Genomic DNA, 72,089 nt, shown 5'->3' with positions numbered 1-72,089 from the left:
AATTTCCTTTTTGATTCTACAAGGTGAACGTAGTAGCCCACACAATCATTTTGCAAGTGAATTTATTGCATTGCCGTATAGTACATATGTGTTGAATATGAGAAAATATATTCTTAACGAAAAAATGGAATTCTTTAGCACTGCTATCCCATTATCATATATGAAGTTGTTTGTTTATTATCTCAAAAAAAAGTTGTTTGTTTATACAATTTTCTTTAGTTTGTTTTCTCAAAGTTTAATCCATTGCACCAAATTTGGCCTTAATTGTTATCAGACAAGATTGGTTTTCAGCTCATTTTCTTCAAAGTTGAGTGTTGTTGTTATGCAACATTTGGCATCTACATATTTGATTAATTATTAATACATGGCTCTATGATTTATATATGAAGAATATTTATTTCTCAGACATATGTGATGACAAAAAAAATATTATAGCAAGGCATGGTATTCAACTAGGAAAACCATATTTGAATAGGAGAAATACACAAAGAAAGCAAGTATGAGGTGTGCATATATAGTGGTTGCTAGAGAGAGAGAGACAAACGAGGAAGAAGACACAAGAGATATTTCATAGATTATATTATTTTTATGTCATTACTTATTAGGAAGTATCATAATGTTTGAAGTGGAGATTATTTTCCCCATGTCCAGAGCCAGAGCGGTGAACGGTGTATTCCAAGAGAGAACCCATCGATTTTTGAAAGCAACTGAATATTATTAAATGGGGCTCATAATGATTACACATAACTAAATTCAATTTTAGCAAATTGTGTTGCCGTAGCAAAGCACGGGTTTTGTGCTAGTCATTATAAAGTGCGAGCAAAACATGTAGGTATTGTCATAAAACTAGCATGGAACATCAGAAATTATAGATACGTTGGAGACGTATCACACAACAATGCAATAAAATAAAGATAGTAGTAACAACTTCCAAGACTCAAATATAAAACAAAAGTGCAGAAGTAAAATAATGGGTTGTCTCCCATAAGCGCTTTTCTTTATAGCCATTAAGATGGGCTCACTAAATTTAATGATGCACTCGCATAAGGATGAGAGTTGAAGCAAAGAGAGCATCAAAAAGCAAGTACGAAACAAATTTAAGCCTAACCCACTTCCTATGAAAAGGAATCTTGTAAATAAACAAGTCAATGAAGAACAAAGTGAATAGCATAGGAAGACAAAACAAGTGTAACTTCAAAAATTTCAGCATATAGAGAGGTGTTTTAGTAACATGAAAATTTCTACAACCATATTTTCCTCTCTCATAATAATTTCCAGTAGCATCATGAACAAACTCAACAATATAAATATCACATAAAGCATTCTTATCATGATTCTCATGCATAAAATAATTACTACTCCCAACATAAGCATAGCCATTCTTATTAATTGTAGTGGGAGCAAATTCAACAAAGTAGCTATCATTATTATTCTCATCACCATAATCATCATATATAGGAGGCATATTGTAATCATAATTAATTTTCTCCTCAATAGTAGGTGGACTGAAAATATCATAGTCATCATTGTAATCATCATATTTAGGAGGTAAAGTATCATCAAAGTAAATTTTCTCCTCCATGCTTGGGGGACTAAAAATATCATGCTCATCAAAACCAGCTTTCCCAAGCTTAAATTCTTCCATAGCATTATCAACAATGGTGTTCATACTAATAACATTGCTACTAGCATGCAAATAAGGTTCCATAGGTTTTTTAATTTTCGCATCACACAATTTATGTCTTAACTCAGGAAATAGAATAAAAAGCTCACTGTTATTTTCCATTATGCCTAACTAGTGAACAAGAAACAAAAAGATGCAATTGCAGGATCTAAAGGAAATAGCTTCGAGCACTCACACACCGGCAACAATGCTAAGAAATAGCTTAGTAGTCGGAGGATGTGAATACCTTTTACCTTACCTCCCCGGCAACGACGCCGTGAAAATAGCTTGATTTCTACGCACGCTTCTATTCCCGTAGACAGTGTTGGGCCTCCAAGAGCAGCAGTGGTTTGTAGAACAGACGGCAAGTTTCCCTTAAGTGAATCACCCAAGGTTTTTCGAACTCAGGGAGGTAGAAGACAAAGATATCCCTCTCAAGCAACCCTGCAATTACGATACAAGAAGTCTCTTATGTCCCCAACACACCCAATACACTTGTCAGATGTATAGGTGCACTAGTTTGGCGAAGAGATAGTGAGATGCAAGTGATATGGATGAATATGAGTGGTAATAGCAATCTGAAATAAAGATGACAGCGAGTAAACATGCAACAGAACAGTAAATAAACGGAGTTTCAGTGCTTGGAAACAAGGCCTAGGGATCATACTTCACTAGTGGACACTCTCAACATTGATCACATAATTGAATAAACAAATACTACTTTCTCTACACTCTCTTGTTGGATGACAAACACCATTCATTGTGTAGGGCTACAAGAGCTCCCTCAAGCCGGAGTTAACAAGCTCCACAACATTCGGTGTTCATATTTAAGTAACCTTAGAGTGCATAATAGACCATTGCAATTATACCGAGTACTAACATAGCATGCACACTGTCACCGTCAGGTTATGAAAGGGGGAATAAATCGCATCAATACTATCATAGTAATAGTTAACTTCATAATCTACAAGAGATTACAATCATAACCTATGCCAAGTACTACATGATGCACACACTATCAACATTACATCATGGAGGAGGAATAGAATACTTTAATAACATCACTAGAGTAGCACATAGATGATATTCAACTAGATCACAAAGCTCATGATCACATAAAGATCACATGAGAGAGAGAGAGATGAACCACATAGCTACGGTACAGCCCTTAGCCTCGGGGGAGAACTACTCCCTCCTCATCATAGGAGACATCAGCGTTGATAAAGATGGCGGTGGTGTCGATGGAGATGCCTTCCGGGGGCACTTCCCCGTCCCGGCGGCGTGCCGGAACAAAGATTTCTGTCCCCCGAATCTTGGCTTCGCGATGGCGGCGGCTCTGGAACTTTTCTCGTATCATGGCTTATTCTTTTAGGGTTTTCGCGGCGGAGGCTTTAAATAGGCGGAAGGGCAGCCTCGGAGGAGTCCTAGGGCAGCCAGACCATAGGGGGCGCCCCCCCCTTTGGTCGCGCCGCCTTGTGGGGTGGGGCCCCCTGGCTCCCCTCTGGCCCCTCTTCGGTGCTCTGGAAGCTTCCGGGATAAATAAGATATTGGGCGTTGATTTCGTCCGATTCCGAGAATATTTCCTTTCTAGGATTTCGAAACCAAAAACAAGCGAGAAAACAAGAATCGGCTCTTCGGCATCTCGTTAATAGGTTAGTGCCGGAAAATGCATCAAAACGATATAAAGTATGAATAAAACATGTAGGTATTGTCATAAAACTAGCATGGAACATAAGAAATTATAGATACATTGGAGACGTATCATCCCCACCTACATGATATTCTTCTATTGATCATCATCATAAACATAAGAAAGATCAAAAGTATCAGAAACATCTGTAGATGGACTATCGTGATACCTAACAATCTCATTAAAACAACATTCCTACTCCTGCTCATCAAGACCTTTCAAATTCAGGAATCCATAACTTAAATGGCTTAAGTCCTAAACCATAATCAACGAACACACACGTAATAGCTCTAGTCTCTAACTTTCCATTATCAAAGTGCGCATAAGGAGTGCAACCAAAAACTCTCAACTATGAATAATCAATAGGTGAACTAGACCATACCTCAATGGGTGTTTTCCTATCAAGCGGAATGCAAGGAGAGATGTTTATCAAGTAGCGGGCGGTGGAGGCTGCTTCAGACCAAAAGCGTTTGTCCATAACAACATTGGACATCACACAACAAGCCTTGTGGACTTGGAGATGATGGTTATGTTCATCCTCTCTGCCACACTATTCTGTTAAGGAGTGTATGGGATGGTGTGGTGTCTAGCAATTCCTTCCTCGCAGCAATAATCATTAAAAGAACTAAAACAAAATTCCATGTGTGTTACAAAGAAATTTAACCTTCTTTTAAGTTTGCCTTTCTACCATAACTTTTCACTTTCTAAAAGCATCAAACGCATCAAACGTATTCTTTAGAAAGAAAGGCCACACTTTTATTGATTAATCATCACTGATAGTAAGCACGTTATTAACACCACCAAGATCTTACACGTTTCCTTATTTGTCGATGTCAATGCATGTTTCCCTCCAAATCCATCGAGGACATCATCCAGATCAGAATTTTGGAAAAGGATTGCCCTCATCTTAAGTTTCCACTGAGAGAACCGTGTGGTGTAGTCTAGCTACGGTAGATCAAACTTCAGTGAAGCCATGTCGCAAACCTGATACGTCTCCGACGTATCGATAATTTCTTATGTTCTATGCCATATTATTGATGATACCTACATGTTTTATGCACACTTTATGTCATATTCGTGCATTTTCTGGAACTAACCTATTAACAAGATGCCGAAGTGCCGCTTCTCGTTTTCTGCTGTTTTTGGTTTCAGAAATCCTAGTAACGAAATATTCTCGGAATTGGACGAAACAAAGACCCAGGGGCCTATTTTTCCACGGAGCTTCCAGAAGACCGGAGAACACACGAAGTGGGGCCACGAGGTGGCGACACCACAAGGCGGCGCGGCCCAAGGGGGGCCCGCGCCGCCCTATGGTGTGGCCCCCTCGTCTGGCCCCCGACTCTGCCCTGCCGCCTACTTAAAGCCTCCGTCGCGAAACCCCTGAGGCGAAAAACCATGATACGGAAAACCTTACTGAGACGCCGCCGCCGATCCCATCTCGGGGATTCAGGAGATCTCCTCCGGCACCTCGCCGGAGAGGGGATTCATCTCCCGGAGGACTCTACACCGCCATGGTCGCCTCCGGAGTGATGAGTGAGTAGTTCACCCCTGGACTATGGATCCATAGCAAGTAGCTAGATGGTTGTCTTCTCCTCATTGTGCTTCATTGTTGGATCTTGTGAGCTGCCTAACATGATCAAGATCATCTATCCGTAATTCTATACGTTGTGTTTGTCGGGATCCGATGGATAGAGAATACCATGTCATGTTAATTATCAAGTTATTACATATGTGTTGTTTATGATCTTGCATGCTCTCCGTTACTAGTAGAGGCTCGGCCAAGTTTTTACTTTTAACTCCAAGAGGGAGTACTTATGCTCGATAGTGGGTTCATGCTCGCATTGACACTGGGACGATGATGAAAAGTTCTAAGGTTGTGTTGTGCTCGTTGCCACTAGGGATAAAACATTGGCGCTATGTCCGAGGATGTAGTTGTTGATTACATTACGCACCATACTTAATGCAATTGTCTCGTTGCTTTGCAACTTAATACCGGAGGGGGTTCGGATGATAACTCGAAGGTGGACTTTTTAGGCATAGATGCGGTTGGATGGCGGTCTATGTACTTTGTCGTAATGCCCAATTTAATCTCACTATACTTATCATGTCATGTATGTGCATTGTTATGCCCTCTCTATTTGTCAATTGCCCGACCGTAATTTGTTCACCCAACATGCTTTTATCTTATGGGAGAGACACCTCTAGTGAACTGTGGACCCCGGTCCATTCTTTAATACTGAAATACAAATCTGCTCGCAATACTTTTTTTTACCGTTTTCTCTGCAAACAATCATCTTCCACACAATACGGTTAATCCTTTGTTACAGCAAGCCGGTGAGATTGACAACCTCACCTGTTTCGTTGGGGCAAAGTACTTTGATTGTGTTGTGCAGGTTCCACGTTGGCGCCGGAATCTCCGGTGTTGCGCCGCACTACATCCCGCCGCCATCAACCTTCAACGTGCTTCTTGACTCCTACTGGTTCGATTAAACCTTGGTTTCTAACTGAGGGAAACTTGCCGATGTGCGCATCACACCTTCCTCTTGGGGTTCCCAACGGACGTGTCAACTACACGCATCAAGCAAATTTCTGGCGCCGTTGCCGGGGATCTGAAGAAAAGTTACTCCATAAAGATTTCTAACTCACACGCCAACTCCGCGCCAGCAAGTAAATTTCTGGCGCCGTTGCCGGGGAGATCAAGACACGCTGCAAGGGGAGTCTCCACTTCTCAATCTCTTTACTTTGTTTTTGTCTTGCTTTATTTTATTTACTACTTTGTTTGCTGCATTATATCAAAACACAAAAAAATTAGTTGCTAGCTTTACTTTATTTACTGTCTTGTTTGCTATATCAAAAATACAAAAAAATTAGTTACTTGCATTTACTTTATCTAGTTCGCTTTATTTACTATTGCTAAAATGGCCAACCCTGAAAATACTAAGTTGTGTGACTTCACTAGCACAAATAATAATGATTTCTTATGCACACCTATTGCTCCACCTGCTACTACAGCAGAATTCTTTGAAATTAAACCTCGCTTTACTTAATCTTGTTATGCGAGAGCAATTTTCACGGTGTTAGTTCGATGATGCTGCTGCCCATCTCAATAATTTTGTTGAACTATGTGAAATGCAAAAATATAAAGATGTAGATGGTGACATTATAAAATTAAGATTGTTCCCTTTCTCATTAAGAGGAAGAGCTAAAGATTGGTTGCTATCTCTCGCCTAAGAATAGTATTGATTCCTGGACTAAATGCAAGGATGCTTTTATTGGTAGATATTATCCCCCTGCTAAAATTATATCTTTGAGGAGTAGCATAATGAATTTTAAACAATTGGATAATGAACATGTTGCTCAAGCTTGGGAAAGAATGAAATCTCCGGTTAAAAATTGCCCAACTCATGGATCGACTACTTGGATGATCATCCAAACCTTCTATGCGGGACTAAATTTTTCTTCGCGGAATTTATTGGATTCAGCTGCTGGAGGTACCTTTATGTCCATCACTCTTGGTGAAGCAACAAAGCTTCTTGATAATATGATGGTTAATTACTCCGAATGGCACACGGAAAGAGCTCCACAAGGTAAGAAGGTAAATTCCGTTGAAGAAACCTCTTCCTTGAGTGATAAGATTGATGCTATTATGTCTATGCTTGTTAATGGTAGGACTAATGTTGATCCTAATAATGTTCCGTTAGCTTCATTGGTTGCTCAAAATTCTAGACCACATCCTCGCTAATGGTAATTCTTATGGTAGATATGTTTCACCTAATGAGGAAAAGATGTTAGAAATTGAAAGGTCTACCAAGAGCTTTATGCAATCACGAGTATGAGCAAAATAAATTGTTTACTAAAACTATGAATGAGCAATCTACCTTGTTGAAGAAAATAGGAAATCAACTTGAAAATTTGAATATGGAGATTTACGGGTTGCAAACTAAACTTGCAAATGTCGAAGACCGAATCTCATACATGTCTCGCGTCACAATCTTCTTTAATTAATAAAATGGCTGCTAAACCCGATGATATTGAAAATAAAATTGTTACTACAGCAAATGCCATCCAAGTTAGAATTAATGAGAATATAAGATTAATGGCTGAACTGCGTGCTAGGTGGGATAGAGAAGAAAATGAAAAACTAGCTAAAAAGGAAAATGTAGCTAAAGTTTGGACTATTACCACCACTAGCAATGCTAATGATTCACATGTTGCTGCACCTCCTACTATCAATGGTAAAATAATTGGTGTTGGCAATGCTTCTACTCCTAGTGCAAAGCACGCAAAATTACCTGAAACTGCTAAAACTGCTGAAACTGCTTGTGATAAAACTGCTGAAATTTTTTCCAACCTTGGGGATGATAATCCCATTGCTTTAGATTGTAATGATTTAGATTTTGATGATTGCCACATCTCTGAAGTTATAAAGTTCTTACAAAAACTTGCTAAGAGTCCCAATGCTAGCGCTATAAATTTGGCTTTCACAAAACATATTACAAATGCTCTCATAAAAGCTAGAGAAGAGAAACTAAAACTTGAAACTTCTATTCCTAGAAAGCTAGAGGATGGTTGGGAGCCCATCATTAAAATGAGAGTCAAAGATTTCGATTGTAATGCTTTATGTGATCTTGGTGCAAGTATTTCTGTTATGCCTAAAAAAGTCTATGATATGCTTGACTTGCCACCATTAAAAAATTGTTATCTGGATGTTAATCTCGCTGATAATGCTAAAAAGAAACCTTTGGGGAAAGTTGATAATGTTCATATTATGGTTAACAATAACCTTGTCCCCGTTGATTTTGTTGTCTTGGATATTGAATGCAATGCATCTTGCCCCATTATATTGGGAAAACATTTTCTTCGAACCGTTGGTGCTACTATTGATATGAAGGAAGGTAATATTAAATATCAATTTCCTTTCAAGAAAGGTATGGAACACTTCCCTAGAAAGAGAATGAAGTTACCTTATGATTCTATCATTAGAACAAATTATGATGTTGATGCTTCGTCTCTTGATGTTACTTGAGATACACTTTCGCGCCTAGCTGAAAGGCGTTAAAGAAAAGCGCTTATGGGAGACAACCCATGTTTTTACTACAGTATTTTTGTTTTATATTTGAGTCTTGGAAGTTGTTTACTACTGTAGCAACCTCTCCTTATCTTAGTTTTATGTTTTGTTGTGCCAAGTAAAGTCTTTGATAGAAAAGTAAGTACTAGATTTGGATTACTGCGCAGTTCCAGATTTCTTTGCTGTCACGAATCTGGATCTATCTCCCTGTAGGTAGCTCAGAAAATTACGCCAATTTACGAGCATGATCCTCAGATATGTACGCAACTTTCATTCAATTTGAGCATTTTCGTTTGAGCAAGTCCGGTGGCCTAATAAAATCCATCTTTACGGATCTGTTCTGTTTTGACAGATTCTGTCTTTTATTTCGCATTGCCTCTTTTGCTATGTTGGATGAATTTCTTTGATCCATTAATGTCCAGTAGCTTTATGCAATGTCCAGAAGTGTTAAGAATGATTGTGTCACCTCTGAACATGTGAATTTTTATTATGCACCAACCCTCTAATGAGTTGTTTCGAGTTTGGTGTGGAGGAAGTTTTCAAGGATCAAGAGAGGAGTATGATGCAATATGATCAAGGAGAGTGAAAGCTCTAAGCTTGGGGATGCCCCGGTGGTTCACCCCTGCATATTCTAAGAAGACTCAAGCGTCTAAGCTTGGGGATGCCCAAGGCATCCCCTTCTTCATCGACAACATTATCGAGTTCCTCCCCCGAAACTACATTTTTATTCGGCCACATCTTATGTACTTTGCTTGGAGCGTCGGCTTGTTTTTGTTTTTTGTTTTGTTTGAATAAAATGGATCCTAGCATTCACTTTATGGGAGAGAGACACGCTCCGCTGTAGCATATGGACAAATATGTCCTTAGGCTCTACTCATAGTATTCATGGCGAAGTTTCTTCTTCGTTAAATTGTTATATGGTTGGAATTGGAAAATGATACATGTAGTAAATTGCTATAATGTCTTGGATAATTTGATACTTGGCAATTGTTGTGCTCATGTTTAAGCTCTTGCATCATATACTTTGCACCCATTAATGAAGAAACACTTAGAGCATGTTAATTTGGTTTGCATATTTGGTTTCTCTAGACTCTAGATAACATCTAGTATTGAGTTTTGAACAACAAGGAAGACTGATGCGGGGTGGCTTTCGGACACCTCCGCCTCAAGACCGCCAAGTGCAACCCCGCCTATCGTCGACGCTACACCATGGCCAAAGAGTCCCCCAAGTGGACCTTCAACCCTAACCCACGCTACACGCGTCAAGGTGAACTCCTTCCTCTCGATACTCGACCTCGTAGATACCTTGAATGGAATGCTACCTCATGTCGGCATGTTATATGTCATTAGGTACAAGAGTCATCGAGGACCGGAGAGGAGGAACACCCATGGTGCAAGGAAGCGAGGGAAGGGAAGAGGAGCCATTCATCATGGTGCAAGGAAGAAGAAGAAGAAGAAGAAGAAGGGAAGACCAAAGAGAAGGAGGAGAAGTGCTCCAGCCGCCGGCCACAGCACAGGCCGGCACTGCCGCCCCCAACTGGCCGGCACTGCCGCCATGGCCGGCACTGCCGCCCGAGCAAGACCGGCACTGCCGGCCCCACCGGCACTGCCGCCCCGAGCACGCCTGCACTGCCGGCCCCATCGAAGTCAACTTCATCTCAGCCGTCCATTTATCATCTATGCTCATAACTACTTTATTGTAATGCCCCTTTTACCCCTGGACGGATCCGGGCCTATATATAGCTCATCCCTCTCCCCCAATTAGGGTTAGACAAGATGATAGCTTAAACATGACTTTGAGCTTTGTCTCCCTAGGGTTAGCATCCTCTCGTAATCAAGGCAACCCTTGTTGTTGATTTGGATATTGTTGAGTGAGATTCTAGTACAAGCTACTCTCTCTCCCTCACCAATCTCTTCTTCTCCAACACCAATCTCTCACTCCGGGATTCTACCGCGCGTCTCTCCCGGGTTGATTCTATTGGCGTGGTCCATCGAGCCACGGGGGTAAGTATCGGTTGTATCGGGTTGGTGTGCGTGCGTGCGTTCTTCGTGTTCTTGGTGTTCCTCGTGTTCTTCGCGTTCTCCCTCTCTCCCTCCTTGGATTTCGGGTCAACCGCAAGATCGGGCCACAAAAGGGGTCCTAGACCTCATCATATGGTATCAGCAGCCTTTGGTTTCCGCGGATTTGACCCCCCACCCATCCAATTTCGTCTCTAAAAATTTTCCCCAAAAATCCCCAAAAATAGCCCTAATTTGCCTCTTGACCGATCTGTGATTTTGTTGCGTTTTTAGTGGTTTTGATCCATGGATTTGATGTTCCTATGGTAGATCTACATCTCCACCAAATTTCACTGTCAAATTCCTTCTATTTCTCCGCGAATCGACGATTTTCTGCTCAATTTTCCGCCCCGTGTTCGTCCAGTTCGTCCTGTTCGTGCACGACCGGCACTGCCGGCCCCGTCTTACCGGCACTGCCGGCCTACCCGGAACTGCCGGCCGGCCTAGAACGGCACTGCCGCCGCGGCCCTCTTTCTTCTTCCACTCGCCGCTCAGCTTGCCGCCTGGCCACCACGATTCCCCGCCTGCGCCGCCAGCCCACACGAGCCACCAAGCAGTGCCCCGCCCGCCTCTCGCTGCCTTACACGCGCGCGCGCCTCACACCCAACCGGCCCCGCTGATCCAAGCTGCCGGTCGCCAATCCCCACAGCACGCCGCCGTCTGGCCGCTCCCAGCTCCACCACGCTGCGCCCCGCCCCTGGCCCATCACCAGCTCGCCCAAGCCACAGCATCAGGCACGGCCGCGCCTCTACTCCCGCTCGATCTCTGCTCCCTGTCCAGCTCGTCCACGCATAGGAGCATCCCGGCAGTGCCGGTAACAGCATCCCGGCAGTGCCGCTGACCCCACCCCGGCAGTGCCGCCCAATTCCAACCGGCAGTGCCGGCCTCCAATAGTGCTGCTGCACTTCCTGTTTCAGTTTCGCTCCATTCTGACTAACTTTTTGCCCCAAATTTTCGGGCATTGACTTATTTGCTCGGTTTCCGTTTCGGAGTGCAAGGTTTGTCCAACAAGCTTCCGCGTCTACATCAACACCGCGGCGACACCTTCGGCACCCCGGACTCCGGCGCAACTACGACACCGCCTAACATTTTCATCTAGGTATAACTTGTCCCCTCCCCACCTTGTAGCCCCTCTTCCTTTGCGATCTATCCTATCGAGCATTGCTTATCAAGTGTTGCGAGACATTGCACGTGGCCCCGCATTGTGAGGTGTGTGTGTCGTGTTGAGTAAAGCATCCAAGCAAACACTCGTGTGGCAAGATAGCAAAAGCGAGGCTAACGCTAACATAGTGCGTGAAAAAGCCCCAAAAACACAAAAAGAGTGCGAGTAGCACCATACATCCATAGCACCATACATCCATACATCCATACGCCCATACATACAAAAGTGTCCAAGTGCCACCATACACAAAAGAGTTCAAGCTTTTAAGCAAAGAGAGATAAGAGAAGAGAGGCCGCGTGTGAATCTAGTTGTCTCTTCCTTTGCAACCAAAGCTTTGGCTCTCCTTGTGTTAGTGCGACACCGAGCACTTATACATACACTTTTCCGCTCACTTTTTGGTCGCACTAACCCCGTTCATCTCGTGTGTGTGTTCCATATCTTTTCCGTGTTTCCGTGATCACCATTTGGACATTTGATTTTTGGACCTTACCCACTTTTAACAACATACTCGATCTTGGATTAGTCTTTTGGCTTTCCACAACACTCGCCTAACACCATATTTGCTAGCTTTTGCGTGTGGTTTTGCGTGTGTTCCCGATACACTTGATCTTGCTTTCGGCTTGGTGGATTGCCTCAATACTATCTTACCTTGGTAAGCGTGCGAGGTAGTCTCCTTCCACTAACATACACCATATAGATACCACCGTGCTAACATGGATAGCGAAGATAAAGATACGGAGGAGTACACGGAGCACTTCGAGGAGTGTTCCTCTTCAAGCACCGCGGATGTGGAGGAACATGTGGAGCTCTACTCCGACTATGGCTCCCCAAGCATCACCAACATCTCCGACATCGAGGAGCTCGACAACGACCATGGCTCCCCAAGCATCATCGACATGGACGACATGGTGGAGCACCACTTTGAGGACGACTTCGATGAGCTCTACATCGACAATGGCTCGTCAAGCATGGACGACATGGTGGAGCAGCGCCACGACTACGACATCGAGGACATGGCGGAGCAACACCACGAGTACGACATCGACGACATGGTGGAGCAACGCCACGCCTACGACATCGACACCACGGCGGAGCCTCACCTAGTCACCCACTTGGCCAATGGAGCTACATATGAAGATAGAGGACCTCAACGATGGCACCATCATGTGGATCATCAAGAACGTCCTCGTCATGATCGTCATCGACACTCGTCTACGAGCTCCACAAGGCGCCACCATGAGAGTGCTTATGCACAAGATCGTCGACCTCAAGTTCATCATATGGAACATCAAGAGCGTCCTCGTCATGATCGTCATCGACACTCGTCTACGAGCTCCACAAGGCGCCACCATGAGAGTGCTTATGCACAAGATCGTCGACTTCAAGTACACCATATGGAGCATCAAGAGCGCCCCCATCATGAGCGTCATCGACACTCTTCTCCAAGCTCCACAAGGCGCCGCAAGCAACATGCCAAGTCGCATGAGCCATCATCTAGGCATGGCACGGACCGTCATCGACTCACACCATCTCATGATCGTCGTCGACCACCACCACCTCATGGTCTACATCGACATCCGTCCACACATGATCTTCGACGACATTCATCAAGACATGGTGATGAAGCACGACTACGAGAGCCTCTACATGAAGGCGACAAACACCATGATAGGGTGTCTACCACTCCAAGGACGGCAAGTGCACATCGCGCATACCTTCCTCATGAGGCGACTTCGACCTCTTGTGCCACCACCACAATGGCCCCTACCTCGTCACATGCCTATGGACTCCGATGCTACAAGTGCAAGCAACAAGGCCACCCTCCACGGGAATGTCCCAATCTCCTATGTGAGGTGTGCAAGGCCAAGGGTCACATGGCATGGCAATGCACAACGCCAAGCGCCAAGAAGCTCTACTTCGACAAGCTCAATACACAAGTCTCCAAGATGCCACCACTTGAGGACGACTTAGGAGGCGAGGGAGTTGAGCATGGTGAGCATGGGATTCTCCCTTCACCTACGGAGGCGCATGGAGTTGAGATGGTTGAGCATGGGATTTTCCCTTCAACCAAGGAGGCGCATGGAGATGAGAAAGTCGAGCCTACTCCCCTATGCTTCAATGATGAGTTGGTACCAATCCCATGTGAGGATGAGAGCCACTTAGCCCACTTGAGTGAGAGTGATAGTGAGTTGAGTGACTTCCACCCCATATGTGAGTTTGAGTGCTTCCATTTGGAGGACATGAGTGATACACAAAGTGAGTTGAGAGAGGTAGATGATAGGTCCATGGAGGACATCGCATTTGCTAACACATTAACCTCTCCCTTGCTTGTGTCTTCTTATGTTGCACTAGGTTCCACGGAGGACGAGTTCCCACTCATGGAGAAGATGTACATGGTGCATGAAGATGATGATATCTCACCATGCTTGCTCCAAGATGGACATGTCGACCACATGGATCCTCCTACTTCCACAACACCTACCTCAAATGAGTCGGCCTACAAAGGTAACAACATAGGTGTTGATGATGCCATGATCCCACTAGTGGACATGATGACTTATGAGTGCATGCATGATCTCGATGATCCATTTGCTTATTCACATGCTACTTTCACTTTTCCATGTGATGCTTTGCTTGATAACATTGTTGATCATGTGAAAGTGCTTGCTTGTGATACCATGAACATGCCATGCTATGAGAGCTTCAATTTTTCCACCATTGCTAGCAATATGTCGACCACTTGCTCTTTACCATGTATTGCTTGCAATGATAATGACAAGGATGACATTAGCTTCCGCATGCTTTGCCCCACATGTTTACACTATTCCATGATCCTTGCATCCAAGATTGCGAACAATTGCTCTTTCTTATGCTTGGTATGCAAGAATGCTTATTTCATTGTCAACGAGATGGCCCCCATAGCCTTCTCCATTTTTGATGATCATGAGTTGCCACATGCCATGAATGCACCTTCTTGCCATTTGCACTATCGCCATGCATTTCATACTATCTTGATTGACACTAATGGTGATGTGCACAAGACATGGAACATCATGATGGATGATGTGTTCCTCTACCATGCACACACGCTTTTTGTTCTCTCTATTGTGTGTATAGGTACCCGCACGACAACTTCCACCGCTACGGAGCATGAGCTCACGAAACGCGCAATTGAGAGCTACCCCAACAAGGACCTAACCCGTGGGGATCACACCAAAGAGTATGTTCCCACAAACCTTCACCCTCATGTGTTTCCGACTTGCCTTGTCGAGTTTCCGGTTTGGTCCAACTCCTCGTCACCTCTCTTGCTTCTTATGCAACATATCTTGACACCTCTTGTTGGCACAATGGTTGTTGTATGTCTTGATGATATCATCATACACTCCGAGATTCTCAAGGACCATGTCATACATGTGAGAGACACCTTATGCATCTTGTGCCACATGTCACACAAAAAGTTGCTCTTCTTCGGATTTCTCATTTCACCTATGGCATTTGCATTGGATTCTTCGACACTTGAGGATACCCATACTTGGCTCACGCCAACCATACTTTCCCAAGCTAAAAGTCTCCATCGCTTTGCCATTGCACATAACAATTTTGCCCAAAATTTTGCCGCCGATACTTGCCTTTTGATTGTTCCATTTGTTTGGGACAATACCACAATCCCCATTTTTGACACCTTACAACTCTTACATGCACAAATTTTTGCCCTTCCAAATTTTGGATACATCGACACACTTTTGTTTCCCATTTTTGCCAAATGCCTCTTGGAGAAACGACTTGATGCTTCGTATTTGATTGAGAGCCTCTTGTTCGCCGATCACCAAATTGGCATCCACAAGCTTTCCATTTGCAAGTTGTTTTTCCCCAAGTTCTTCTTCGACCGCGACTTTGTCCACCCATTACTACATGGGAGAACCGTCATGGCCTACATCATCGTTGAGGAGGAACAAGAGTCGAGGACGACTCTTCCCCAAGGGGGGGGAGATGATGCGGGGTGGCTTTCGGACACCTCCGCCTCAAGACCGCCAAGTGCAACCCCGCCTATCGTCGACGCTACACCATGGCCAAAGAGTCCCCCAAGTGGACCTTCAACCCTAACCCACGCTACACGCGTCAAGGTGAACTCCTTCCTCTCGATACTCGACCTCGTAGATACCTTGAATGGAATGCTACCTCATGTCGGCATGTTATATGTCATTAGGTACAAGAGTCATCGAGGACCGGAGAGGAGGAACACCCATGGTGCAAGGAAGCGAGGGAAGGGAAGAGGAGCCATTCATCATGGTGCAAGGAAGAAGAAGAAGAAGAAGAAGGGAAGACCAAAGAGAAGGAGGAGAAGTGCTCCAGCCGCCGGCCACAGCACAGGCCGGCACTGCCGGCCCCACCGGCACTGCCGCCCCGAGCACGCCTGCACTGCCGGCCCCATCGAAGTCAACTTCATCTCAGCCGTCCATTTATCATCTATGCTCATAACTACTTTATTGTAATGCCCCTTTTACCCCTGGACGGATCTGGGCCTATATATAGCTCATCCCTCTCCCCCAATTAGGGTTAGACAAGATGATAGCTTAAACATGACTTTGAGCTTTGTCTCCCTAGGGTTAGCATCCCTCTGTAATCAAGGCAACCCTTGTTGTTGATTTGGATATTGTTGAGTGAGATTCTAGTACAAGCTACTCTCTCTCCCTCACCAATCTCTTCTTCTCCAACACCAATCTCTCACTCCGGGATTCTACCGCGCGTCTCTCCCGGGTTGATTCTATTGGCGTGGTCCATCGAGCCACGGGGTAAGTATCGGTTGTATCGGGTTGGTGTGCGTGCGTGCGTTCTTCGTGTTCTTGGTGTTCCTCGTGTTCTTCGCGTTCTCCCTCTCTCCCTCCTTGGATTTCGGGTCAACCGCAAGATCGGGCCACAAAAGGGGTCCTAGACCTCATCAAAGACGGTATGGAGTCTTATAATATTTACCATATGTCTTTTATGTGAGTTTTGCTGTACCGTTCATCCTTGTGTTTGTTTCAAATAGCCTTGCTAGCCTAAACCTTGTATCGAGAGGGAATACTTCTCATGCATCCAAAATACTTGAGCCAACCACTATGCCATTTGTGTCCACCATACCTACCTACTACATGGTATTTATCCGCCATTCCAAAGTAAATTGCTTGAGTGCTACCTTTAAAATTCCATCATTCACCTTTGCAATATATAGCTCATGGGACAAATAGCTTAAAAACTATTGTAGTATTGAATATGTACTTATGCACTTTATCTCTTATTAAGTTGCTTGTTGAGCGGTAACCATGTTTACGGGGACGCCATCAACTATTCTTTGTTGGATATCATGTGAGTTGCTATGCATGTCCGTCTTGTCTGAAGCAAGAGAGATCTACCACCTTCATGGTTGGAGCATGCATATTGTTAGAGAAGAACTTTGGGCCGCTAACTAAAGCCATGATTCATGGTGGAAGTTTCAGTTTTGGACACACATATCCTCAATCTCATATGAGAATAATAATTGTTGCCACATGCTTATGCATTAAAGAGGAGTCCATTATCACGTTGTCCATGTTGTCCCGGTATGGATGTCTAAGTTGAGAATAATCAAAAGCGAGAAATCCAAAATGCGAGCTTTCTCCTTAGACCTTTGTACGAGCGACATGGAGGTACCCCATTGTGACACTTGGTCAAAACATGTGCATTGCAAAGATCCGGTAGTCCAAGTTAATTAGGACAAGGTGCGGGCACTATTAGTATACTATGCATGAGACTTGCAACTTGTAAGATATAATGTACATAACTCATATGCTTTATTACTACCGTTGACAAAATTGTTTCATGTTTTCAAAATAAAAGCTCTAGCACAAATATAGCAATCGATGCTTTCCTCTTTGAAGGACCATTCTCTTTACTTTTATGTTGAGTCAGTTCACCTATCTCTCCCCACCTCAAGAAGCAAACACTTGTGTGAACTATGCATTGATTCTTACATACTTGCATATTGTACTTGTTATATTACTCTATGTTGACAATTATCCATGAGATATACATGTTACCAGTTGAAAGCAACCGCTGAAACTTAATCTTCCTTTGTGTTGCTTCAATACCTTTACTTTGATTTATTGCTTTATGAGTTAACTCTTATGCAAGACTTATTAATACTTGTCTTGAAGTACTATTCATGAAAAGTCTTTGCTATATGATTCACTTGTTTACTCATGTCATTACCATTGTTTTGATCGCTGCATCCACTACATATGTTTACAAATAGTATGATCAAGGTTATGATGGCATATCACTTCGGAAATTATCTTTGTTATCGTTTTACCTGCTCGGGACGAAGCGAGAACTAAGCTTAGGGATGCTGATACGTCTCCGACGTATCGATAATTTCTTATGTTCTATGCCATATTATTGATGATACCTACATGTTTTATGCACACTTTATGTCATATTCGTGCATTTTACGGAACTAACCTATTAACAAGATGCCGAAGTGCCGGTTCTCGTTTTCTCGCTGTTTTTGGTTTCGAAATCCTAGTAACGAAATATTCTCGGAATTGGACGAAACAAAGACCCGGGGGCCTATTTTTCCACGGAGCTTCCAGAAGACCGGAGAACACACGAAGTGGGGCCACGAGGTGGCGACACCACAAGGCGGCGCGGCCCAAGGGGGGCCCGCGCCGCCCTATGGTGTGGCCCCCTCGTCTGGCCCCCGACTCTGCCCTTCCGCCTACTTAAAGCCTCCGTCGCGAAACCCCTGAGGGCGAAAAACCACGATACGGAAAACCTTGCGAGACGCCGCCGCCGCCGATCCCATCTCGGGGGATTCCGGAGATCTCCTCCGGCACCTGCCGGAGAGGGGATTCATCTCCCGGAGGACTCTACACCGCCATGGTCGCCTCCGGAGTGATGAGTGAGTAGTTCACCCCTGGACTATGGGTCCATAGCAGTAGCTAGATGGTTGTCTTCTCCTCATTGTGCTTCATTGTTGGATCTTGTGAGCTGCCTAACATGATCAAGATCATCTATCTGTAATTCTATACGTTGTGTTTGTCGGGATCCGATGGATAGAGAATACCATGTCATGTTAATTATCAAGTTATTACATATGTGTTGTTTATGATCTTGCATGCTCTCCGTTACTAGTAGAGGCTCTGGCCAAGTTTTTACTTTTAACTCCAAGAGGGAGTACTTATGCTCGATAGTGGGTTCATGCATGCATTGACACCTGGGACGGTGACGAGAAAGTTCTAAGGTTGTGTTGTCTTGTTGCCACTAGGGATAAAACATTGGCGCTATGTCCGAGGATGTAGTTGTTGATTACATTACGCACCATACTTAATGCAATTGTCTGTTGCTTTGCAACTTAATACGGAGGGGTTCGGATGATAACCTCGAAGGTGGACTTTTTAGGCATAGATGCGGTTGGATGGCGGTCTATGTACTTTGTCGTAATGCCCAATTAAATCTCACTATACTTATCATGTCATGTATGTGCATTGTTATGCCCTCTCTATTTGTCAATTGCCCGACTGTAATTTGTTCACCCAACATGCTTTTATCTTATGGGAGAGACACCTCTAGTGAACTGTGGACCCCGGTCCATTCTTTAATACTTGAAATACAAATCTGTTGCAATACTTGTTTTACTGTTTTCTCTCGCAAACAATCATCTTCCACACAATACGGTTAATCCTTTGTTACAGCAAGCCGGTGAGATTGACAACCTCACTGTTTCGTTGGGGCAAAGTACTTTGGTTGTGTTGTGCGGGTTCCACGTTGGCGCCGGAATCTTCGGTGTTGCGTCGCACTACATCCCGCCGCCATCAACCTTCAACGTGCTTCTTGACTCCTACTGGTTCGATTAAACCTTGGTTTCTAACTGAGGGAAACTTGCCGCTGTGCGCATCACACCTTCCTCTTGGGGTTCCCAACGGACGTGTCAACTACACGCATCAAAACCCTAGATCAAAACACGGGCTCCGATATCACTTGTTATAAACATGATAGGCAATAAAGAAAAAGAAAATCACAACAGAGGACACAAGCTCTCCAACAAACAGAGGTAAAAACCACGGGCGCCAGCCAAAAAAACTTCACTATATGGAGAGTGTTTACAAACGCCGGGTTATATTATGATACGACTAGCCCTAGCCAGCGGCTTACAAGAGGTACAAATAGGCGCCCCTGCAGGGCACGTCGCATGTGCTAACTTTAGACTCCACTCCACTCGACCCAAACCTACCAGCGACGGGCCTCGGGATGAGTGAGAGAAGAAGAGTGTGTGACAACACATGATGGACGACATCACGCAAAGCGTTAGAGATAGCCTTGAGACGGGCATCGTAGGTACCGAGCAACTGCTTGAGCTTTCTTTGTGTGGTGGAACTCCTCCATCAGGTTCATGTCCCGTGACATTCCATTGACAAGATGGCTTCGGGGGCCACCGGATGGCATGTGCAGAGGCGGTTGGTGACGAGACCATGTTGTGGAGCTCCAACCAAATGACGTCGTAGATCCTTGACTTGATGATCATGTCGATGGTGATCCACTCAGGATCCTCAAGCTGCAGAACAAAGCCATTGACAACGTTTCCGAGCACGTGGTAGATGGCAAACTTCATCTCAACGCCAAAGGCCATAGAATCCGTGCTGGAGGTTAGTGTTTCCTCGATGATACCCCGAAAGATGAATAGGTTGAGGGACTAAAAAATGTGGCAGGTAGTGTAGCACTGGTGAGGAGGAGGAGGTTTCAGCGATTGTGGCAGTGGAAGTGGCGTGGTGGCTGCACGCCTACACTGGAGGTGGCGTGGGTGGCGTCATGAGGGCTTTAGAGCATCCCCACTCGTTGACGCTCCCCACGCCCAAATCCGGCGAAATTTTCGTCCGGATTGGATGAAGATTTGGCGTGGGGAGCGCCAAAGTTCCAGCCGTCCCCCCGGCAGGAAACCCCCAACCTCGACCATTTGACATATTTCAAACAAATTCAACATAAAATTTAACAAGTTCGGCAAACAAGAGTACGAAAATTGCTGAAACAAATTCGGCGATAATCGGTACAATGTTTAACAAGTGCTTGAAACAAATGAAGCACACAATTTCACAATTTTTCAAACAAATTAAGACGGACTAGTTGGCGTCGGCGTTGGCGTTGCCTCGGAGCCTCCATATGTGCTCCACCGGATCATCTTGCGGCAGGTCGATGCATTGTAGAGTCTCGAATCTCCTGGCACATAGCAAAGAAGGCGGCCCATGATGGAGGCACCTGGTGATTAGGGCGTGCAAGAGGACCCTCTCTCTCATATGGTGCTTCTTGCTCAGCCGGAGGAAGCTGGATGCTTTCGCTCATCTTCAATAATCATATTGTGTAGGCACACACGGCGAGTTCATCACCTCCCACATCGATCTTTGGACCAAGTCATTGCGGGGAACCGAACGACGACAAATCTCTGCTGGAGGACACCAAATGCTCGCTCGACGTCTTTTCGGCAAGCTTCTTGTTTCTTGACAAACTCGCAAAGTTTGGGGGTGCCGGGGTTGGAGATAGTCTTCACAAATGTTGCCCACTTTGGATAGATACCGTACGCAAGGTAGTATCCTTTGTTGTAGTGCCGACCATTGATCACATAGTCCACCGGAGGAGCATGACCCTCAACAAGCTTGGAAAAGACCGGGGAGCAGTTTAGGACGTTGATGTCATTGTTGGATCGAGGCATACCAAAGAAAGAGTGTCAAATCCAAAGATCATGGGTAGCCACTGCTTCAAGTATCACAGTGCAGCCTTTTTTGTGACCCTTGTACATTCCCTGCCATGCAAATGGACAGGTTCTTCCATTGCCAATGCATGCAGTCAATGCTTCCAAGCATCCCTGGAAAACCCCTAGCTTCATTTGTTGCAAGGATCCTCCGAGTGTCTTCGACGAGTGGGTGATCTCAAGAAATAGTCCCCGAACATCGCTATGACGGTCCTGCAGAACCGGCAGAAACAATCAAGGGCGGTGGACTCCGCCATCCGAAGATAGTCATCTGCGGTATCACCGGGAGCTCCATACGCCGGCATCCTCATAGCCATTGTGCACTTACGCGATGACGAAAATCCAACCAAACCGAGTGCAATCCGCCTTGCATCTGAAGTAGGGATCAAAGTGGCGGATGGCATACACAATTTGCGAAATAGCTTTACGCTCATCCTGAAACGACGCCGGAAAACACTCTCACCGTGCAATGGATTGTCGGCGAAGTAGTCGGCGTACAACATGCGGTAGCCCTCCATTCGCTGTCTCGGCTTGCACTTCCGGCGACCTCGTGCCGACCCACCACGTCGACGAGTTGCCGGTCCGGCGTACATGCTTGCCAAGCAACCAAGGATCATCATGTGCTCGTCGTCTTGGGCGGCTGCTGCCATCTCTTCTTGCATAAGCTCGACGAACATCTGCTCCTCCTCTTCGTCCGAGTCCATGGCCGGCGAGGCAAATGGACGAACACCGACGGGCGTGGTCGAGGCAACCCGAGCCGCGAGCGACGACGAGCAAGCGAGGCCGGAAAACAGGCCGGCGGAAGAGCAGCCAGATAGGCCGTCGTCCAAAGACGGCGGAATATAGGCAGGTGGGGAAGGAGGGCGGCGGGAATCGGGCAACAAGCCGGCGGGGTGGTGCCGGCAGCGAGAGAGATACGAGGGGTGGGGGAGATTTTGAGCGACGTGGCGGTGGGGTTTGTGCGTCGAGTCACCGACAGATCGGGCCCTTCCCCGCTTTTCACTCGTCCGGAGTCCCCGAGCGCTCCCCGGGGGGCCGGGGGTGGCGTGGGCTCGCCGGATGGATGAAGGGCCAAATCCGAACGAAAACGAGGAACCGGGGGCGTGACTGGGCCAAATTACGCCGTCCGGATGGAAAAAACGCTCGCCGAGAGCCTCGACGGGGGCACGAGTGGAGATGCTCTTAGGATCTAGAGGAGACTTGATACCATGGTAAGTGTATTACAGTACAGAATCGTATCGATTGATAGTAACATGTACAAGAGGAGGTTCCAAATATATAGAGTCCGTGCACTAGTACAAGCCACTAATAATATGAAAAAGGGGTATTATATATTCCACTCATCGCATCCACTGGATCTTAGTATCTTAGCGGTTGGTGGTGTTGACATATGCTTTGATGGACAGCCGTACTAGGGCCTGTACCCATCCCTTTCTTGTTCATCATCGATGATACATACTACAGGTCATGGGACCATGGGCGACGCGACGCGTAATCGTAATCCTTGATCCGTCCATCGACGCGTCCCCACATGTCATGCATGGAGGCGAATTCCACCACCGTCACAGCGCTCAGCCACCTGATCCAACAACACTTCACCCTGCATGCCGTCACCCTCGTTCTTTTTTGATCGATAGATCAGTCGTCTGATTGGCCCAACCCACTTATGTGTACCACATGAAACTTAGAGCATCTCTAGTAGTAACTGAAAGAGTGGGAACCGAAAAAGTAAGATTAAGTCTCCCGAAAACGTCTGCTAGGATGATTTTGCCACTCGTCTAGAACAGAAGCCGTAAAACAGGAATTGAAAAAATGAAATTAAATTCTCGCGGGAGAATTCATCGATGAACACATATAGATGACAGTTGATGCTTGATTAAGCATCAAACTTTACATAATTTTGCCTAATAACATAAATTAACTAATAGCCCTAACCGCACAAACTAATTTCGACCAAAATGCCGCCCCGATGGACCTCTGCATGCGACAGTGCCGATGGTGCCGTAGGAAGGCGAGGTGGGGGAGGAAGGTGATGCGTCGAGCTCCTACTCGGAGTCAAGCTGACGCGGCCGACGTGCTCCTCCCGGCGCGCCGCCTCGTACTCCCTGACTTGGCGGATGGTGTCGGCCTCCTCCGGGCGCCAGCGAGCTTGTGCCTCCGTCTTCATGATGGCCGCCACCTGCGCGATGATGGCGTCCTCCTCGTCGGAGCCGTGGACGTATTCGCCCGTGGAGAACATCGACTCCCGCGCCGGCGCCGTATCATCCTCCTCCTCGGAGCTGTCGTAGACGGGCGGGCGAGGGGGGCGGCTCGACCCGCCGGAGGAGGACCCCTCGCCTCCGTTGTTCACGTACTTCGCGAGCTTGCCTGGGGGCGTGAGCCCTCCGAGCGGTTGAATTTCCGCCGCTGTGCCTCCATGAGGAAAACGGGGGGCAGCGGCGGCGAGTCCCCGCCGCCCAAACCTGCGCCTCCCCTAGCGGAGCTACCACGACTAGCCATGGGAGCGCGTTTCTCGGGCGAAGCGGCGCTGGAGCGAGGCGGATTCCTCGTCGAAGAAGGTGGAGCGAGGCGGCGGAACGGGTGGTAGCGGCGGAGGGGAGTAGGGTTTGGAAACTGAACTCCCCTCCGTGGCCCGTTTTAATACGGGGCAACTGTCGCGTTTCTCGAACCCCCGAACTGAGTTTACGAACTAGGCCGCGAGTTCAGGCTCCATTCTAGGCCACTTTCGGTCCGAACTCGTAAACTCGCTGGAAAAATACGGTAGAGTTGCTCTTACAGCATCTCATGAAACTGTATAAATTTGCCACCTGATCATTTCACCATTGCATCACCTTGCAACCTTGGATGTCGTTCCATTCGAAGATGTGCTAAAACCCAGACGCACGAAGTGGCAGATTTGGGGAGTCCAAGCGTCAGGATCAGCAGCGCTATTCGCACATGATGGGATATGCACGAGGGAGGGACAAGCAGGCAGCAATCGGTTGCGCCAATATAATCATGGGCTCGCAGAGACGTGCGTTGCTCAAGAGACGATGAGGAAAAGGGGCGGCGACATGCGTTCGGCATTCCCCTGTTGCTCCAACAGTTCCTCCCCATGTTCCGTCGCTCGTGCGTGTCCTTGGAGGACGGCCTCAACTACTCCTGGCTGCAGCCGGATGGCGACGCCGGCGGCATGGCCCCCCCAAAAATGATCATTCCACACGCGAGGAAAGGAAGAGAAATCTTTATCCGACCATCCACGAGCGTGCTTCCTTGTTTTGCTCTCCAACCAAACTATACTTATATAAGAATCATCATCTGGACCTATATGTTCCGGCGTTCCGCTATACCTACCGATAATTTCCTCTCCCTTCTGGAAATTCTATTTTTAAGCTTCCAGGAATTACGAAGCAAATCACGTGTAGGTAGTACTTCTGAAATATTGCGTGAAAGTTTTGACTTTTTGAGAGCTGTGCAAAAATAACAAGATTGCACTCCCTCTGTCTGAAAATAAGTGTTTTCACTTTTTTTTAGATACGGATATATCTATAACTAAAATATATCTATATACATTTGTATTAGGTAAAACTAAGACACTTATTTTTGGATGAAGGCAGTAGGCACCATTAATACTTTATGATTTTAATGCACGTCACAAATAGTCAAATTTAAGTTCAAAACTTCACCTACCTGCATCCATTCTCTAGGTGCATGGTTTTCTTGTTGTAATTTTTTGACAGGTGGAGGGTTTGCAAGTAGTCCCCTAGTGTGTGCTTGTTGTCATCACGACGGTGTGGATTTGCGCTCGTGGTTGTGCCATAGCGTGTTGTAACTTGGCCGCTTGGCCCTCCTTTAATGAAACCGATACATCTTTCCATATACTTGAAAAAAAAAATGAATCAATCTTTTGCCCATGAAAGTAGTGTAATTTCGGGTTCTCAAAGTGCCCATGTTTCGAAAATTCCACTTATTAGAAAGGAGAGGAACTGTGCTCTACACATCATAAATTTGCGGCCGAAATTAATAAATCTTTGATGGTTTCATGGATCACGGGTACGACATGAGGGACAAAGGCCGGTGCCCTTAGAGATAGGATTGAAGGGGTTTGTGAATGTAAATAAAAAAAAAATACCTAGCACGATCACCAAAGATATATCTATGCAGTAACATAAACAGTGAGGAGGATCAACTTATACTCACCGAGATGATTGTGGAAGACTCGATGAAGAAGTTGATGAAGTACTCGAGCAAGGTTTCAAAGCCCGTGCGATGAACTTTAGCAGGGCTCCGCCTCACCGAGAATGTTGCGGAAGACTTGGTGGGCAGAGCTTCACCCACCTGATGAAGATCTGAAGGTATCTGATGACCCACAAGTATAGGGGATCGCGATAGTCTTCGAGGGAAGTAAAACCCAAATTTATTGATTCGACATGAGGGGAGGTAAAGAATACTTATAAGCCTTAACAACTGAGTTGTCAATTCAGCTGCACCTGGAAAAGCACTAGCAACAAGGGTGATGTGAAAGTAGCAGTGATATGAGAGCAATAGTTTAACACAGCAGCAGTAATAACAATATGAGAGCAATGGCACCAGAAGATAGTTGATACTACTTCCAATGACATGTAGAACAAGTATATGATGATGAGATATGGACCGGGGTTCCCAGCGATCTACACTAGTGGCAACTCTCCAATAACAAGTGTTGGGTGAACAAATTACAGTCGGGCAATTGATAGGATTGAAATAGCATTAAGACAGAATATCAAGATCATTAATCATGTAGGCATGTTTTCCATATATAGTCATACGTGCTCGCAATGAGAAACTTGTACAACATCTTTTGTCCTACCAGCTCGGTGGCAGCCGAGCCTCAAGGGAAACTACTTGGATATTAAGGTACTCCTTTTAATAGAGCACCGGAGCAAAGCATTAACACTTGGTGAAAACATGTGATCCTCACATCACCGCCATCCCCTCCGGTTGTCCCGATTTCTGTCACTTCGGGGCCTTTGGTTCCGGACGGTGACATGTGCATACAACTTGTAGATACAATCTAAGCAATAAGTATAGAGCTCAAATCTAAGATCATGCCACTCGGGCCCTAGTGACAAGCATTAAGCATAACAAGATTGCAGCAACAATAACTTCATAAACTTTGTAGATAGACAATCATAACGTAACAATCCATCGGATCCCGACAAACACAACACCGATTACATCAGATGAATCTCAATCATGTAAGGCAGCTCATGCGATCATTGTATTGAAGTACATGGGGGAGAGAATACCAACTAGCTATAGCTAGAACCCGTAGTCCATGGGGGAACTACTCACGGAGCATGATGGAGGCGGTGGCGTTGATGGAGATGGCTTCCGGGGCACTTCCCCGCCCGGCAGGGTGCCGGAACGGAGAGTTATGTCCCCCGAATTGGAGTTTCGCGATGGTGGCGGCGCCCCTGGAGTCTTTCCGGAGTTTCGTCAAGTGGTACGGTGTTTTTAGGTCGAAAGGGATTTTATAGGCGAAGAGGCGGCGCAGGGGGGCACCTGGGGGCGCCACACCACAGGCCGGCGCGGGCCCAGGCCAGGCCGCGCCGCCCTATGGTGTGGTGGCCCTCTGGCCCCTCTCCGACTCTTCTTCGGTGTCCTGGATGCTTCCGGAAAAAATAGGATGTTTGGTCTTCGTTTCGTCGAATTCCGAGAATATTGCCCGAACAGCCTTTCTGGAACCAAAAACAACAGAAAACAGGACGCGGCACCGTGGCATCTTGTTAATAGGTTAGTTCCGGAAAATGCATGAAATCATCATAAAGTGCAAGCAAAACATGTAAGTATTGTCATAAAACAAGCATGGAACGACAGAAATTATGGATACGTCGGGGACGTATCAGCATCCCCAAGCTTAGTTCCTGCTCGTCCCGAGCAGGTAAACGATAAAAAGAATAATTTCTGTAGTGACATGCTACTTACATAACCTTGATCATACTTATTACAAAGCATATGAAATGAATGAAGTGACTCAAGGCAATGATCTATAGTTGCTAACAAATAGATAACATGTAGCAAAACTTTTCATGGAGAGTACTTTCAAGACAAGCATAAAAAATCTCGCACAAGAGTTAACTCATAAAGCAATAAGTTCAAAGTAAAGGCATCGGAGCAACACAAAGGAAGATATAAGTTTTAGCGATTGCTTTCAACTTTCAACATGCATATCTCATGGATAATTGTCAACATAAAGTAATATGATGAATGCAAATATGCAAGTATGTAAGAATCAATGCACAGTTGACACAAGTGTTTGCTTCTAAGATGGAAGGAAGTAGGTAGACTGACTCAACATAAAGTAAAAGAATGGCCCTTCAAAGAGGAAAGCATCGATTGCTATATTTGTGCTAGAGCTTTGGTTTTGAAAACATGTAGAGAGCATAAAGGTAAAGTTTTGAGAGGTGTTTGTTGTTGTCAACGAATGGTAGTGGGCACTCTAACCCCCTTGCCAGACAAATCTTCAAAGAGCGGCTCCCATTTTATTTTATTTTTGGGTAGCACTCCTTCCAACCTTTCTTTCACAAACCATGGCTAACCGAATCCTCGGGTGCCTGCCAACAATCTCATACCATGAAGGAGTGCCCTTTTATTTTAGTTTTATTATGATGATGACACTCCCCCCAACCTTTGCTTACACAAGCCATGGCTAACCGAATCCTTCGGGTGCCGTCCAACAATCACATACCATGGAGGAGTGTCTATTTTTGTTAATTAATTTGGGACTGGGAAATCCCATTGCCGACTCTTTTTGCAAAATTATTGGATAAGCGGATGAAGCCACTAGTCCATTGGTGAAAGTTGCCCAACAAGATTGAAAGATAAACACCACATACTTCCTCATGAGCTATAAAACATTGACAGAAATCAGAGATGATAAATTTTGAATTGTTTAAAGGTAGCACTCAAGCAATTTACTTTGGAATGGTAGGAAATACCACATAGTAGGTAGGTATGGTGGACACAAATGGCATAGTGGTTGGCTCAAGGTTTTGGATGCACGAGAAGCATTTCCTCTCAGTACAAGGCTTAGGCTAGCAAGGTTGTTTGAAGCAAACACAAGTATGAACCGGTATAGCAAAACTTACATAAGAACATATTGCAAGCATTATAATACTCTACACTGTCTTCCTTGTTGCTCAAACACTTTTACCAGAAAATATCTAGACCTTAAGAGAGATCAATTATGCAAACCAATTTCAACAAGCTCTTCAGTAGTTCTCCACTAATAGGTTTAAACTACATGAAAAAAAACTTAATCATACTTGAGAGCTCAAAACAATTGCCAAGTGTCAAATTATCCAAGACATATGAGGCATTTTCCTTTTCCAACCAAATATAAATAAGTGCAATAGCTTCCAACTTTTATCATTGAACATTAAAAGTAAAACGAAGAACAAGTGTTCATATGAAAAAGCGGAGCGTGTATCTCTCCCACACAAGGATTGCTAGGATCCAAATTTATTCAAACATAAACAAAACGAAAAATAAACACACAGACGCTCCAAGTAAAGCACATATGATGTGACCGAATAAAAATATAGTTTCAGGGGAGGAACCTCGATAAGTTGATGAAGAAGGGGATGCCTTGGGCATCCCCAAGCTTAGACGCTTGATTCTTCTTGAAATATGCAGGGATGAACCACGGGGCATCCCCAAGCTTAGACTTTTCACTCTTCTTGATCATATATCATCCTCCTCTCTTGACCCTTGAAAACTTCCTTCACACCAAACTTCTCATAAACTTCATTAGAGGGGTTAGTACTCAAAAAAATTTGAATCCACCTTGGTCCTGTAGTGGCACATTGCAAGAACTCAATAAAACATTAGCTACAGCCCTCTACGTCTAGAAAACCTCGCTTAAAGTCCACAAGAGACAATGCAAAAAACGAGACAGAATCCGCCAAAACAGAACAGCCAGTAAAGACGAATTTTAATAAAATACTTCCGTTGCTCAAATCAGAAAACTCAAAACTAATGCAAGTTGCGTACATATCTGAGGATCACTCACGTAAATTGGCATAATTTTCTGAGTTACCTACAGAGAATTAGACCCAGATTCGTGACAGCAAAGAAATCATGTTTCACGCGCAGTAATCCAAATCTAGTATCAACCTTCGATTAGAGGCTTCACTTGGCACAACAATACACAAAACTAAGATAAGGAGAGATTGCTACAGTAGTAAACAACTTCCAAGACATAAATATAAAACAAAGTACTGTAGCAAAATAACACATGGGTTATCTCCCAAGAAGTTGCTTTCTTTATAGCCGTTAAGATGGGCTCAGCAGTTTTAATGATGCACTCGCAAGAAATAGTATTTGAAGCAAAAGAGAGCCAAAATTCAAAACACATTTAAGTCTAACATGCTTCCTATGCAAAGGAATCTTGTACACAAATAAATTCATGAAGAACAAAGTGACAAGCATAATAAGATAAAACAAGAATAACTTCAGAATTTTAAGCACATAGAGAGGTGTATTAGTACCATGAAAATTTCTACCACCATATTTTCCTCTCTCATAATAATTTTCAGTAGCTTCATGGACAAACTCAACAATATATCTATCACATGCAGCATACTTTTCATGATTTCCAAACACATAATTTTTATCAAGTTCAAGAATAGTGGAATTAAAACTTTCAAACTTACTTTTATTAATAAAATAACAAGGTAGTTGATCAATCTCAAGAGATATGTGACTCATAGATAAAGTCAAAAACTCTCCAATCCCATTTTCATTAGTAATACAATTAATATTATCAAGTAACATAGGACCATCATCTAGAGCTTTATCATAGACATTTGCCAAACAAAATTCTTTAGTACCATGCATTTCGACATCAGGCACAAACAAAGCATTATCATAAGATTTATCAAAGTAGCATGGATTATCATAGATAACAGTAGCATAATCATTCTCACAAGTATTACTCATAGGTACTATTTCAAGAGAATCCACAGGAACATAACATTCAACCTCTTCCAGGTGAGCATGGAGGACAATCAAATAGTGTAAGAGATAAAGAGTTACTCTCATTAGAAGGTTGACATGGGTAGCTAATCCATTCTTCCTCCTTTTGTTCGTCGCTCTCCTCTTCTTTTTCATCCAATGAGCTTTCGGGTTCATCAATTTCCTCCTCTTTTTCATCCAATGAGCTTTCGGGTTCATCAATTTCTTCTTCCACCGGCTCCTGCAAATTGTGAGTGCATTCTTGTGCATTAATGTGTCTCTCTTTATAATCACGGATATAAGGATTCCTACTCGTAGCATTCTATGCAAGAATTAAGGATAGTAGAGACATAATCTTTAAGGTCCTTACAAACAACACAAATTTCATAATTCTCAACCATGAAGGATTCTATCTCGGAGGCTCCCATAAATAAGACAAATTGTTCTACCTCTTCGAACCCATAATGAATATAGCAATTCCGATTATAGCTCTTAATAAAAAATTCCTCACTAAAGCCACATTGAAATTTAAGATGTTTAGTATCCTGTTGAGAGCAACAGTTTATATCATGGCATTTAAGCAAGATTTTAGCAATTGTATTCAGTTTTTCTATCATAGCACTCATTATTTTACCAGTTCTTGATTCTCTATAATTATTTATAACATTCTATAAGCTCCAAATAGGTTGTAGGTTCTCCCATAACAGCAATTTTTTATTTTTTGGTTTTTCAAATTTTTATGGATTTTTGGGTATATGAGACAAATAAAACAAGACAAAAATAAACTAGACAAAAGTAAACTAAGAAAAATAAAACAAGACAGAAATAAACTAAGCACAAATAAACTAGACAAAAGTAAACAAGCAAAACAAAATAAAATAAAAGTAGAGAGAGAGGTAGAGTGTACTCCCCGAGTGAACTTATGAGTAGAGCTATGCCTCCCCGCAACGGCGCCGTGAAAACGAGTCTTGATGACCCACAAGAATAGGGGATCGCGATAGTCTTCGAGGGAAGTAAAACCCAAATTTATTGATTCGACACAAGGGGAGGTAAAGAATACTTATAAGCCTTAACAACCGAGTTGTCAATTCAGCTGCACACTGGAAAAGCACTAGCAACAAGGGTGATGTGAAAGTAGCGGTGATATGAGAGCAATAGTAACAATGAACACGACAGACAGTAATAACAATATGAGAGCAATGGCACCAGAAGATAGTTGATACTACTTCCAATGACATGTAGAACAAGTATATGATGATGAGATATGGACCGGGGTTTCCAGCGATCTACACTAGTGGCAACTCTCCAATAACAAGTGTTGGGTGAACAAATTACAGTCGGGCAATTGATAGGATTGAAATAGCATTAAGACAGAATATCAAGATCATTAATCATGTAGGCATGTTTTCCATATATAGTCATACGTGCTCGCAATGAGAAACTTGTACAACATCTTTTGTCCTACCAGCCGGTGGCAGCCGGGCCTCAAGGGAAACTCACTGGATATTAAGGTACTCCTTTTAATAAAGCACCGGAGCAAAGCATTAACACTTGGTGAAAACATGTGATCCTCACATCACCGCCATCCCCTCCGGTTGTCCCGATTTACGTCACTTCGGGGCCTTTGGTTCCGGACAGTGACATGTGCATACAACTTGTAGATACAATCTAAGCAATAAGTATAGAGCTCAAATCTAAGATCATGCCACTCGGACCCTAGTGACAAGCATTAAGCATAACAAGATTGCAGCAACAATAACTTCATAAACTTTGTAGATAGACAATCATAACGTAACAATCCATCGGATCCCGACAAACACAACACCGATTACATCGGATGAATCTCAATCATGTAAGGCAGCTCATGAGATCATTGTATTGAAGTACATGGGGGAGAGAATACCAACTAGCTACGGCTAGAACCCGTAGTCCATGGGGGAACTACTCACGGAGCATGATGGAGGCGGTGGCGTTGATGGAGATGGCTTCCGGGGCACTTCCCCGCCCGGCAGGGTGCCGGAACAGAGAGTTCTGTCCCCCGAATTGGAGTTTCGCGATGGTGGCGGCGCCCCTGGAGTCTTTCTGGAGTTTCGTCAAGTGGTACGGTGTTTTTAGGTCGAAAGGGATTTTATAGGCGAAGAGGCGGCGCAGGGGGGACACAGGGCGCCACACCACAGGCCGGCGCGGGCCCAGGTCAGGCCGCGCCACCCTATGGTGTGGTGGCCCTCTGGCCCCTCTCCGACTCTTCTTCTGTGTTCTGGATGCTTCCGGGAAAAATAGGATGTTTGGTCTTCGTTTCGTCGAATTCCGAGAATATTGCCCGAACAGCCTTTCTGGAACCAAAAACAACAGAAAACAGGAACTGGCACTCGTGGCATCTTGTTAATAGGTTAGTTCCGGAAAATGCATGAAATCATCATAAAGTGCAAGCAAAACATGTAAGTATTGTCATAAAACAAGCATGGAACGACAGAAATTATGGATACGTCGGGGACGTATCAGTATCCGCGGATAGCGCTCCGCCTTCTTATCCCTTGAGGGTCGAACGCACAACCCCTTTGCAGTGTTGCATGCTTTCATTCTTTTTGTTCCAGCAGGACTTCGCCATCATGGGCGATATCGTACCGAAGTACTATCTTAGATGCAAGCGTATGTGGAGAACCTCCACACGAGAAAACCTCCACGAAAGGAGAGACACTACATGGGAGAGGGAAAGAGCCAGCCAAAGGGCTGAATTTGTCGTGCATTGAGAGAGAGAGGAGGGGCTCCTCTTTATATAGGGGTGTCAAGGGGGCACCAACTTAGGGAGGGGGGGGAAGTCGCCGCCTCGACCCTTGACCTTCGGCCCTAGGGGTAACCCTAGGCCTCCCCACCAGCCCACAAACGACCTAGGGAAACCCTAGGGCGCCCTCCCATGTGAGCTTCCTTGGGGAAGCCTCCAAGAGTCCCCTTGAGGCCCTAGGCACCACCTACATGCGCCTTGGAGAGGCCCATGCGGCCAACCCTAGGGGGTTGCCTTTTCGGGAGGCCTTGGGGACTTGGGAGGCCACCAACATGGGGCCTCATGCGGCCATACCTAGGAGGGACGGGCGTTCGCCCACTCTCCTAGTACTCCGGTACCCCTCTAGCACTTCATACGAAAGTCTGTAACCCTATTTTTCTCTCACATAATTTCATGAAACAACTCCGTAAAATTCACGAAACTCTTTCGATCACTTTGGAACATTTTGTAGCTAACATAACACTTCCGATAATGTTTCTCTCTCATATTTAGTGTCAGATCAATTTCAGTGCACCACCAGAAATATTCCGATAACATCGAAATGACTTGATATTTCATCGAAACTATTTCGATGGCGCCGGAACTATTCCGGACATTCTCTCAATCACACACCAATTTTATAACAATTGCATCATGAAAGTACTATAAAGAATAGAAAATACTTCAACGTGTGACCCTAACAGACCAAATCACTCACAAACATGATTCTGAAACTCTTTCGGATCAACAAATAAGAGCGGGACCGGGACATCCATAATAGCTCATGTTCGTGATTGAGTAACCTTCTGTAATATCTTATAATAGCAATTCATGATACCTTCGATCCGGATTACGGATTGTAGTATGATAACCTTTTTTCCTAAAAGGCCTAGGTTTAATCGAATCTTGGGAAGCACTGCTAAAATGGTGTAAAGAAAACGTCTACAAAACTTGCTAGTGTATTTTATCTTCAGTTTACCGGACCTATCTAGTTTAGTTTTAAGGGGGTTGTGTTCAATGATGGAAATAGGCCAGGGTTAAGGTTTCACCTGCAACTATGCATACATATATATATAAATGAAACATGTATGTGTAAGAAATAAAATAGATATAAGAGATTTGTGAGTGGCACATCCGTAAAATACTCTTTCCCTTAAAGCCATAGGTGACAAGAGCCTAATGGTCCAACCATTGTCCTTACAGTCGCGAGCAACAATAGATATTAAGTAAATGGATACAGACCAAATCCTTAAGCTAGATGATTGTTACCTTCATCATCTCCGCGATGTCTTACCGTGACCATTTTTATGAGATCTTCCACGGAGTACTCTGGTGTTGAACCATTGCTATAGTCTAGTTCTTCAGGTGCTTCTCCCTTTCTTTCAATACTCATCATCTTGAGGTCTTCAACGGGGTTTGGTTCTGGATTACAAGCAAATCTTGCAAGTATTATAGTTTGGCTTTCAACTATCTTCCCCAGTTGTGTCTCGACGGTCTTCATCCTTTCCTCTAGAACTTGAACATTGTTCTTAAGAGAAACAGTTTGATTAGATAAATACCCTAACATAATGCTATGATTTTCAGTAAGCTTTGTAAGGGTACTATTTTGTTTAGCTTGAGCATGCATAATTTTTTTGGAAGTACTTTCAATTGAAGTATTAGCATTGCTTGCTCCACTACCGTGTAGGATAACGTTGCATAGAAAACAAAAAAAATTTCCAACCGCAAACACGCAATCCAAGCCAAGATGCAATCTAGAAGACGGTAGCAACGAGGGGGTATCGAGTCTCACCCTTGAAGAGATTCCAAAGCCTAAAATATGAGGCTCTTGTTGCTGCGGTAGACGTTCACTTGCCGCTTGCAAAAGCGCGTAGAAGATCTTGATCACGATCGCTTCCGGCGCCACGAACGGGCAGCACCTCCGTACTCGGTCACACGTTCGGTTGTTGATGAAGACGACGTCCACCTCCCCGTTCCGGCGGGCAGCGGAAGTAGTAGCTCCTCTTGAATCCGGCAGCACGACGGCGTGGTGTCGGTGTCGATGGAGATCTCCGGCGGAGCTTCGCTAAGCATATGCGGGAGAAGTAGTGGAGGAGGGGTGCTAGGGTTTGGGGAGAGGGAGTGCCTTGGGCGCCGGCCACAAGGGGGCAGCCAAGGTTGGAGGCTTGAGTGGCCGGCCACCCTCCCCCGTCCCTCATTATATAGGTGGAAGCCCCAAGAGTTGTAGTCCAAGTCTTCGAATAAGACCCCAACAACAAAACCTCCCAAAAGTGGGAAACCTACTCAAGGAGGGAGTCCTACTCAAGGTGGGACTCCCACCTTTCCTTGAGGTGGGGCTGGCCGGCCACCAAGGTGGAGTCCACCTTGGACTCCTCCCCTTTAGGGTTTGGCCGGCCATGCTAGTGGAGTCCCTCCGGACTCCACCTTCCATAGTGCCATTTTTCCGGACTTTTCTAGAACCTTCTAGAACCTACCATAAATGCACCGGATCATTTCCAAACTTGGAATATGACTTCCTATATATGAATCTTATTCTCCGGACCATTCCGGAACTCCTCGTGATGTCCGTGATCTCATCCGGGACTCCGAACAAATATTCGAACTCCATTCCATATTCAAGTTCTACCATTTCAACATCCAACTTTAAGTGTGTCACCCTACGGTTCGTGAACTATGTGGACATGGTTGAGTACTCACTCCGACCAATAACCAATAGCGGGATCCGGAGATCCATAATGGCTCCCACATATTCAACGATGACTTTAGTGATCGAATGAACCATTCACATACGATACCAATTCCCTTTGTCACGCGATATTTTACTTGTCCGAGGTTTGATCTTCGGTATCACTCTATACCTTGTTCAACCTCGTCTCCCCGACAAGTACTCTTTACTCGTACCGTGGTATGTGGTCTCTTATGAACTTATTCATATGCTTGCAAGACATTAGACGACATCCCACCGAGAGGGCCCGAGTATATCTATCCGTCATCGGGATGGACAAATCCCACTGTTGATCCATATGCCTCAACTCATACTTTCCGGATACTTAATCCCACCTTTATAACCACCCATTTACGCAGTGGCGTTTGGTGTAATCAAAGTACCTTTCCGGTATAAGTGATTTACATGATCTCATGGTCATAAGGACTAGGTAACTATGTATCGAAAGCTTATAGCAAATAACTCAATGACGTGATCTTATGCTATGCTTAATTTGGTGTGTCCATTACATCATTCATACAATGATATAACCTTGTTATTAATAACATCCAATGTTCATGATTATGAAACTAATCATCCATTAATCAACAATCTAGTTTAAGAGGCATACTAGGGATTTCTTTGTTGTCTACATATCACACATGTACTAATGTTTCGGTTAATACAATTATAGCATGATATATAAACATTTATCATAAACACAAAGATATAAATAATAACCACTTTATTATTGCCTCTAGGGCATATCTCCTTCATACCATTGGTGTAGTTATTATTTGGAACTCCTGCATTGTTGTTATACTATCTAGGAAAATTAGAGCCATAGTTTTGACTCTTCCATGAAGGGTTATAAGGATTTCTTGCTATGGAGTCTATTTCCTCAACATTAGAGTTAATGATGGCATTAACTTGGGTACTTTCCTTACCCTTAAGAATATGTATAAGCTCATCTAACTTTGAAGTAAGCACTTCATTGTTATCTTTGGTGATTGCATTCACCTTTCTTGTGGAGGATCTTTCTGCATGCCATTGGGCATGATTGCTTTCCATATCATCTAGAAGCCCCCTTGCCAGTTCAACTGGCTTGCTCATGAATGTTCCTCCAGCTGCAGTATCAAGCATAGACTTTGCAATTGGGTTAAAGTCATTACAAAATAAGTGAAGGATTAACGAATCCTCCATTCCATGACTTGGACAGTTCAAGGTGGCTTCTTTCATCCTTTCCCATGCTAGCGCACTTCTTTTTCTGTCACTAAGGTTTCACGGTAGCACGCCGTTCTCCACTCATCCCACCTCTTCCATTGATCGAATCGAGTGATATGGGCACCAACAGATCACTGAGACGAGGTAAAGAGACAAGGATACAAGATTGCAAAACTCATGTTCAATCCTTACACATATTTAAGATTAGATGCACATAAATGTTGCGAGGATTCACCCCAACCCGCAGCCCGTGAGGACTACTCACACATAATATCAAGATCAAATACAAAGATAGAAATCATTGTGCAAAATATTTAGATTGGAATCACAATATTCTTACAATGGTCGCCAATTATCAAGGAGATCTCTATTACAATGGTGATAGCTATGTCTATGGCGGAGATGGGAGAAGGGAATGATGAACTATGGTGGTGGATCTCCTTCGGTGTGGTGCAGATAGATCTGGTGGATGGTGGCTCTGTTTGGCGGCGAATGCCTCTCTTTTCAGTGTCGGTCCCTTCACGAAACTTATAAGTCCGTTTGACCTCGGGAATGCAGCGGCACACGATACGGGCGGGTCTTGCCCATACCCATGCCGTTAAACCCTGGAACCGCCTCTTTGAGCGTAGTCAACTTTGCCATGCTCCTGACGCGACTTTCTTTAGTAATTGCAGGTCCATTTGTCATTATGACATGATTTCCTGCACAACATCCAAAAATAGAAGAGAATGCACATCTTTGCATTGATTAGTCATTAGTGGTAAGTTGAGAGGTAAACTTAGTTAATTTCTTGACTTTGCTAAAGGTTTAAACACGAGAAAAGTGGCGTATTTCACAGCCATCAACTTTCCCAAGCTTAAACTTGATCATCCTCGAGCAAGAAACAAAGAACCATAAGGAACTTGGCGTTTAAACCAAAACAACGAGAAATCAAAGTCACATACAGGTGGTAGCCTTATGAGTACAGCACTTCTTCCATTTGAAAGCTTAGCATAGCCAGAGAGTATAATACAAGCATTGGTAACTCGAGACAATCACAATAAAGATTATAAGTATGAATAGCTAGTTGTGTAAACAATCACTCTAGCATAAGTAGTTAACTCTCAGTTTGCCAAGGAACACTGGAAGTTTATTATCATCAAATTAAGTATGAGCATTCATTTCAAAAGAGGTATAAGCAATGAAATATCTTAATTACGCCCACATCAATTGATCAAGCCTATCAAAACACTTTACTATCCATTCATTGCCTTTCAAGAATATATTCATCTAATAGTAGCGAGTCCATGCCAAGACTTGAGAAGTGATATTTTTCGGATCCGTTTGACAATTTCCAAGCAAAAGTCATGAATGACCTTTTAGTAGGGATTGTGACAATCATAGGGCCAGTGGTGTTAATATCACAAGAGTGTGCACAACAGTCATGTTGATAAGCATAAAGCAATATCATACATTAATGCATAAGTTGACACGCGTAAAGTTAAACCCATAAGACAATTGGTCATCATACAAGTCATAATTTTAGTCTTCTTCTTGTTGTACTTGTTTGGAAATACTATTTCCAATGCAAGACTCCGTTAACTAAATGAACTAGAGTAAGAACTTTCACAATTAAGTAAACATACAAATAAAAGCTCTACTCCAATTGCTTCAAATCACCCCCACTGGTACCATATCTTAACAAGTCTACTGACTGGCATAAACAATTAAAACTTCAAAAGTGGGATATATAAAACATACCTCTTGTAGGTGGCTTCATATTTCTCTTCCTTATGATGTGTTCCTTCAAAACTCTTAGTAGATCTCTCTCATTAATAATATCAATCAAAGAGGCATTAGAAATTCAGCTCTTTCTAGAACAAGGATAAAAGGAAAAATATTTTTTGTATTTTTGTGAATTGGGATAGAGAGGGAAAAAGAAAAGAGATTGTAACAAAGTAAGTAACTAAAACAAAACAAATAAAAATAAAAACGAACTAAAACGAAAAGCAAATAAAGAGCAAAGTGTTGGAACAAACCAACATGAGTTATATTCTTGTGATTCAACTCTTGATCACTATATTATTAACCTCGATCCAGTTATATTCTATTCCTCGTACCGTATTATGATGTCCTTGTAATTCACATTAGAAAGTTTCTGGCCATACGATTAGGTGACATCGTAATACCGAGATGGGCCCCGAGTATATCGATCTCTCTTATACCGGAGGAGAAATTCCCACCCTTGAGTTACCAAGTTGTCAGACATTCTTCCCAACATAATGATTACCACCTTTCTTGTCTCCTTTTACGGTTTCCGAAATGAGATCTCTTGATACTCTCATGGTCTAAGGATTCATTTCATAAGATTACACATCGGTATTACTACTAAGAAGGAACAGAGTCTCATAGTATATCTGATAAAACTAGGTCGGTTCAATACCATTGTTCTTCTTAACAATCTACTCCAACAGTTGTCAGTATTTTCAATACTCATGATCAGGAAAACGTGATCATCAAATAGTAGACTAGCTAGTCCTAGAGGCGGGAATAGGAACACTTGTTTGTTCATTCTTATACACATGCTAATGAGTTTTCATTGGAATCTCATATTCAAGACTCATAACACAGTTATATCATATTAGAATAAAGTTAATGACAAAACTTAGAGCCATAATAATTAACACTTTATTATTGCCTCTAGGGATAACTCCTTTGGTCTCTCAGCTGCACTAGAGTAATCTAGTTGTGCGAGTTTACGAACACCAATGGTACGGCGGTGCTCCTCGGGCTTTGTTTGTGTTATGGACTTCGTACCTTGGAACTAACTTTCTCGGATCCGTATAAATCCTGTGCATTGCTCACATGTCCTTTCGAAACATATAGACTTGGACTAGTGAAACCAAAGTTTTGGATTATAGTGTAACCCTGCATCCCTTGCCTTAGCCCATAACGCTACTATCAAGATAGAGCTCCAGCGGAGTTAATTTAGCATAGAGAAAACAACACCAGTTCGGTAAAAGAACTTTTCAATCCACCAGCCCTCCCTCCAGCTTCCAAAGCTGTGAGGTGCACACCTTTATTACATTGTCTGCTCCGGTGCATTGCTAAGAACTCCTTCTAGCATATTGCACCAAACTTGAATTTAATTACATAGCCTTGAAACTGTTTGGATTATCAACAAATTTGCATCAATGTAACTCATACAATGATCTCTCCAAACAATTAGGAACATTTGCTTAATTCTTCTTGAGTTAAGTTATAAATTGCTAACTAAAATTACCTTGGTTTATGCCGCTAACATTTATTAGAATTGGACAAATGTTCCGTGCATTTCATAGCATATATTGTGGATCTTAATGCATAAGCAATACTACCTCATCAATTGACCATGATCAATGAATCTTGATAAGTACTATGATATATGATTTAGGAGCCATCCTTTCTTAGATTCATCCATCTTAAAAACCTTTAAGACTTCATCAATGCACATGCTTTGACTAATCTCTATATATAGGCACCTCATCTATCTCTATAGATTTCGGTGCCATATAGAAATCCTGATTTGCCTAAGCCTTTCTTGTAAAAACTTTATTTTAACTGTCCTTTTCACTATGTTAAGAAAATCTTGTGTATTAACCATATGGCATCCACATATGGTATCACATAATAATTTATGCCCCACTTTCCTTTTTGGAAATAACAATTCATCTTGCCATTTCAGATGAAGCTTAAACATTTTAACCACTTCATCAAGGCAAACATTTTAACCCATCGTTACTAACTTCACACTTATCACTATTGAGTGACAAAACCCTTGGATCATATCACATATAAGTCCTTGTTAAAAAATCTGGTTAGGACTAACACTTCATCATTCAACTACAATTATCTTATAATAGATATTACATTAATATGACCTCAAGGAAATTACCAACCTTCAAAATTACTTTTGAAAATGGATTTTATTTAGGTACGCCATAGATTCGAGCCTTTGATTTGAGCTAGGAGTGCCAATCCTTTTTTTCAACAACAATCTTGAACAAAGTTTCCGCATCTCGTGCAAGAACTTCTAGATCCGCTGTGTAAATGATTAGTGGAAATAATTCTGTTGTCTCAATCACATCAACAATCACCGAAGATTCATAATCTCATCAAGTTGTGCTATCTTCCCAATCACCTCTTTCAAAATAAACTATTTCTTTTGAAATCTCCTGTTATTTGTGACGATTAACTTGCTAGCGGTACGGTGATAGGAGGAATGCCCTAACTTTATCTTTTGGGATAATCAACAAAATAAAACATGTCTGATTTAGGATAATCAACAAAAATCCTTGCGTTCTTGATGAAGCCAAACCATTTATCACTTCATTAAAGCAAAGACCCCATTTCGTTTGATGCTTACGCCATGGCATCAATGTCTCTCTTAAGTTTGCATACCCCAACAAAAAGTTTTTGTTTGATAGAATCCTTAGACTGTACCGTGTATGAGTTCTTGGTTAAAATTCCTCTTAGGAATAATTTTTTGACATTCAACCACCATATCACATAATAGAAGTTCTTGCTAGTAAATCTAAATATTATTTAAGCATCACTATCGGCGATACAATCTCGTCGTAGTCAACATTTGAACTTGTTTGAAAATACTTTTACGACAAGTCAAGATTTACAAATTATTTTGATATCATCCATGTCTATTTAAAAATCCATATGGTTTCATACCATAGTCAACTTGCTTTGAACATGGATCTTATTTCGATTCTATGGCTTCAGGCCATTTATGAAGCTAGTGCGCCCATTACAAACTTCGTAATTTGCAGCTTCTCTATCCATCAAATTGAATATTTGCTTCTCAAACCACAAAAGTTTTGTCCTACTACATGAAGATTGCTTATTTTGGTTGAGCCACATGTAACATTCAATAACCCGTTGTTCGCAGTTTTCGTGAAAATGTACAACTCATATTGAGGAGACATAGTATTCCATGAGTGGAATGTAGAATAACACTTTCCATTTACCTATGGATAGCCACGATATCATTTTGCACAAAAAATGGTGTTATTAGGCATGATCCAAAGAAAGTGAAGCGATGATATAGATCAATCAATTTCCTAGCTTCATGATCATTGTGAAGGTTCTGGTGTTCTGTTGTGGACTCTAGTCATTCTTACATAGTATATAAGTGTCTTTACAAGTTTGAAATGTATGTAAGTTTTTAATTTCTCCCTCTTTTTATAAACATCACAATGTGGGAGTACTTTGCATAGATTGTAGGAAGAAAATTGAACCATTCAAAATTCTACTTTCTACCGCAATAGATTCTTCTTGATCAAACAACGAGTTCTCCTTTTTTTACTAACAAAACAAGAAGAAATTTCTTCTTGTCATGTTACTCCTCTCTTTTTTCTCTGGAATTACGACTATGAAGCGTGTTTAGCATACATGAGTATTGCATTTTCTTATGATCACGCAAAAAATGAACTTGTATCATACGAAATTCCTACTTTACACCACGAACGACGTCAGATGACACATTTCACGCTAGTCTTATCATAAACCTCTCGTGCAGCGTAACAGAACGATGCTTTCCGGTACGATCGGACGGCTAGACCTCCTCTCGGTTAGACTTAAAGCGGAAGGTTCCTCCTCCCCTCCTCCTCACCACCTCCGCTCTTGCAGGTACCATCTCACTACTGCGATGTGCATGCACACCTGCCACCCTCGCCGCCCGGTTGCCAATATGAGTTGAGATGGAGCCTGATACCCCATTAGCCCCACCTAAAACACGACCATCTCACTCACAACTTCCCATCCTCCGCCTTCTCACCCTCGTTCCTCTAGTCGAGTAACCCACTGCTTAGATATTCTTCCAATTTCTAAAAGGAGATGGTGAGCGCCCCAACCTGGTGCTCTCGCCCTCCAAGTGCGGCCTCACATCCTGCATCGAGAGGGGCAGACACCGACGTCTGCCTCGTCTGTGCCTGGCCCCCTCCTCCTTCGGTGGTTTCTCCGGCTTCACATATACCCTTCTAGAATGCTGTAAGAAAGTTGAACTATTCAATATGAAAATCGTACTTTGTACCACAACAAATTCTAATTAACCAAACATCTAGAACATCCTTTTTAATGTTGTTTCTACCAAAACAAATTCTACTTTATTCAAACAACCATAATGTCCTTTTTTAACAAAACAAAATAAGGAGTAATTTCTAGCACAACAGATTCTTGTTGATCAAACAACCATACCATCCTTTTAGAAACAAAACAAAATAAGAAGTGATTTACATCTCTCACCCTACTATTCATCTTTCTTAATCTAGAACCATCATGTTTGGCAATACATGTGTACTGTACTGCATTTTCATGTGAAAAACAAATTCTACTTTAATCAAACAACCGCAATGTCCTTTTTTAACAAAACAAAATAAGAAGTAATTTCTAGAACAACAGATTCTTGTTGATCAAACAACCAGAACAACCTTTTTTCAACAAAACAAAACAAGAAGTGATTTACACCTCTCACGCTACTCTTCCTTTTCCTTTCTCTAGAACCATCATATTTGGCAATACATGTACTGCATTTCCATGTGAAAACCAACTTCCCGTGTGAAAATCGTACTGTTTCCATACGAAATTCATGCTTTCCACCACAAAAGACCCTTAAAACTCCATCACACGACACGTTTCATACTGTAAACAATCTTGTCATTAACCTGCTGTGCATCGTAAGATGACAAACGCTTTCTGGTAGGGATCGGACGGCTCACGTCCTCCGTTCCCGATCGGACGGCGCGATCCCTGCTCCGGCCGAGACTTAAAGCGGAAGCTTCCTCCTCCGCCTTGGCCACCTCCGCTCCGGCAGTCAGTCAGTTACCGGTTCGCTGTGCTGTGCCACCCTCGCCGCCGGGTTGCCATTATGAGTTGAGTTGGAGCCCGATCTCGCCGCCCCACCACCACCACCATCTCACTCATAACTCCTCCTCCCCCCCTCGCTCCTCGCCGCGGAACCCGCAGCTCAGATCTCCGGACATGGTGAGCGCCTCCAGCCTGCTGCTGCCGTCCTCCATGCGCGACCTCGCGTCCTGCATCGGCGACGGCGCCGTCCGCGTCGCCTGCGCCAGCCCCGCATCCACCCTCACCTCCTCCTCCGGCGGCGCCGCCTCCGGCAACTCCGGCTCCGCCTCCACCCTCTCCGTCACCGTCTCCTACCGCGCCACGCTCCTGAGCTCCGGCGCGCCGCCGCTGCTGCTGCGCCTCACCTGGGCCCACTCTGCGGTCGGCCCCACCCTCTCCTTCTCCCCCTCCGCCGCCGCGCCCTCCGTTCTCCTGCGCAGGCGCAGGGGCACACGCTCCGTCTCCCTGTCCGGCACCGGCGGCGCCGTCGAAGACGCGGAGGCGGAGGCGGAGTCCCCAGCGCTCGCCCTGTTCTGGGACCTGACGGCCGCGCGCTACGACCCGGGGGCCTCCCCGGAGCCGCTCTACGGGTACTACTTCGTGGCCGTGGCCGGCGCGGAGGTGGTCCTCGCCGTGGGCGACCAGGCCGCGGAGTTCGTCAAGACCAAGCTCGAGGGCCAGATCTCCAGGGCGCGGTGCGTGGCGGTGGCCCGCCGGGAACGCGTCGTGGTGGCCGACCCGGCGGCAATGCACACCGCGCGGGTGCGCTTCGCGGAGGGCGGGCCGGAGCACGAGGTCAGCGTCGGCTGCGCCACCAGCTCCGGGCCCGGCGGAGGCGAGGAGCTCTGGGTCAGCGTCGACGGGAAGCGGGCCGTGCAGGCGCGCCGCCTGCGCTGGAACTTCAGGGGCAACCAGACCGTCTTCGTCGACGGCGCGCCCGTCGACGTCATGTGGGACCTCTACGGCTGGTGGTTCCGGGACCCGCCGGGCTGCGCGGTCGTCATGCTCCGGGCCAGGAGCGCGCTCGAGAGCCGCCTTTGGCTGGAGGAGGAAGGCGCCGCGCCGGGGTTCTCGCTCGTCGTCCAGGCATTCAAGGCCCCGCCTTGATGATCTGCATATGAGGTTGTTACCATTTGCTCACCCATCTCTGGCTACTCTGCCTGCCCAAAATTGATGGAACTTTGCAAAACCAAGAAATGCAATGTTTGGTTGGTTGCTGTTAATTTACAGCTCTAGAGATAGATTCTTCTTAGAGGAGCTTGGGATGGATGAAACATGATCGTGGATCATTTTAGGTGGTATACCGAGAGAGAGATTGCTGGGAGTGTGTGTGTGTGTAGGATCATCATCCCCTGTGTTTCCCCTCCTTGTTTTATCTGAACCATTTCTAGTGGTGTGCTCTCGTACAGTTAACAAATAATTATACAAACATTTCAGATTATATCTTGATCCATCCTGCAGTGATGTGTGAGGTGCTGTTTCTGTAGATAGATATTGTGGGTGCTGCCCCGTACTGGTATCTTTCTGCTTGTAGCATAATAGTCATCACTGTCTTCTTGCTTTGCCTCTACTCTTCACTGTTTTTATTATGCAATGCAGCAGCAACAGTTCTCTAGTGATTCAAATTCAACTGATTCTTGCACCGTTCTATACCGGAGGTGTGTGTCTATGCTCTTTATTACGACGTGATGAAATCGATATATCTGCACAAATTCAGCTCTCAGGTTACCAGAATCCGAGATCCACTGCATCTATATGTGTACTGTGGATAGCATCAAACCTACAACCGTCATGTCTTGCATCATGCTCATCTCACATCCTGTCATGCAATTTGTACAGCACTATGTACTTATCGTTGTCTCATTAGTAATTTGTCATCTAATCCCCTCCATAGAAAAGGAAGAACTGGTCTGTCACACCACTGTATTGCTGTTGCTGCACATGCTCTTCGCCATTGCACACTATTAGTATAATCTCGACCGGAGGGTGTTAATGCGGCAGCGTTGGTTGATCCAAACTTTGGTCCCAGCTGCTGCCCCGGGATAGGAGATACTGTCCGGTGTCTGTTTCCCTCACCTCCCACAACAGTGCAAGTGCAGCTCGTGAGATCCTCCCTCTGCTTTCTGATGTTGCTTCAGACGAGAGAATGAGCTCCTTTATCAAAAAAGTGAGAGCGCGATTTTGGCTTAGATCATGTGTTCCCTTTGTTGTTACTAATGTTTTGTTCTGAATGTTTGTTGTGCTTTTTTCCATTCGGTGCCAAATTGGCACTAGAAGAGAGACTGACGAGGCGGGTAGCACCACACATGTCATGTGAGGTGTTTGTCTCCATCATCAGCTCCACGCTAACTGTGTTCGTCAAGCAATCATGCTCATACACTTGGGGCCAACTTTGTCACTTCTTCCGTGTCCTCGTATATATTGTTTTATGCAACAGGATGCAACTATGTCATATTTGTAATGTTTTAGAGGTACTTTTTTCTTCTGTGCTAACTCTACCGCATTTTACTAGTACAAGAATCTGATGAACGACCCTTAACTGTTTTATTCCTCTCAACTGGTCTCTTTCAGTTCCGTTCTTTTTCTCAACTGCGGGTTTTCTCCTGAACTTTATCATGTTAACTTCGGTTCTCTTCTCCTTCTAGACTACAGTCTTTTCAGCTGCGTTTTTTCTTCTCATTCCAACTGCGTTTTTTTTCATTAAATTGCGTACTTTTGATTGCATTTCTCTTTCTCTATTTAGTGTGGTGGAGAATGGCGCAATTTTTTTTTTTTTGCGAATTCGTAGGGCTTTATTGATCAACTAATAGGATTACAATCACTCTGAAAAGTATCAACGAGAAAATCTGGGTTATAGTTAATCCACAGGCATCTCAACAAAATTGAAAATGTTCCAGTTAAGAACATGCTTCAACTGCACCATCTCATGCGCATCACAAATCACCATCATAGGTGTTAACCAGTTAAGGAATGTTTGCTCCAAAGTGCTCACATTGCTTTGCTTCTGGGTAAGTACAACTTCACCTCATAGTTACATCGTGGTATGTTCAGTTGCCGATAATGGTGATGCTGTTTGGACCATTTGTGGTATCGACGTTTGCCTTAAAGTGGCAGGTCTATCGCTCGATTCTTCATTGCTGCACGTATAAGATAATTGATAAATTTGCAGGACTGAGAGAGCGATTGGTTTATGCTTGCAGATCTGATGAACCTCCGCTAAACATGGATATTATGGCTGATTGTGACGGGCGACTTGTGTGTGGTATCATTATTGAAGTCCCAACTTTGATCATCAATTTGGTCCAAATCCAACTCTACCGAGTCACCAATCTTACTTCCTTGACATGTGGTGTCATTATCTTACCACGCAGCTCCAACTGAATTTACCAAACAGGAGAATGGCGGCTGTAGATACAGTCTATTCGTTGTCATCCGTTTTCTCACGACTGGCATTCATGACGAACAGAGACACATTCATCTTCAGCATTCAGTACATGTTACGTTCCAAAATCCTACATGAATTCTTGGACATTGACACCGTTAGAAAGTCTGGACGCGTGCTTTATAAGGTGTCATGTCCAAGAATGCTTCCACCCCGTTTCTTTCGTTTCTGAGCATCATATATTAAAATCTTCAGATTCTTTAGTTCAACGAGGGTTGCTCCGGTGCTCCCCCCTAAATGTAAGTTGAAGAGTCATATATAGTTAGTTTTTTTCGTGTGTTAGGTCCGCCGAAACCCATATCGAATCATGTGTGTATTGATACAGTATGTGTACTCGCGTAAGAAGGAAAAAGAGGTCGCATGACCAGTTAACGATCTCATCTTCCTAAGTACCGCTCCACATCATGCATGCTTTGTTTTAAAATTGTAGATACGTACAGAAAAGATGTACGACCCGACGCGGACCATACATGCCTGTACAGAACTGTACGGACGGTGGACCTACACTAAAATTATGATCTTACCCCCGCTTACAAACAGGTATGGAAAGATCTCCACCGTTATTGTGTTTGAGGCTTCCAGATTTTTTCCAGGGGAGGAGCACCGGAGCAGAAGTGTAGTTCAACTTAGTAGCTTCGACACTTTTTATGGATTAGAGCAAATGACAGCTGTAGATACACTTTATCCGTTTTCATACGACTGGCATTCATGCCCAACAGGGACACATTGATCTTCAGAATGCAGTTACTTGTTACGTTCCAAAATGGCTACATGAATTGTTAGACATTGAGACCATTAGAAAGTCTGAACTCGTGCTTTGTGGGGTGTCAGCTGAAAAAAATAACGGTTGTGATAAGCCCAGTACACCTGTGTATATGTAAAGTTGCATTTTCGGCACATCCGTTCCTGTGATAATTGTTGGTGCTAGACCGGATCAGGCAGGCTGCGGCGTTGGCTTGGCGAAGACGAGGGGGAAGTCCATGACGACGAGCGCAGCCATGAAAGCGCAGTGCTTCTCGTGGCACATGCACACCGCCAGGTCCTCGGCGGCAGCGAAGGTCAGATAAATTGGGAGAATTATGAGAGCGATAGGGTTACACTTGCAGATCTTATGAACATCTAAGAAATGAACATCTAAGAAAGTTGATAAATTGGGAGGATTGTGAGAGCAATAAGGGTTACGCTTGCATATCTTATGAACCTCTGCTAAACATGGATGTTATGTATGATGGTAACAGGCGACTTGTGTGAAGCTGAAAGCAACGGGCTTACTCACTCTTGCTCTCCCTGAAGTCCCAACATTGATTTTCTCTTTGGTCCAAATCCAACTCTACCGAGTCACAAATCTTACTTCCTACACATGTTGTGGGACCATTATCATGCAGCTCCAGTTGAATACATACATCAAAGAGTCGAAAAACAGGAAAACGTACCATGAATGTTGGCTGTAAATACACTCTATTCGTTGTCATCCGTTTTCTCACAACTGGCATTCATGTCGAACAGAGACACATTGATCTTCAGGATTCAGTACCTGTTACGTTCCAAAATCCTACAAGAATTCTTGGACATTGACACCGTTAGGATGTCTGAACGCGTACTTTAAAGGGCGCCATCTGAAAGAATGCTTCCACCCCCGTTCCTTTCGTTCGTGAGTAGTATCATATATGAAAATCTTCAGTTGCTTCCGATGGAGGCTAAGTAGAAAGATAGCTCCCCAGCATCTCACAAAAGGAAAAGCGAGAAAGATGGACACCAAGTTTAACTGCCAGTGTAAATGTCTTCACATGAAGCAGTCACGCACCTCACTGTTTACTAATGTACTAGAACTCTAGAAGTAGCCAGAAAACTCCGTGCTGCTCGGAACACGTAATTCTGTGCGAGCCAGTTTATTTCGTACGAAAAAACACGGAGACAGAAAATCCGTGAGCTCTTATTCATGGAAAGCCTCCTCCGGCTGAAAGTTTATGCTTATGATGACAAGCACGAGTGCGCCATTACAGACATCCATCATAGATCATAAAGACCGAAATGAAATGAAAAGGAACATCGATCATTCAAGGGTAGATAACCAACACAGCCTTTCGAACGAGACGCGGGACACTACAGTCTTATAGGCAGCTGCACCAGCTCAACACCGAAGTAACGGGACAAGCAGAGAAAGGGAGCTGAGGTACAGCTTCAGATACGGAGTAGATGATTTCTTACCCGCAAAACAAAAAGATAGATGATTTCTATTAAAGATGCATTCTATAGCTGCTGCAAGAGAGTGATTGATGATGGTAGAAAAACTCCCTTTGGGGAGGATAGCTGGATTAGTCACAAACCGCTATCCAAAGTTTCCCTCACCTTCACAATTTATGTTATAGCCATAATATAACAGTTAACACATTCTTTACTAGGGGTTTTGATTTCCTCAAGCTTAGGAGGTTTCTGAGAGAGGAAACCAAAGTATTGTGGTTACAACTGTTAGAAATGCATAGTCAGGTTAAACTGACCGATGAACCGGATAGGGTGACCTGGCTTCTGACCAAGTCTGGTGTGTTTTCTGTTAAATCCTTGTACTCCTTTCTAATAACTAAGCGTGTCAATTTTCCTTGTGTCCCCTGTCAAAATATATATGGAATGTAACTAGCGTTGCTCTTGGAATTAACATTATTCCAGGTGGTTTTGGAGACCTATATAGAGAAGGGTTCAAAACTAGTAGGGATCATGAAAAAAAAATAGCACGCTATTTCAACGTTTTAGCAGCTCTATAGTGTATTTAGAAGGTGAACACTACGCTATGCATAATTTGCTTGCTATGCCGCTAATCTCGCTATTAATGGTGCCAAGCTCGCTATTTGTTATAACGTTATAGCGTTATAGCGCTAGAAAAAAGTTATGGAACTAGAGGCAGCCCATGAGCCCCCGCTTCTAACCTAGCTCACCCAGGTCGGCAACCAACCAGTCGCCACTTTCGACTCCCCACGCGTCGCGGCCGTAGCGGCTACAGCAAGAATGCCACTCTCCTCTGGCTCTAACCGGCCGCCTCTGCCTGGCACGCCCGACCAGAATCACCAAGAGGACCCATGCCTCGACTAGAAGCTCGATCTGACGCTGGTCTTCGCCGCCAGGCCACCACCTTGCACACGACAATAATATCTAGTTTCATCCTTACATGTTCTCTTTCAAATTGGCCGGTACCAGAAGGTAGTTCAGTACTGGTAGCTGGTAGCCCGTAGACAGATCGTTTGGCTCTATAGTTCTTAGTTTAGCTCAGCTCTGTACTTTAGTTCAGTTACGTAGTTCTTATCTTCGTTCTGCATGTTTTATCTCTATGAGAGAAAGGGAAAACATGTTGATATAATCCAATCAAAACTGGTTAATTAGTTATGCTCTGATGAAATCCTCGATATACATACTATACTCATCAATTTTCTATTTTTTTGTGAAAGGCTATTTTGAAAAATAGCGTGCTAAATAGCACGTTATAACATGCATAGAGTATAGAGAAGGACCACACTATTTTATTTAGCGCGCTATTTTTCTTCTTAGAGATAGAAGAGGTTTTTTATTGGATCTATTGCTATTTTCTGGACTGTATGGAAAACTAGGAATTAGTCCTGTTTCCAAAGGATACGGCCTGGGGATCCTACAAATAATCCTCTTTGCTTGCCATTTTATTAACCATAGGGTAAAAATGAAGAAAAACGGACTAGGAAGGCTCCTACTACAGAGGCGCAGAAGATTTTCGCACAATGCCATGGCTGGAGTCCTATGAGAAGGAGGATAGCTTCGTATATCCTTGATCATCTCCATTGCTGAAAAAGATCATGTTGGGTGTCTCCTAGTCTTTTACATCTGTAGTAGGTCGTAGTCTGCTTATGTTGTCTGTGGTATGTTTAGGTTCTTTTAGTACAGCGGTTCTGGTTTGTTCTAGAGTCGCAAATTCTTGAGGTTTACTGCAGTTTCGCCTATGTGTTATGGGATGTAAAAACTATGTAATAATCTAACACTCCAGATTTTATTTGAAACTGGGAGGCCGTTTGGGGCTACTCATCTTCTCAAAAAAGATGTTGTTTATTGGAGTATCCGAGAAAGCACCACACAATGTGTAGTCCGCCGGTCCGCCCATCTATTCTTGTGATATTGTTGGTACTAGAGGCGGATCAGGCAGGAGGCGCCGGCTTGACGAAGACGAGGGGGAAGTTCATGACGACGACATCGTCGAGCGCGGCCATGAACGTAGCCCCGAAAGCGCAGTGCTTCCCGTGGCCCAAGCACGCCGCCAGGTCCTCGGCGGTGGCGAAGGTCAGCACGAAGACGTGGGTGAAGCCCCGCGTGAGCGCCTCCTGGTCCAGCACGTTCTTTCCCCTGCAAGAGCCAAGAACAATGGTATCTGCGTCATCAAGTTCTCAAACGAAGTTGAAGAACTATTGGCGAACGAACAATGAGAAGCAATCTTGATCTCTTGCTGTATGCCGGCCTATATATGTTTTCAGTCACTGGTTTATGTATGCTTCGAATTTACTCGGACAGATGGAATCTGGCCGGTGATGCTAACTTTTTACAGCAGAAAGTAAGGAATGTAAAGACCAGGATCGCATGTATGTATGCTTACCAGCCGAAGAATTTGACGGCGTCGAGCTCGGCGGCGAGCTTGGTGAGCTCCTGAATGATATCGTCCACCACGACGCCCTCCTTGAACCTGGCCGCGCACAGGTGCTTGAACTCGCCCATGGCTGAAAGACAGCTCCACTACCTTCCTTTCTCCCACTCTGGCCGGTGGCTTTGCAGAGAGTGTGATCATCAATACCACGGTGCTCGCCGTTTTAAAGGAATCATAGGGAGGAGAGGAGCTTTGCTCTGCTCTGCGCCGGTGAGGGCCACCACCGACGACACGAATCACTCACTCTGAAGCACACTTGATAGGCCCTTATTTCTTTCTCTTTTTTTGTTAGCAGCACACTTGACTGAATCATTCCAGCACAAGGAGTGAAGGCAAACCATGCTGGCATGCTGTTGCTCTGCTGCATCGAGCACACTGTTTAGATCTAGCATGAGTCTGAACTCTGAACCATGTTGTACCCGATCCGACGACATCCGCATCGGTACGCAGGCCCCACCGACGATCTGGTTTCAGAGGACATGTCAGCATTCTGGAGTTCGATGATCTTTGTGATCTTGAATCTTGGATCAGAGTTGCTTAGCATTATACGGCTTCAGTTCATCTTATCAGGCATGCAGGCTCATCGGACCGATAGGGTCACTCACCAAGGGTGACCTGACTAGGAATTAGGCATTTATTCCAAGCAGATGCGGACAACATGACACCTAATCTTGATAGAGATCGCTGATCACGTGTGCCATGCAGTTTTTCAGCTTCTCACTAACCCTTATTAGCGTTACTTGCCCCTTAGTCTAACCCGTCCAATCCCAATCTCTAGAAGACACAAATCTTTCATCGTTTTGGTCATCTTCCATTACACTCTTTCGCGTGTGTTCAACATTCATTTTATTTTTGTAAGCAAATTCAGTTTACAGTCAAGGAAACAACTACTCCCTCCGATCCATAATAGTACAAAGTATGGTGGTTTTAGTTCGGTAAGCTTCGTTCTCGGAAAATAATGAAGACAAAGTAGAAAGGTATCGATCCAACATCCGGAAACCACAAAACGGAGAAGCAAATAAGATAGCACCGCGCAATCACCCCAGGGGCAGCAACTGAACTGCCAATGTAAATGCCTTCACATGGAAGCACTGATATCTCACTGTTGTACAAATGTAGCACCAAACTCCGTGCTGTTTTGGCCGCGTGAAATTTGCACGAGACTTAATTAGTAAATTCATGACAAACCTGCTCTCGCCAGCGTTTTAGCTTGTTCAAGCAATAGCAGTAAGCACGGGCGATGAGCCATTACAGATATCAATCAACTCATCATGAACACCGAAAAGTATACTTATTCAAGGGCGATAACCAAACAAGCATTGAACGGAATGCACGGCATTGGGGTGCACCCCAGGCTTTAGAGGCAACACCGAAGAAGCAGAGGACTAAAGCAAAAATAAGAGGCTTAGGTACACCGGTGCAGTACATCACAGCTGCAGATAGATGGTGGCTATTACCTGAAAATGCACCTTACAGTGGTTGGCAATGGCAAATGCTTATCGCTAACAGATGGTGGGGGTGAATCAAGCCTCGGGCTGTGGCGCCGGCTTGGCAACGACGAAGGGGAAGTCCATGACGATGACCTTGTCGAGCGCAGCCATGAATGTGGCGGCGAACGCGCCGTGCTTCTCGTGGCCCATGTACGCCGCCAGGTCCTCGGCGCTGTCGAAGCACAAGGAGAAGACGTGGGTGAAGCCCTGTGTCAGCGCGTCCTGGTTCAGAACGTCTTTTCCCCTGCAAGCGATAGAACAAAGCTGAAGAACCATTGGTGGATGAGATGATGGTTCCTAGTCTGTATTTGCTGGCTTGAACTCTAAAGTTATTTCATACTTTTGGTCATTAGTTTTAAGGTTCTTCAGAAGAAGTGTAGCAGATAAAAGTTGGCATCTTCATTTTCCAGCACAAAGCAAACGCAAAGTTAACGAGATGCGTACCACCCAAAGAACTTGATCATGTCCAGCTCTGCGGCGAGCTTGCTGAGCTCCTGAATGATGTCATCCACCACGACGCCGTCCTTGAACCTTACCAGGCACAGGTGCTTGAACTCCATGGTTGAACTCTACAGAAGTTGCAAAGCTAAGCTATGGTTTCTCCTCCAGTGGCTTTGCAGAGGATGCGAATTATCAAGCCACGGTGCTGACATTTTAAGGACGGTGGTGAGAGCTTTGATCTACTCCGGTGAGGGCCACCACCACCGTCACCCACTGCAAATAGGCTTTTTTTTTACTAGCAAAAAAAGGCATTTTTTCTTCCCACAAAAAATAACTTTTTTTTTTGCTTGGCAGTACACTTGATTGAATTGAATTATTCCAAGCACAGTAATCATTAACTGTAAATAGTTTTTTTTGCCTGGCACTTCACTTGCAAACCATGCCACTCGTGCTGGTCTTCAGCACACTGTTAGATCTAGCACGAGCCATGAGGGACCCTGGCTCGACCGGAGTCGGCATGTGGGACCCACAAGGATGTGTGCTCTCCCAAGAAGCATCATCATTCTGGACTTAGATCTTGTGATCTTGAATTTTGGATCTCAATTATGCAGCATTGTACTAATTCAGGCTCTATGAGTGTAGATCTGATCATCCTTGATCAGTTAACCTTAGACTGGCCGACTGGGTCACTTGCCCCGGTGACTTCAAAAAACTGACCCTGACTCAACATACTGCTGTTAGGGCATCTCCAACCGCGCGACCCAAACCGCGCCCGCGCGCCCGTTTGGGTCGAGCCGGACAAAAACGCGGCCCAGCGCGGGGACGCACCGCAAAAGCGGACGGCCGCGGCGTGCCATCCGCTCGCGTCCGCGCGCTGGTCGCCTCATCTCCCTTGGGCCCACCTGTCGGTGACCAGGGAGACTATTAAATGGGGAGTGGAGTGGATCTGGCCCTCCACTCCAGTCCCCACTCCACTCCCCGAGCAAAAACCGCCGCCATGGCCCCGAAGCGACGGTTCGCTCCCGGAGCGAACGACGACGAGGCGGCAGCGCCGCCGTCGTCCGCCGGCGTTGCGGCCATCGGGAGGATACCGGCGCGGCTCCACATCGGAGAGGCCGCCCGCGGCGGTGCGGCATTGCCGCAACCGCCGCCTCCTCCTCGAGCCGAAGCCCGAGTCCTCGGAGGAGGACCCGGACCTCCGCGCCGCCCGATGATCTCGGCGGCGGAGGAGGAGGCGAAATGGCCGCACCTCCATGCGGCCATTCGCACCTCCGAGATGGAGGAGGCGGCGCGGCGGGAGGTCGAGGAGGCGGAGGGCTGGGCGCTCTACGCCAGGCGGTACGGGAGGAGGAGGAGGCGGCGCGGCGGGAGGAGGCCAGGCGCCGCGCCGACGAGGACCGCCGCCAGGAGCGCGGCGGCGAGGAGGACGGCGGCGGCGCTAGGAGGCCGGGCGCCGCGCCCGGCAGAGAGAGTCGGCGGCGCCTCGGGGAGGAGGCGCCGCTCCGTGCGCGGCGCAGCCGGGTGGCTCCGGACCCCCGCTCGCCGCGTGGAGGAGGCCCCGTGGTCTCCGTGGTCGGAGTCCCCGCGCGGCTCCAGCCCACAACAGCGCGTCGCCGCCCGGGGTGGACGACGACGACGTCGCCGACGACGCTAGGCGGCGCACCGGCGGCCACCGCGCCGACCAAACCCTAATAGAGGGTTTTTACTTAGTTTAAATTAAAAAGCCCATATAGGGGCTTCTTTTGTTAGTTATTTGCCCAAAATAGGGCTATGTATAAATTTGCCCAAAATAGGGCATATGTTTTAATCAAATTTCGTTTAAATTTGCTTTTTTTCTTTTATTTTCATGTTTCCGGATTATGCGATACGTCCGCGCGTTGGACGCAGCGCGCGACCCAAACGGACACGCGGGCCGCTGTCCGCGTGTCCGGCCGGCGACCCAAACGGACGGCCCAGCGCGTCCGTTTGGGTCGCGCGGTTGGAGATGCCCTTACGGAAGATTTATGACACTGATTTTTTGATGCTGCCCAGGAAGAATTCTCACATGGATGCATGAGTGCAACAGGTACTTCCGGCAGATGACATGATATGCTAGTACAAAAATTCTCAGTGGGCTACCATAGATGGGATAAGCTATTGGATACAATGGCCTGGTTTGAGTATGATTATCAAATAAATGTGGCTTTCAACAAGAAACCCATACGATTTCTCATATTTACATCGAACCCCGCGAAAACTAACCTATAACAGAGAGACAGACATCCATCCATCCACATGCGCGGATGTTTCTAAGTTTACAGGCTGTGACCCGTACGGTGCATCAGGCTGCACATAAGCTCCAAGCAGCTACTTGGAGGGTCTTAGCTGGGCTGATCAGGACCTCTTGAGAATATAGGGACTCTCCATGTGCTATTTTACTGTTTGGTTGTTATTTCCCCAGGAGTGGTAACCTCAGACAATGTCAAGTTGTTTGGCCCATCCAGGGATGGACCAGGCACTGTCTGATTCGCCTGGTCGGGTTCGTTTCGAAGAACCTCTGATGGCCTTGGCGAATGGCCCGTGCCGACAAACAGGCAGTGGCATGGATCACTTATTGATGCTTCGGGAGAATAAGGAGGTATCATCACTGCACTTGGTAAAGGGGGCACCGTGTGCTTGCTATCAGGATAGTCAGACAGTGAAATTCTGCAGACTGGGCATGTTGAGTGCTGCTTTAGCCAAGCATCTATGCAGGCCATATGAAAATTGTGGCCACAGTAAGGGAGTGTGAGGAGCACATCTTTATCTTCGTATTCTGCAAGGCAGACGACACACCTGGGAATGAAGACACGATCAGTTCAGAGTCTAGGTTTTGGTGTAACGAAGAAAAAACAGATCAGAAATCAAGAACATATCATATTAGTCACATGCATCTGTAAGATATAGTACTACGCCTCAGAATGAAAAACTGCGTTTTCTTCCACAAAGAGTATCAATCGAACTTGGTTGCATATAGGAAAATACAGCAGCAGAACAGTAGAGTTCAATGGACAGGCCTTAAAATTGATGTACTTGTAATGTGTAGATAAAAATAGGTGCTTAGCTGGGAAACTGGACAGAATATTTTGTTTGTAGGATGTCTAATTGTGAAGGCATGTTTCATGATACTAAACACAAAGTGCAAGCGAAATTCAATAAATGCTATGCATCTAGCCAAGGATTTGTTCAACTACTCCCTCCGTTCGGAATTAATTCCGATCAGAGGTAGTAGCAGTCAATTACATCACACCACCAAGCCAGTCCTTGCTTCCCTCTCGTTAGCACACTTGATTAGTCAATCTACTTAAATGCAGTCCCCACTTACTCCTCATTACGATCTTACTCAGGAGTAGTTCAATATATGTATTGCAGTCAGGTGTGATCTTATTCAGGAGCAGTTCAATATGTGTATTCCAGTCAGGTGTGATCTTATTCAGGAGCAGTTCAATATGTGTATTCCAGTCAGGTGTGATCTTATTCAGGAGCAGTTCAATATGTGTATTCCAGTCAGGTGTGATCTTATTGAGGAGCAGTTCAATATCTGTATTCCAGTCAGATGTGATCTTATTGAGGAGCAGTTCAATATCTGTATTCTAGGCAGATGCTCAACGATAATGAAAGCTCAGGACCATGGTTGAATAGTCAATCTCCAGCTAAGCACAGTAATAAATATTTTGGTACTAAAAGGGTCACAATTATCTTAGGCACCTGCATCCTCAAGGACAATTTCTTTGGTACTCAAAGAATCTATAAACACCGTCAGGGACACAGCTACACTAGTACTAACAAGGATCAATTTCCCAGTGTGGAATTGCTACTTGAAGATTTTTCAGTAAGACTCATGTTGCGGTTATACAATGGAATAATCAAATACCCACACTGCAAATTGATTAAAAGCCAGCACGTATTTGCCAAGGTTAGTGCATGAAATGCAGGGCAAATACCAACGATAACCTTTTAGCTCAATAGGTTTCTCTCCCTTTATAATGATGGCTATTAAAAATCCCTAAACAAGTGCATTTCCATGTGTTGAAGATCAGAACTCATTTTAGCGCATGACGTGGGACAGAACTAAGATATTCATTGAGAAGTTTATTCTAAACTGCGTCATTAGCCTAGAATTATACCTAGAACACTTGACAAAAGAATTTTCCCAGTCCCGGCCCCAGAATTATACCTAGAACAGTGGACAAAGAGAATTTCCCATGTATGAGAATGAGTATCCGATTCTCGGAGCACTAGTGTCCAAGGTATTGTGGCTAGATATTAGTGACAATGACACCTCCTAAGGCACTTAACTTGTAATCTTCGCCTTATACAATAATAATAATGGAAGGGAGCTCCCTGTGGCTGGCGGCTGGCGCCACTCGTCTGAGTGCTCCCTCGCAACTAGAGGCTCCTAGTAGGGTAGTCGCAGCGTTGGGTTGCCCCATCCAAGTGACCTAATTCGTTAGTTAGAACGCGCGCGATCGAGCCCCACAGTCCCACTGAAAGCGTAATCCACTGAATAGGATGGGTATATACTAACTAAAACGACGGAAAAAGCAAATCGTAAATAATATTCGCGGTGATTCCAAGTTTGGACTGCACGCGACGCAAGGAACAAACATCACGCTGCCTACGGTGGGGAATCGGCGATCGGCGTGGCAGCTTTGGCGAATCGCGATCGGTGGCGGGGAGGAGTATGGGGGCGGATCGAGGAGCGCTTACTGTGGGGCGGCGTCGGAGGCGTTGGAGGAGGTGGGGGAGCCGCATGCGGCGGAGAAGGCGCGGGTGGGGAAGGCGGCGACGGCGGCGGGGTCGAGCCCCCCCGCGGCGGGCCCCGCGGCGGGCTGGGCGCCCCCGAGGCGGTCCACCTGGACCGCGAAGAAGTAGTTGGCGGCGAGGGGCGGGAAGCCGGGCGGCATGGGCGAGGCGCGGCGGCGGCGGCGCCGCCGCCGCACGAGCGCGCAGACGAGCCTGGTGCAGACGAAGACGATGAAGAGGACGCTGACGCAGAAGCCGAGCAGCGTGAGCACCATGCTGGTCGACACCCCCGAGGCCATCTCGCGCGCGCGCGCGGCCGGCGGCGGGCGGGGGTGGTGGTGGGAGTGCGAGTGGACTGGAGCGCGGCCGCCTCCTCCCACCGCTAGAAGTGTCTGCGTGTGTGGGGGGCGGTGCAGGGAGAGTTGGAGAGTTAAATGGGATCTGCGTGTGCTGCGCACTCACGCCGTTGGGTTGGGGTCGCGTTGCGCTCGCATTTGGGATGGGAAGCTGTTGCGTGTCGCGTGGATTGATTTTTATCTATCTATCCGGAAGGGGAATGGGATGCGGTGGTGGTGGTGGAAATGGGACGGCCGCCGCTCGGCGATCGGTGGCCTTGAAGGCGCACTACCACTACGGCAGCAGCGGCAGATGGATACGAATGGTGGACGGATTCGCAAGCGACGGGTGCAAAGAGGGAAAGATACCGTGAATATGCAGCAGGGTAGGGGCAGAGAGACGAGGCGTGAGGTTTCAGAGCACGCAGCGGGTCAGCGAGCAAAAGAAAGAAAAAGTTGACAGGGATGGGCAGAAAGACAAAGTATTATGGGACAAAAAGACAAGAAACGATGGAGATGCGGGGTATCGATCCCCGTGCCTCTCGCATGCTAAGCGAGCGCTCTACCATCTGAGCTACATCCCCTGTGTGTTTTAAAATAGGTGTTAGTTCTATATATCTTCACCGTGATACTCACTTGCCCAGCCCAAGCCCAATCCAGGAGGCAAATGTCGAAGATTCCTCTTCTTCCAAGCCCAGATGGGCCAATGCCTTAATATCTACGGGGTAGTCAACCTAGGTAAACCCTATACACCGACCAGGTCCGTGCGTACCGCGCGCCACACACCCCGTGCGTGATACGGGCCGGCCCAGTTAGGTGCGGGCTTCCTCTTTTTTTCGTTTTTTATTTCTTTTTTGTTTCTCCTTTTTCTGTTTTGTTTTTCCTGTTTTTGTTTTTTGTTTTCTTTTTTCTTTTGTTCTTTTTTCCGTTTCTTTTTTGTTACTTTCGTTTTTCAGATTCGAAAAATAGAAATATTTTAAATATGTTCAAATTAAAAAATGTTTATTTTAAAATTTATTCATATCAAAAAATGTTTAATTTAAAATTTGTTTAAATTAAAAATGTTCATCTTAAAATTAAAAAATTGAAATAATTTTTTAAAAAATAGATATTTTTGAAAAATGTTCAGATTAAAAAGTATAGTTTTTAAAAATATTGTTCAAATAAAAAATTGTTCAAACCCAAAAAATGTTCAAGTATGAAATTTTTGAAATTCGAAAATTGGTCAAAATATAAAAATTGTTCAAATTTGAAAATTGTTCGAGTTTTAAAGATGCTAAAATTCGAAAATTGTTCATACATAAAAATTATTAAATTTTCAAAAATAATGTTTTCCAAATTTTGAAACTTCGAATTTAAAAACATTTTAGCTTTCAAAAAAGTAAAAAAGAAAAGGAAAAAAATTAAGAAAAAGCGAAACAAAATGTTGGGCCGGCCCAAACTATCCACCTGGGGGTGTGCGGCACCTGGTCCGTGCCGACCAGGTCGGCATACAGCACCCCCCGTTAACCTATTGGGGGCACCACTAGAAAAAGACCAACCTCCGCGAAGGGAAAGTTGCGTCCCGCGAAACCGTACGAAAAGCTGACGCGTGTTCCTCCAATCTCGCGCGCGAGTACAAGCGCGGCCGCACGCGAGTACGAGGCTAGCTAGGCTCATCCCGCGCGAGTACGCGCTCGCGCTAGCTGCCTCATCACCGGGCGCGAGTACGAGCGAGTTACCGCGTGCGGTACGCATACTGCCGCGTATGCAGCCAGCTATCTCTTGCAAAATCAAGTATAAAACAATATTAGGTACACGGCGTGAATACAGTTGCACGCATAGGTGAGTACAAGTATAGTCGCGCACACGAGGAGGTAGAGTCGTGCACACAAGCAGGTACAGTCACGCACAACACACGAGTACAGTTGAACACACATGCGAAGATACAGTACGAGTCGTGCACACGAAGCAGTAGATAGCCACGCACAACACATGAGCGAATACAAGTACAGTCACTGAGACGAGCAGGTACAAACGTGCATACGAGCAGGTACAGTCATGAACACGAGCAAGTACATGTATAGAAGTGCAGTGACGCACACGAGCATGTACAGTCGCGCGTAAGTACATGTACAGTCCCGCACACAGGTGAGTACAGTTAGCGAGTAAAGGGAAAAATTGCACAAAATACACTAAAAACAGAAGTACTTATCAGTTGAAACACGAGTACAGTTAGGTACACACCACAGGTACAATCATAATATTATTGGAAGTACGAAAAAAAGGTATCTCCAAACCTATCAACATGGGATCTAGTTTTCTCGACGCGACGATCTCAAAAATGAAAACGGTTAGCAATTTGGATTTACGGTTCTCAACAAATTTCATTAAAAAAACGAATCTAGAAGAAAAAGAGAAAAACTGACACAACCCAGTCTTCTCTCTCCTCCCCCATCCCCACCTTCAGAGGCCGGGTCAGCAAATAACCCAGCGTAAGTACGAAAATGCCTTGGAGAACCTGCAGATACCCCCACCCCATATCTCACCTTCTGTTCTGTATCGTGAGCCGTTCATTAGTAGTATGGCTGAGCGCAGTTATGGTTTGTATGATTACCTCATCCGTATCTATCTATTCCCATAATACACGGGCCCCACGACCTGATGTCATTCAATCATTTATTCCTCCGTGTGCGGTGCGGCTCATCTCTCACCATCCTCATCTCCCTCCCATTCCCCATCCCAACTCCAAATCCCAGCTCATTTGTTAATCCCCACTGAAGCTTCCGCATTAATCTTCTCCTGTGCTTCCTATCCTCGACTCCGTGGCGCCCTGGATCCATGCTTCGTCGCCGGGAAGAGCACGGACGCGGCGTCGTCTTCTTCTCCTCCGGCACGAACGGCTGCCAACACCTCCATCCCGATGCCACCACCAGGAAGTGGTCTACAGCGACGGTGTGGCCAGACCCGATCTCCCCATGCCCAGCACCTCCACTCTATGGTGTCCTAGATGTCAGGGAACTCGTTTTTTGTGTGGTGCTTTGTTGGTGTGTTACAGACTTACAGTAGCAATTTTTTCTCTAAATTCTCTCATGTCTTTTGGATATTTCACTCTTGTATAAGATCTACCTTAATTTGTGGTGGAAAGAATTGCTCGGAAATGTTTTGATTTAGCACGTCTAAAATTTTATTTTCTTGCCTCAAATCTCAGATCTGTTTCTCTATTTCTTCCAATGGATTTTGATTCTGTTATTTCCTGTTTTTGTTACTCTCGTGTTGATGGATCTTGGATAGCTGAATATTTCTTTTATGGTTCTTCCATAATATGCCGAATTTATTCATGTACAAGATAACATAATTTTTTCTGTTCATAATATGATTCTTTCCTTCTAAGATAAGAAGCAATAATAATGTGAATATGTGATATGTTCAGTGTGTATGACCTGTGAGTGGAAGATTCTACCATCAGGCTACCATGAACAAGAATTGTGACGTGTTCAGAGAAAAAAAAGTAGTACCAAAGAACTTTTTTTCTTCATATAGTCCATTATTTTTGTTGAATTAATTGGGTATATTCTTGTTCATCCAGATGTTTTTCTGTTCAAGAGACTCTCAACAATAAGTGTCCAAACCCAAATATATATGGATCGCTTGTTCTGAATTTATTTATCTGATAATCTGCATGTGTAAATAGTATTAGAATTCTATACTATATAAAAAGTTATGTTGATATATCATCAGAAATTAATATCCGGTTCATATAATAAATGTGTTAATATCAAACTAAATTTCGGAATCATATTGAACAGTATGTTGTGGCATGACATGGAAAAGAATGAAAAAATTTGTGCAGAAATTTCTATACAACTTTCTGGTTCTTATTGATTTATTGAATCAATCATTTGTTCATGTCACCATGAATTGCCCAAGCCACCAAATCTGTGCGGGGCTGTACCAGTGACGCCATCTATGGCCTATTGGATGCGTATTTATGTTTAACAGTTGTGTATTGTCATTTACTTCTACGTTTCTGAATAAACAACCTTACCTTGTACACACATCACGAAGTTAATAACGGACGGTGGGATTTCAGGGGGCGGTGTAGATGAGAGCCAAAAGTCCGGGTCAAGCGTAAGTAGGATTATATACATCGTAGTCTCTTTCCTCTAGTATTAATGTACGTAATTTTTGAAAAGCCATTATTGTGTAATTGTGGAATACTAATGTATGCATTGTGCATTTATCTATATCTAGAACACTGCAAATTATTGCATTCATGTTAATAAGTAGTTTAGTTCTATCTACTTAAGAAATGTTAACTTCCTTATACTAAATACTTTTACTTTTATGGATCATCCACTAATTTCAACTACTTGTTGTCATAATTATTATTTCTTAATATGGTTATACAATTCAAATGTTTATCCTTAATGTCGCTTGTTGAATTAGTTCTACGTGGATAATAAAAAATTGCTATTTTTGAGACATTTTTGTAAACCTACCGTTATATGTCTCTCAAAAACATAACATTAATCTAAATATAATATGTGGAACCTTCATATTATACAATGTCTCTGTGTGCGTTTGGGTCTATTTAACTATCTTTATATGCATATTAATAATATAATATAGTGTTCTATGTTGAATGTGTCTATCAAATACTCTAATAGATATCTCTAGTAGATAAATATAGATATACATTTGTGAATTGCACTGTTTTAATCTTCTGCATTGTTGTTCACCCCTGATATCCAACCATACTCTCCTTCTTTGTGATGTAGAGGTGATGCTGAGTAAGGGAGGGCGGCTACACGCCAAATTGTTCGAGATTACATGCTGCTCTATTTCCACGACTACAGGTAAAAGCATCTCTAGCCGCGTCCCCCAAAGGGCGTGTCGGATTTATCGTTTGGGGGGCCTGTTTCCTTCGTACCGCGCTTGGGGGACGTCGCTCCGCAGCCGCGTCCTCCAAACGCGCCCAAAAAATTTAAAACACTGTATTTTTATTTTTATAGATAGAAGAAAACTTTGTACTAGTATTGCTATACTAATATTCAAAGCGGTGCAACATACACAAATTACATATAAAAACCTTGAAAAAACTTAAAAATTTACATATAATTTTTTTATACTACTATTTCTTCTTTGATGGCCCCGCCTCATCGTTCTCACGGTGGCGCTTCCTGCTCGTCACCTCTTCCGAATATACGGTGTCGGTCGACACATCGGAGGACTTGTGTCCTCCTCGTCGTCGATGGTGCTCACCGGTTGCGCCTTCGCCTTAGCCTTGGCCTTCGCTTTTGCCTTTGCCTCCGCCTTCGCCCGGGCCACTACCGACGTCGCCTCGTCAGACCCTTCCTCCTCCGCCTCGTCCTCCATGGCCTCCCATTCCTCCGCGCTGTCCAGCGAAGGCGGGGAATCATCGTCGCTGCTAGGCGTCGCGACTCTGTCCCACCAATGGCACCATCCCGGACGCTTGCCCTCGATGTCGGTGTCTGATGGAAGCTGAGAGAGGTCGCTCATCGTGAGAGGTTTGGATGAATGACGGCCGGTTGTAGATCCAAAAGCGCCTACGTAGGTGTCTTATTGAGTACGGATAAACAGCGGCGCAGAAGTCGAAGAGAGCGGTGGTTGCTTTTCCACGGATTTCGCGCTCCATTCCGGCGGTTCGCGCGTCGATCGACGCGGTTGCCAATGCGACGGTTCCCCTTCCCGGCAACTGCACCGTCGCTGCGTAGGCGACGGTTGAGCGTCCGAGCCGCTGACACGTCGGGCTCGCGCCTCCTTGCATCTCATTTCGTTGTGTCCGGTGTGCCCGGAGCGTGTCCCCTGTATAGTGGGGACGGGCTTGAGGCCGGACACCGTATTGGGCTGCGTTGGACAAAGGACCTTTGGCGCGCGGCTAGGAACGATTTTTGTCCGACATTTTTGGGGAACATTTTAGGGACGCGGCTGGAGATGCTCTGGGGGGTTGTCAGTATTGGCGACAAGTTGGGGCGTTTGCAGGGGGTGCCTCAAGGACAAGGAGCATATTGTGGGAGCTGGAGAAGAATGGCAATGACTGCCGCTGCCTAGCGTGTCCTTCTCCAAGATGGGTCTCACCAGGTTTCGTGACCATCTGACCGGAACAAAGTCGATCCACGTCGGAAGATGCCCTGCGTTGAATGCATATGTGCGTCGCCGGATCGAACAGCTACTGGACCTGGAGCGCGGAGCGGCAGCGGAACAAAATGTAAATGTTGATAACCTGCAGGGGCAAGAGGAAGCCGCGGGAGGATCAGAAGAAGAGCAGCAGGAGTGAGGATCCTGATTTCTTGGCTTCTACACTGGAAGCAACTGAGCTAATTGAGCAAGTGTGCTCTGTAACCGCTGGAATTAGAATTTGATTCATTCTTTGTTTTTCATTTTTCTGATAAAAGCAATATACTGTACATTCTCCTCTGGCAAAAGTTACAATGGAAAAAAGCTTGTGTCCTCCGGCGCGCCGCCGTCCTCCGTGATCTGGAACACTACGACGAGCTGGCCGCCCTTGGTCTTGCCAGCGAGCGGGAACGCCATGTCCCTCTGCCGGACATGTTCCCCCATCCCGGCTCTTCTCCTTGAACTACTTCACGACGGCGGCACGGCGCTCTTGCTGACCACAGCCAAGAGGAACGTCTGGGGCCCCAGGAGGCTCTTCAGATGTGACTCCACGACGATAGCCATGTCGAGGGACAACTGATGGAGCCCGAGGAGGCTGTGCTCCAACTGCCGTGCGGCGTCGTGCCGGTCCTAGATCACGTCGGGTACGCCTCTTCCCGGCCAGCGACCCGAGCAGAAGCGGTTGTGGCGGTGCCAACGGCCGAGCGCCGAGGCAGTGGCGGGCCAGAGAAGCCTCACCGCATCCTCGACTTCGACTCCAGCCCGATCCGCTTCCAGTCAGCCGTGCGTTGCTTGGATCCATTGGATTACCACTGGAGCCACCGTCTCAACCACAATGCTGGATGGGCGGCCGTGCCACCTCGATCAAGCGCCCCAATCCAGGGGAACGGCCACGCGCTGGGAAACAGCTGGCTGGCGGAGGGGACGCCGGCGACGGGGTCGCGCAGGGGATCGGCAGCCTGGGACGCTGGGTGAAAATCATTTGGATTTGTTTTCGAATTTGGGAAATTGAGGATGGAGCCCAGACTGATGGGAAGAGTTGAAAATTCCTTTCAGGTTCCTTATTTTTTTTTTTGAGGAATTACAGCAGGAGAATCTCCTACTGCTTAATATATATATAAAACCAAAAAGGGCACCAGGAGTGCCTAATGGTCCTTACAAAACTCCAAAAGAGAGAGGAAAATTACATAAACTAAAAAAGGAGAAAAGGTGTAGAGAAAACACAAAAAACTAACAACTAAAATGAGAAGGTTCTTTTTTAGGATAGTAGGGTGATAAGGATTTGGATCTCTGCCCGTAGCTGTTCCTTTACCCTGCACTGTAGGATCTCTAGATCTTGAGCGAGCTGCCTCTTCCAGTCCTCCACCTCAGGCATGGCTTGTTCGAAGAACACACGGTTGCGAATTTTCCAAATGTTCCAACACCCGAGGATTATGATCTCAGTGAAGAGAGGTCGAGCCCATCTCTGTTTGCCATCAGCTAGCATAGGTCCAAGGTGCATGTCAGTGCACCAGCTTATTCCAATCTCCGACCAGCAGCTAGAGCTAAACGGGCAGCAGAAGAATAGATGGTTTCTGGTTTCATCTAGCCCTGTGTCACACAACATGCATGAGAACACTGACCCAATGTCCATATTCCTCCTCCGCAGCATGTCCCTGGTATTGATTCTGTCCACTAACATCAGCCATGCAAAGACTTTATGCTTCATTATACACTTGGATTTCCATATCCGTTGTAAGTAATCAGGCACGACCACATCCTTGAAGCAGAAGTTATAGTAATCCTTTGATTTGTACGTGGATTTTCCCCAAGCAAATTCCCATTTATCCAAAGTATGTCTGTCTACTGTGTCATCATTGATAATGTGTTGAAGTTGGAGCAATTCTGTGTGTGCCTCAATAGAAAGCGGCAGTTGGAAGTGAACACCCAGGTCTTGTTCCTCCACAAAGTCGGCAACCGAGATATCATCGTTGAGAGAGAAAGAGTGCAGTCTGGGGGCGATGTCACATAACTGCGGACTGCACCATTCATCTTTCCAGAGTAGAATGGTGTCTCCTGCTCCAATGGTGCACCTAGTCACGCCTCTGAAAATTGGCATAAGGCTCATCACATCTTTCCACCAGAACGATCCACATTTGGGAACGGCATGGGGCACCCCAGTTTCATAGTGAGCAAACCAGACCAGCTGAACCCAAGGCAGGTCCTGTTTGTTGTAGAACTTGTCAAGAAATTTTAAGAGCAGCGCCTGGTTCTGCAATTTGAGATTGATCACACCCAGGCCGCCCTTGTCTTTCGGCTGACAAACCCTGTCCCAAGATGCCAGGGATTGACATTTTTCCTCTCCATCCACAAATTTCCTCCAGATACAGTTTCGACGTGCTCTGTCACAAAATTCGAAGATTTTCAACGGGACTTTTAGCGTGCACATGGCGTATGTGATGAGGGGGGGTGATTGCCGAGTTAACATATGTGAGTCTCCCACCATACGTGAGCCAGTGCGCTGAGCTAGAAAGTCTCCTTTCGACTGCACACACAAGGGGCATCAGATCCTCCACAGTTGGGCGAGTGGTACCCATTGGTAGCCCAAGGTACGTGAAGGGCATCGAACCGACTCGGCAGCCAATGGTATCAGCAAGCTCTAGTGCTCTCTCGGCTGAGATGTTGATCGGATAAAGCTGCGTCTTGTTAAAATTGATATGTAGACCAGTACTCTGTGCAAAAGCTTGGAGGATGTTCTGCATGATGTGGAGTTGATCGGGGCAGGCTGGGAGCACTACAATGGTGTCGTCTGCGTACTGAATTATCGGGTAATCCTCAGATGCAGGTTGTGGGATAGGCATTCGGAGAGTTCCTTCTTCACATGCGGCGTTGACGACCAACTGGAGCACATCTCCCATGGCAACGAATAACAGTGGGGACAAAGGGTCGCCCTGTCGCACCCCTCGTTTGCATTTGAATTCTGTACCTGGTACGCCATTGAGGAGTACTGCCGAGCTGCCCGAATTCAAGATTTTCCTGATCATGTCCATCCAGCGGTCGTCGAACCCCATACATTTGAGTATTTCCAAGATCGAGTGATGCTCCACTGTGTCAAAGGCTTTTTCGAAATCGATCTTGAGGACTACACATTCTGCACCCGAGGCATGACACTGATGGAGGAACTCAAAGGCCCATGCGAGGCAGTCTTGGATGGTGCGAGTTTTAATGAAACCATACTGGTTACGATGGACAAGGCGTAAGATCCAAGTTTGCAGCCTGTCAGCTAACAGCTTCGTAATCACCTTAAGCACACAGTTAAGGAGGGAGATTGGCCGATAATCGTTCACTGTTTCAGCACCAAGATTTTCGGAATAAGGGTAATTAGCGAACTGTTGAGACATTGTAAAGAGACCTTGCCTTCCCAGAAATCCTCGCAGAGCTGATAAAAGTCATATTTGATGATATCCCAGCAACTTTTGAGAAATAATCCATTGAAGCCGTCTGGGCCAGGTGCCTTGTCCGGGGGAATTTTCTTAATGATGTTGTCAATCTCCTCATGTGTAAAGGGAACCGAGAGGGCCTCAAGCCCTTGAACTGGGTGTACTAGATCTTGTAGGTTGAGGCATATGTCAGGCCTGCTTGAGACTCCCATTCTAAGCTTGAACGCTTCGTGGAAAGCTGCTGCTTTTTCCACATGAGTTTCTAGGACTCTGCCATCATGGCTCGTGAGGGAAGCCACATTATTTCTTCTGTATCGCTCTGTAGCTCTTGCGTGAAAGAATTTCGTGTTCTCGTCACCAAGCTTAGCCCAACGGTAAGTGCAACGCTTTTTCCAGTATTTGTTCTTGTAGTCAAGCAGGCGCAAGAGGTGTTTCTTTAAAATGACTCTGAAGTTCCATTCTTGTCTCGCCAATGTACGCTTGTTTTCCAGCAGGTCTACTTCAGACAATGCCCTGTTGCAGTTTTCTATTGCAGTGCTGAGTTTGGAAATGGATTTACTCCAGGACTTTAAGTCATGGCGAAGCCTCTTAAGTTTTGCTGACATGATAAGGGCGCTGTTTTTTGCTCTAACTGGGCGATTCCAGCTATTCTTGACAGTTTCAGTGAAGCCTGGGTGCAGTGGCCAATAATTTTCAAAACGGAAGAGACGACATTTGGGTATGGCAGTTTCAATAGATACTACACAAGGCGTGTGATCCGAGACAGGTTTGGCGAGTGGTTTCACCAGGGTATTGGGGAAAACCGAAGTCCATTCCACAGTTGTGAAGAACCAGTCTAGTTGCTCAAGCAGTGGCTGTTCTTGCATGTTACTCCACGTAAACCTCATCCCTTTCAGAGGTAGTTCAACTAACGCATGGCTGCTGATGAAGTTATTAAACTTGTTCATGTCATCCACATTACCACCAGGGCGATTTCTATTTTCCGTGGATCTGATAAAGTTGAAGTCACCAAGTAGCAACCAAAGTTCATCAGGGCATATCAGCAGATTATCTAACCATTCAACAAACTCATCCCTGGGCTCACCCGAGCAAGGACCATAAATGTTTGTTAAGTTCCAAGTGTGGTTGGATTGAGTTGAGGTAAGTCTGATTGTGAGAGCAAATCTTTCTCTGTGTAGAGTCATACCCGTGAACATCGAGCTACACCAAATTATTATGATACCACCAGACGCGCCAACAGAGGGGATGAATTCAAACTTATCAAAGCGTCTAGGGCAGCATTTTCTGATGAACGAGTTATCAAAGTGTTCTTTTTTGGTTTCTTGAAGACAAATGATAGCACAACCACACTCCTCGATTTTATTGCGAAGGGCTAGACATTTATCTTCAGAGTTTATACCTCTGATGTTCCAACACAGAATAGACCAAAACGAAAGCAAATTCATGGGGTGGAGGGGGAGGCTACGTAACGATCAACGCGAGGACAGACTCGCGGACAGACTCGATAAAAACACAGGGGAGGATAGATATTTGGCGCATCCAAGCACAGGCGCTTGAACGGCCAAGACACACGACACAAAGGCACACTAGAACCCATCGCGAGGAGGAAACAAGGTAGAGCTAAGGTGCAGTGTCCTCTTCAGCCTCCTCTTCTGGGGCGAGCAGGCGGGCCTCTGAAACTTCTTCTGCCGGTACTCCACAGAGATTGACTGCGATGTTCTGGAGCACCTCCACTGGGGTCGGGGGGATCTGGTCTTCTGGCTCTTCACCTGGCTGCATATCAGCTATCACCCTGTCATTCACTGGCACGTTTGCAGAAACAGCTTGTATCACTTCCTCCACCATAGGAGCCTGACGGGGTCTCACGTGGCTCTTGCGTGCAGGGCGGTCAGAGGTGATGTTTTGCCTAAAACCCTGGAAGCGCGTGTTGCGAGAGCTGCGTCGGAGTCCTGAGACACTGGCTGGGGTCGGTCTGCGGCGTTTGCGAGGGGCGTTGGAGCTCTCGGGTTCAGACTGCACCTCCTCCAGCTCTCCATCTGCAGGTTGAGGTTCAGCATTTGGTACTGCACTTGGGATGTGGTTCCTTATTTGACACTGACAATTTTATTGTTGGGACTAACCCTAGGGAGCGCCCTCTTAGTTGGCCACCATCCCGGCTCCGGTGGCCCCTTCCCCCTCCCCATTCCCGGAGGGCGTCCTCATCATCTTCGCCACTGGGGCTGGGGCTTTCCTCTTCGTCTTCTGGTGAGGCGAGTGTCGATATGGCGCCGAGGCCGCAGCATGGTGTGGAGGCTGCTGGCGCGGCCGCGGGCGTGTCCAGGTCCTGGATCGACTGGTCTGGATGCAGCCGAAGCCGTCCAAGAAGACCCTCTGGAATAGCCGCAAGGAGCGATGCACGAGAGAATCATATTTGTGCCATCTTAACAGGCTCACTTACGCCACCCCAGAGTGTGCGGTGACCAAACATTTTAATCATCGGCACTACCTCAAAGAAAAATCAAAATAAACGAAGCAGACCAACTCAAATACGAGCCAAATAGGATCAACTAAATAAATGCCTCATACTTTATTGGTCGAAACAAATATTAACATTAAGAGATGAGGTTGATACGTCCAAAACGTATCTACTTTCCCGAACACTTTTGCTATTGTTTTGCCTCTAATTTGTGTATTTTGGATACAACTAACACGGACTAACGCTGTTTTCAGCAGAATTGCCCTGGTGTCTTGTTTTTGTGCAGAAACTCAACTTTCAGGAAAATCCCCAGGATTAATTTCAATGGGCCTATTTTCACAGAAGATTAACGGAGCCAGAAGACTAGAAGGAGAGGGGCCACGAGGCGCCCACCCCACAAGGCGGCGCGGTGGGCCCCTGGGCCACGCCGGCCTATGGTGGCGGCGCCTCGGCCAGCCTCCGAAGCCCCCCTCTGGACTACTTAAGGGTTTCGACCTAAAAACGCACAGGGGTTAGACGAAATTGCTAGAAGACATCCAGAACTCGGCGAAGAGATAATGAAATACAAGTAATATGGATGTATATGAGTGGTAATAGCAATCTGAATAAAATATGGCAGCGAGTAAACATGCAACAGAACAGTAAATAAACGGAGATTCGATGTTTGGAAACAAGGCCTAGGGATCATACTTTCACTAGTGGACACACTCAACATTGATCACATAATAAAACCACTCTACACTCTCTTGTTGGATGATGAACACCACTAATTTCGTAGGGCTACAAGAGCACCTCAATGCCGGAGTTAACAAGCTCCACAACATTCGATGTTCATATTTAAATAACCTTAGAGTGCATGATAGATCATTGCAATTACACCAAGTACTAACATAGCATGCACACTCGTCACCATCACACTATGAAGGAGGAATAGATCACATCAATACTATCATAGCAATAATTAACTTCATAATCTACAAGAGATTACAATCATAACCTACGCAAAGTACTACATGATGCACACACCGTCACCATT

The 72,089-nt window shown here is 45.3% G+C and overlaps 4 protein-coding genes and 1 non-coding gene across 5 annotated transcripts; 1 reads left to right on the top strand and 4 right to left on the bottom strand.

Moving 5' to 3' along the window:
- Window positions 1–44,071: 44,071 nt before the first annotated feature.
- LOC124651434 lies at window positions 44,072–45,498 on the top strand. Its single transcript, XM_047190533.1, has one exon. It carries the CDS (start codon window positions 44,072–44,074, stop codon window positions 45,041–45,043), a length of 972 nt encoding a protein of 323 aa, XP_047046489.1. The 3' UTR covers window positions 45,044–45,498.
- A 5,885-nt stretch (window positions 45,499–51,383) lies between these two features.
- On the bottom strand, window positions 51,384–52,177 carry LOC124651515 (stress-response A/B barrel domain-containing protein At5g22580-like). Its single transcript, XM_047190594.1, has 2 exons — window positions 51,982–52,177; window positions 51,384–51,734 (listed from the first exon to the last, which is right to left on the bottom strand). The coding sequence occupies exons 1-2, from the start codon at window positions 52,098–52,100 to the stop codon at window positions 51,530–51,532; spliced, it is 324 nt and encodes a 107-aa protein (XP_047046550.1). The 5' UTR covers window positions 52,101–52,177; the 3' UTR covers window positions 51,384–51,529.
- A 1,249-nt stretch (window positions 52,178–53,426) lies between these two features.
- Window positions 53,427–54,694, bottom strand: LOC124654320 (stress-response A/B barrel domain-containing protein At5g22580-like). Its single transcript, XM_047193334.1, has 2 exons — window positions 53,964–54,694; window positions 53,427–53,763 (listed from the first exon to the last, which is right to left on the bottom strand). The coding sequence occupies exons 1-2, from the start codon at window positions 54,077–54,079 to the stop codon at window positions 53,553–53,555; spliced, it is 327 nt and encodes a 108-aa protein (XP_047049290.1). The 5' UTR covers window positions 54,080–54,694; the 3' UTR covers window positions 53,427–53,552.
- A 1,355-nt stretch (window positions 54,695–56,049) lies between these two features.
- On the bottom strand, window positions 56,050–59,023 carry LOC124654319 (RING-H2 finger protein ATL67-like). The gene is made up of 2 exons (XM_047193333.1): window positions 58,689–59,023; window positions 56,050–56,774 (listed from the first exon to the last, which is right to left on the bottom strand). Exons 1-2 carry the CDS (start codon window positions 59,021–59,023, stop codon window positions 56,375–56,377), a joined length of 735 nt encoding a protein of 244 aa, XP_047049289.1. The 3' UTR covers window positions 56,050–56,374.
- Window positions 59,024–59,570: 547 nt separating this feature from the next.
- Window positions 59,571–59,643, bottom strand: TRNAA-AGC. Its single transcript has one exon. It is a non-coding gene; the product is annotated as a tRNA-Ala (tRNA).
- Window positions 59,644–72,089: the final 12,446 nt, after the last annotated feature.

The sequence above is a fragment of the Lolium rigidum genome, chromosome 5 (genome assembly GCF_022539505.1).
Source record: "Lolium rigidum isolate FL_2022 chromosome 5, APGP_CSIRO_Lrig_0.1, whole genome shotgun sequence".
In the NCBI taxonomy this organism is placed as follows: Eukaryota; Viridiplantae; Streptophyta; class Magnoliopsida; order Poales; family Poaceae; genus Lolium; species Lolium rigidum.
This window is presented reverse-complemented; position numbering and strand designations above follow the sequence as displayed.

Excerpts from the sequence above, each read along its gene's own strand:
- LOC124651434 (XM_047190533.1), top strand. The coding sequence starts at position 44,072 with ATGGTGAGCGCCTCCAGCCTGCTGCTGCCGTCCTCCATGCGCGACCTC.
- LOC124654320 (XM_047193334.1), bottom strand. The coding sequence starts at position 54,079 with ATGGAGTTCAAGCACCTGTGCCTGGTAAGGTTCAAGGACGGCGTCGTG. Across the intron at positions 53,764-53,963 it reads ATGATCAAGTTCTTTGGGTG|GGGAAAAGACGTTCTGAACC; the intron begins GTACGCATCTCG and ends TATCGCTTGCAG.
- LOC124654319 (XM_047193333.1), bottom strand. The coding sequence starts at position 59,023 with ATGGCCTCGGGGGTGTCGACCAGCATGGTGCTCACGCTGCTCGGCTTC. Across the intron at positions 56,775-58,688 it reads GCCTCCGACGCCGCCCCACA|GTGTGTCGTCTGCCTTGCAG; the intron begins GTAAGCGCTCCT and ends CTTCATTCCCAG.
- LOC124651515 (XM_047190594.1), bottom strand. The coding sequence starts at position 52,100 with ATGGGCGAGTTCAAGCACCTGTGCGCGGCCAGGTTCAAGGAGGGCGTC. Across the intron at positions 51,735-51,981 it reads GCCGTCAAATTCTTCGGCTG|GGGAAAGAACGTGCTGGACC; the intron begins GTAAGCATACAT and ends TGGCTCTTGCAG.